The sequence below is a fragment of the Manihot esculenta genome, chromosome 10 (assembly GCF_001659605.2).
Source record: "Manihot esculenta cultivar AM560-2 chromosome 10, M.esculenta_v8, whole genome shotgun sequence".
In the NCBI taxonomy this organism is placed as follows: Eukaryota; Viridiplantae; Streptophyta; class Magnoliopsida; order Malpighiales; family Euphorbiaceae; genus Manihot; species Manihot esculenta.
The window spans coordinates 9089729-9161817 of NC_035170.2; the positions used below are offsets into that span (position 1 = coordinate 9089729).

The 72089-nt window shown below is 34.3% G+C and overlaps 5 protein-coding genes and 1 long non-coding RNA gene across 11 annotated transcripts; 3 read left to right on the forward strand and 3 right to left on the reverse strand.

The window, feature by feature from the left end:
- Nucleotides 1–11917: 11917 nt before the first annotated feature.
- On the reverse strand, nucleotides 11918–14637 carry LOC110624171 (COP1-interactive protein 1-like). Its single transcript, XM_043960665.1, has 2 exons — nucleotides 14544–14637; nucleotides 11918–14400 (listed from the first exon to the last, which is right to left on the reverse strand). Exons 1-2 carry the CDS (start codon nucleotides 14635–14637, stop codon nucleotides 11939–11941), a joined length of 2556 nt encoding a protein of 851 aa, XP_043816600.1. The 3' UTR covers nucleotides 11918–11938.
- A 7646-nt stretch (nucleotides 14638–22283) lies between these two features.
- Nucleotides 22284–23745, forward strand: LOC110624674 (uncharacterized protein At3g28850). Its single transcript, XM_021769906.2, has one exon. It carries the CDS (start codon nucleotides 22378–22380, stop codon nucleotides 23482–23484), a length of 1107 nt encoding a protein of 368 aa, XP_021625598.1. The 5' UTR covers nucleotides 22284–22377; the 3' UTR covers nucleotides 23485–23745.
- A 1737-nt stretch (nucleotides 23746–25482) lies between these two features.
- Nucleotides 25483–35416, reverse strand: LOC110624772. Of its 4 annotated transcripts, none has more exons than XM_021770085.2 (6): nucleotides 33410–35377; nucleotides 33165–33309; nucleotides 32900–33047; nucleotides 32564–32809; nucleotides 31815–32099; nucleotides 25483–25672 (listed from the first exon to the last, which is right to left on the reverse strand). In XM_021770085.2, exons 1-5 carry the CDS (start codon nucleotides 35079–35081, stop codon nucleotides 31824–31826), a joined length of 2487 nt encoding a protein of 828 aa, XP_021625777.1. In that variant the 5' UTR covers nucleotides 35082–35377; the 3' UTR covers nucleotides 25483–25672; nucleotides 31815–31823. The 4 variants fall into 4 exon arrangements, with proteins under 4 accessions (XP_021625777.1, XP_021625775.1, XP_043816949.1 ...); XM_021770083.2 differs by having other exon boundaries at nucleotides 25483–25899; XM_043961014.1 differs by lacking the exon at nucleotides 25483–25672 and adding an exon at nucleotides 25926–26195.
- Nucleotides 35417–37774: 2358 nt separating this feature from the next.
- LOC122724940 lies at nucleotides 37775–39022 on the forward strand. The gene is made up of 3 exons (XR_006352384.1): nucleotides 37775–37854; nucleotides 38415–38452; nucleotides 38769–39022. It is a non-coding gene; the product is annotated as an uncharacterized LOC122724940 (long non-coding RNA).
- Nucleotides 39023–42031: 3009 nt separating this feature from the next.
- LOC110623944 (40S ribosomal protein S17-3) lies at nucleotides 42032–43857 on the forward strand. Of its 2 annotated transcripts, none has more exons than XM_021768970.2 (2): nucleotides 42032–42188; nucleotides 43167–43857. In XM_021768970.2, the coding sequence occupies exon 2, from the start codon at nucleotides 43186–43188 to the stop codon at nucleotides 43615–43617; it is 432 nt and encodes a 143-aa protein (XP_021624662.1). In that variant the 5' UTR covers nucleotides 42032–42188; nucleotides 43167–43185; the 3' UTR covers nucleotides 43618–43857. The 2 variants fall into 2 exon arrangements, with proteins under 2 accessions (XP_021624662.1, XP_021624663.1); XM_021768971.2 differs by having other exon boundaries at nucleotides 42042–42188; nucleotides 43173–43857.
- Nucleotides 43858–53055: 9198 nt separating this feature from the next.
- LOC110623911 lies at nucleotides 53056–57587 on the reverse strand. Of its 2 annotated transcripts, none has more exons than XM_043961289.1 (4): nucleotides 57249–57587; nucleotides 56981–57048; nucleotides 56773–56877; nucleotides 53056–53481 (listed from the first exon to the last, which is right to left on the reverse strand). In XM_043961289.1, the coding sequence occupies exons 1-4, from the start codon at nucleotides 57262–57264 to the stop codon at nucleotides 53212–53214; spliced, it is 459 nt and encodes a 152-aa protein (XP_043817224.1). In that variant the 5' UTR covers nucleotides 57265–57587; the 3' UTR covers nucleotides 53056–53211. The 2 variants fall into 2 exon arrangements, with proteins under 2 accessions (XP_043817224.1, XP_043817223.1); XM_043961288.1 differs by having other exon boundaries at nucleotides 56981–57074; nucleotides 57249–57554.
- Between the last annotated feature and the right edge of the window lie 14502 nt (nucleotides 57588–72089).

Below are 72089 nucleotides of genomic sequence, written 5' to 3' on the forward strand. Positions count from 1 at the left end.
GAAAAACTCAAGAACTTGTGAGGAACGGCGGAGAGCTCACCTTGGCCGACAATGGGGAGAAAAACTCGCCCGTTTTCGGCTAAGGGACCCTTTTATAGTGGCTGGCCAGGCCACGTTCGGGGGCCAAACGTGCCTCCGCATGCATGCCATGTTCGGCAGCCGAACTTGAGGTTCGGCGGCCGAACCTGGACTTTCCTCACTTATGCTTTCGGGGGCCTAAAGGCGCTCCCGAAGGCATGCATGTTCGGCGGCCGAACCTGAGTTTTCCTTCAAGGTTGTTTTTATGCAAAAACTCATTTCCATTTTACTTAAAACCATGAAATACCTTAAAACATTTTATGAAAACATGATTCTACCCTACTAGAGGCTTCCAACATCCGAGATTCCACCGGACGGTAGGAATTCCGATACCGGAGTCTAGCCAGGTATTACATTCTCCCCCCCTTAAGAACATTCGTCCCCGAATGTTCCTCAACTAGCACATAGCATGGCAAAAGACATAACATACATACATAGCACATAAACACATAGAGATCTAACCTTAAAAGAGATGAGGGTACTGCTGGAGCATAGACTCCCGTGTCTCCCAAGTGCATTCTTCCAAATTGTTGTGGTTCCACAGGACTTTCACCATCGGGATTTCCTTGTTCCTTAGCTTTCTGATCTTGGTGTCTATGATCCGTACTGGCTGTTCAACATAGGTGAGATCCTCTTGGACCTCCACATCAGGCTCACTAAGAACCTTGCTCGGATCTGACACAAACTTCCTCAACATTGAAACATGGAAAACCGGATGGATTCTTTCCATTGAAGCAGGTAAATCCAGCTTGTACGACACATTCCCGATCTTTTGCAAGATTTCAAAGGGTCTGATGTATCGTGGGGCTAGTTTATCTTTCTTCCCGAAGCGAACCACTCCTTTCATAGGAGACACCTTGAGCAATACCATATCCCTCTCCTGAAACTCGACCTGTCTTCTGCGGATGTCTGCATAACTCTTCTGTCTGCTTGCAGCAGTCTTGATCCTCTCTCTGATAATGGGTACCACCCTGCTGGTGATCTCTACTAGCTCAGGCCCTGCCAAGGCCTTTTCTCCAACCTCTTCCCAGCAAACAAGTGATCTGCACTTTCTTCCATATAAAACTTCATATGGAGCCATCCCGATGCTAGCATGATGGCTGTTATTGTAGGCAAACTCCACCAAAGGTAGATGCTGCCTCCAAGAACCGCCAAAGTCCAGCACACACATTCTGAGCATATCTTCTATGGTCTGGATGGTCCTCTCTGACTGTCCGTCTGTCTGTGGATGGAAGGCAGTACTGAAATCCAACCTGGTACCCATGGCATTCTGCAGACTCCGCCAAAACCTGGAGGTGAACTGGGGCGCTCTATCTGACACTATCGAAACAGGAACCCCATGCAGCCTGACGATCTCGTCGACATACACCTGCGCCAACTTGTCCACAGAATAGCCACTCCTGACAGGGATGAAGTGAGCAGATTTGGTGAGTCTGTCCACAATCACCCATATGGAGTCCAATCTGTTGGACGTCGCCGGTAACCCCACTACGAAATCCATAGCTATATTTTCCCATTTCCACTCTGGAATAGGTAGCGGGTTAAGCATTCCAGCCGGCTTCTGATGTTCCAGCTTCACCCTCTGACACACTTCGCAGGCTGACACAAAATGTGCCACTTCTTTCTTCATAGCTGGCCACCAATAAACCTTCTTTAGATCTTGATACATCTTGGTGGCTCCGGGGTGAATGCTGTATCTTGCATTATGAGCCTCTCTCATAATGTCTCCTTTCAGCCCTATGTCATCTGGTACACATAGTCTGCTCCCAAAACGGAGGATCCCCTTGCTGTCAAATCTGAACTCACTATCATTGCCTGACTGAACAGTCCTGGCAATCTTTACTAACTCCGGGTCCTCATGCTGTTTCTGAGCCACCTGCTCCAGAAACACAGGTGCCACTCTCATCTGGGCCACCAAGGCACCTGTACCAGACAACTCCATCTGTAGACCTTCCTCAATGAGCTTGTAAAACTCATTCACCACTGGCCTCCTTTCTGCCGATATGTGGGATAAACTACCGAGTGATTTCTGGCTTAAGGCGTTTGCCACAACATTCGCCTTACCCGGATGGTACTGAATCTTGCAATCATAGTCACTCAGCAGCTCCACCCATCTTCTCTGTCTCAAGTTCAAATCTCTTTGACTCAAGATGTACTGCAGGCTTTTATGATCTGTGAAGATCTCACATTTAACCCCATAGAGGTAGTGCCTCCACATCTTGAGTGCAAAGATTATTGCTGCCATCTCTAGGTCATGTGTGGGGTAATTCAACTCATGCTTCTTCAGCTGCCTAGAAGCATAAGCAATCACCCTCTCATTCTGCATTAGTACACAACCCAGTCCCACACGGGACGCATCACAAAAGACTGTAAAGTCTTCATCACTGGATGGCAGAGCTAACACTGGTGCTGAAGTCAACCTCTTCTTAAGCTCTTCAAAACTCTCTTCGCACTGGTCGGTCCATACAAACTTCTGATTCTTCCTGGTTAGTCTGGTCAGAGGAGCTGCAATCTTTGAGAAGTCCTGAACGAACCTCCTGTAGTAACCTGCCAAACCCAAGAAACTTCTAATCTCTGTCACTGAAGTGGGTCTAGGCCAGTTAGCCACAGCTTCTACCTTCTTGGGGTCTACCTCTATTCCATTCTCTGACACAACATGCCCCAAGAATGAAATGCTCCTTAGCCAGAATTCACACTTAGAGAACTTGGCATACAAGCCATGTTCCCTCAAGGTCTGCAGAATCAACCTCAGATGATGGGCATGCTCCTCTGCATTCCTAGAATACACTAAGATATCATCTATGAAGACAATAACAAAGTGATCCAGATATTGGCTAAACACTCTGTTCATGAGATCCATGAATGCTGCAGGGGCGTTGGTTAACCCGAACGGCATTACAAGGAACTCAAAATGCCCATATCTGGTCCTGAAAGCTGTCTTTGGCACGTCTTCTTCTCTTATCCTCAGCTGATGGTACCCAGATCTCAGATCTATTTTTGAGAAACAACCCGCTCCGGCTAGCTGGTCGAATAGATCATCGATCCTTGACAGAGGGTACCTATTTTTGGTAGTGACTTTGTTCAACTGCCTGTAGTCGATACAAAGTCTAAGGGACCCATCCTTCTTTCTCACAAACAAGACCGGAGCACCCCAAGGTGAGGTACTCTGTCGGATGAAGCCCTTTTCTACCAGCTCTTGCAATTGCTCTTTCAACTCCTTCAACTCGGCTGGGGCCATCCTGTAGGGAGGGATAGAGATCGGTCTAGTTCCAGGCATCAACTCTATCTCGAACTCTATCTCCCTAGCAGGTGGTAAACCTGGAAGCTCGTCTGGAAAGACATCCTGAAACTCTCTGACAACTGGCACCGAGGCTGGCTCCCTGACCTGACTGACTAGCTCTCTCACATGAGCTAAGTACCCCTGACATCCCTTCCTAAGCAACCTACGAGCCTGAAGAGCTGATATCAGACCTCTAGGTGTACCCCTTTTGTCTCCTCTAAAGACGACCTCTGACCCGTTCTGATCTCTGAACCTGACTACCTTGTCCCTGCAATCCAAGGTAGCACTATGGGTAGATAGCCAATCCATCCCTAGAATGACGTCAAAGTCTATCAAATCTAGAACCACAAGGTCGGCGGAGAGGCATCTTCCCTCAACAAAAACTGGACTGTACTGGCAGACTGACACTGCCACTGACGGGTCACACTTGGGTCCACTGACCCATAGGGGACACTCTAACCCAGAGACTATCAGACCCAACCTCTCGACGGCTCTCGGAGTAATAAATGAATGAGATGCACCCGGGTCCATTAATGCATACACATCAGAACACCCAATGACGAGATTACCTGACACCACGGTGTTGGATGTGTTAGCCTCCTGCTGAGTCATGGTGAAGATCCTGGCTGGAGCTGATGGACCTTCACCTCGGGAACCAGAAGAAGAGGCTGCTCCTCTCCCTCTACCTCTGCCATTGCCCTGAGTTGTGGCTGGAGCTACTGGCTGTGCCACACTACCAGAAGCTGTCTGCTGGGGCTGGCCCATAAAAGGTGCTCTAGGACACTCCCGAGCCATGTGTCCCTCCTGTCCACATCTGAAACATGTATTAGTCCCAACTCGACACACTCCCCTGTGCGGCCTTCCATATCTCTGGCATTCTGTACCATCTGAGCCTGAGCTCGAGCCACCGCCAAATCCCAGACCGGATTTCAACTTATTCCAAAACTTATTCTTCTTCGGCTTCTTGGTGGTGTTATCCCACCTCTTCTTACTTGAGCTCTGAGAAGAGAGACCTGGCCCTCCTCTGCCTGGGGTCTTAACCCCTGAAGACTGGGTCACTGACTGCTTCACTGACCCCTCAACTATAGCACTCGCCTCCATCCTTCGAGCCATATCCACCACAGCGTGGAAACTTTCCCTCTCAACTGACTGAATCAACGAGGAGTACCTGGAATGCAGCTTCATAACATATCTCTTGGCTTTCTTTGAATCGGTATCTAGAGCTTGCCCTGAAAAAGGCAATAGCTCTAAGAATTTATCCGTGAACTCCTCTACACTCACGTGCTCTGTCTGCCTCAGTTGTTCAAACTCAATCATTTTCAGTTCTCTGGAACTGTCTGGAAAAGCCCATCCAGCGAACTCATTCGCAAATTCTTCCCATGCCATACCGTCTAGTCTCGGGTCCACATAACACTTGAACCATTCCCGTGCCTTCTTGCACTTTAAGGTGAACCCTGCCATCTGAATGGCCCTGCTATCATCCGCCCCTAGCTCATCAGTTATTGTCTTCACTACTCTCAGATACTCAAAGGGGTCATCCCCTGACTTGTATTTGGGAGCATCCAACTTAAGATAATTCGTTATCTTTACCTTGCTCCCTCCGGCTGAGCTAGGTCTGGGAGGTTGAGTAACTGGGGCTGCTGGTTCTGTAGGTGGAGGAGGTGGGGGTGCAGCATTCCCCGAGGTGGGGTTTACCGGGTTAGGATAGAAGGGTGAGGGTGGATAAGCTGGGTATTGTGTATAAGGTGGATAGAAAGGTGGATAAGGCATGTAGGTAGGGTAGGGGTTAAAGCTGGAATAATCCGACGTACCTCCCATCGGATACCCTGAACCCTGTGGGAAGGGTGGATAACGGGGTGGAAAACCATACCCCGAGGCCTGAACGCCTCCCTGAGACTCCCCTGTCCCCTCTTCCTCCATGCTCACATCCATGTTCCCATCCCTCCTCTGATCCTCTTCTGTAACCTCCCTCACATCTGAAGAACTTCCTCCTCTATCTGTCCCCCTTCTGCTAGCATCAAAAGACCTTCAAGGGTCCCTTGACACTCTTTCTCTGTTAGCTCCACAAGACATTGCCCTAGGCAATGTAGGAGGATGGGCGCTCGTGCCCTCATCCTCAGGTGGTACTCCAGTCAATCTTTCAGATCGACGGGTTCCTCTCATCCTGTTTTCTGAAAAATAGTACACATCACACAACATTAGCATCATATGGTTCATGTGGAAACACATGAACCCGCATCACATATACATCATTCATATCATAGCATCAATGCACATGCATACAATCATGGCATTTCACATCATCATACAAGATAGGACTCCACATCCTATCCTAGCGGACATGATCTTCCTATTGTGCTTGACCTTCTAGAACATCTATGAGCCCGACACTCTAGGTCCGATCCTATGAACCTAGGGCTCTGATACCATTCTGTAACGACCCGAAAATCGGACCGCTACTGACGCTAGGATCTGGGTCGGCTTAAGGCCGCCAAGACCCGTAGCAAGCCTGACATACAATCCTAAAAACCTGTTTAATCCCATACATGATCAACAACATACATAAAAATTAAAACTTTCTTTCACTCATAAGCCAAACTCAACTTGTGCATGCACTGAACATAGTCATAATCATAATCATGACCCCTCTGTGGGATCTCATCAATGCCCCAATGGGCGATACATCATAAGATGAGTTGGCTTACATGAACATTATAAAACATCTTTGATCATGTATTAAAAGGGATACCTCATACATAAAGTCAAGCACAATCTCTAATCCTCAATATCATTACATGACTGAAACTGTACTTTTACATGACATTAATACATTTATCATGTCCACACTATCTATTACATACATCAGACTTTATCACTCTTGTAAACCTCCTGATCTACCCTGTACCTGCAATCCTGGGGAAATTGGGAGAGGGGTGAGCTACTAGAGCCCAGTGAGCAGAATAATAAAACATTTAAAACATATGATAACATGGAATGCATCACATCACAGCTAATCACATCAAGGATGAACCTGTCACCAATAGCCCTCTACATGGTCCAACTGTGCCAGAACGTAGAATGGGTCCTGGTCTTTCCCTTACATATCATAAAATAACAGTGTCCAACTGTGCCAGAACGTAGAATGGGTCCTGGTCTTTCCCTTACATAGTGCCAGCGAACGTAGAATGGGTCCCACTGGTCTTACATTCCGTACCGTACATATCACATCGTCATATCATAGATCGAGGGCTATGGATCATCCAACATTCATCCACATCAACATTAAAATGTGCAATGCAACATATTCGTGGATTCTAATGCAAACAACCTAAAACATCACATGGCATTCATGATGCATGAACATGCTAAAAACTATACGATGAATTTGCTTAAAAACATAAAGGTTTATTCCACTCACCTCTGGATAGCTCTGACCAGACACTGGGGCAACAGACTCACTGCTGGGGTCCTCGGTTCCTCGGGTCCGAACCTACACAGGTGGACTCAAATGAGGGACCAAACATACATGAACATAACTCTAAACTATTCCCCAAAAACCCCCCTAAAACATCATGAAACAATCATAGGAAAACATGCAAGAAAGGGCTAGACAGGGCACTTTCGGCGGCAGGTTCGGCGGCCGAAAGTCCCTCCAGAGCCGAAAGTCAGGCAGGTTCGGCGGCACCTTCAGCAGCCGAAACTCCCAGATAGAGGCGAAACTCATGCATGTTCGGCGGCCGAAAATCCCAGACAGAGACGAAAGTCTCCTTTCGGGGGCAAGCTTCGGCAGCCGAAGGCTGCCTCCACAAGCACGTTCGGCTGCCGAACCTGGTTTCTCCCAGAATGGCAGAAACCCAGTTCTTCTATGCACATTTGCCTCCAAAACTATCCAATCACGCATAAACCTATTCTACAACATTCCCAATCATACACAAGCAAACATACAAGTTCCTAGGGGCATCAACCCATCAAAAACCCCAACTACAACACACAAGCAACTCACATTGCTCAAAAACACAACATAACTCAAAAACCTAGCTATGAGCTAAACATGCACTCTACCCCATAGATCTTGCATAAAAATTACTTTAAACATGAAATGAGCTTAAGATCGGCTCTTACCTCTTGAAGATCGAGAGGGAGACGTCCTAAACTCGGAGGTGGGAGATTTTTGAGTTCTTGAACCTCAAAGCTTCAAAACTTGCTCAAAACTTCAAAATCTTCAAAACAAACCAAACACTCATGAAAATCTTGAAAGATCTGAAGGAAAAACTCAAGAACTTGTGAGGAACGGCGGAGAGCTCACCTTGGCCGACAATGGGGAGAAAACTCGTCCGTTTTCGGCTAAGGGACCCTTTTATAGTGGCTGGCCAGGCCACGTTCGAGGGCCAAACGTGCCTCCGCATGCATGCCATGTTCGGCGGCCGAACCTGGACTTTCCTCACTTATGCTTTCGGGGGCCTAAAGGCGCTCCCGAAGGCATGCATGTTCGGCGGCCGAACCTGAGTTTTCCTTCAAGGTTGTTTTTATGCAAAAACTCATTTCCATTTTACTTAAAACCATGAAATACCTTAAAACATTTTATGAAAACATGATTCTACCCTACTAGAGGCTTCCGACATCCGAGATTCCACCGGACGGTAGAAATTCCGATACCGAAGTCTAGCAGGGTATTACACTTAGTTTCAACCAAACTTCAACTAGAATAAGGGTTTCAGCCACTCATGGCTAAACCAAAACAGAAAATAAAAGAAAAGAAAGCAAGAAGATGAAGAACTAAGGGAAAGAACCCTTGGAGAAGCCTTGCCAATTCCTTGAAGGAGAGGTGTATGAAATCTTCTTCTTCATGTCTTTTTGAGGCCTTTAAATAGATGTTGAAAGGCTGCCTAGGGTTTCTTGGGTGTCCATGCATCTTTGTAGAGATTGCCTAAAGTACCCTTGAGTCTTCTATGTGTATGTGTGGAGTTGCAAGCCCTTTTTGGTCTTTTGATTGATGCCCAAGTGTGTTCAAGAAGCCTTCTTCACATTATTCATACACTAAAGAGGAAGGTGGAGCCTTGATTTGAATTTTGAATGTGCATGACACTAAGTGGGAAACATGTGATCTTCAAGATTTGGCTTCTTGAATAAGGAGGAGGTTGTTCGGGGGCACTTTTGGCCACCTAAGATGAGTTTCGGAGGCTGGACTTTCGGCTCTGGACGCAAGGTTCGGCGGCCGAAGGAGCCGCCGAAGGTGGGTGACTTTCGTCTCTAGACTGGACTTTCGACTTCCGAAATTGCTTCCGAAAGTGGGCGACTTTCGGCTTCCGAAAGTGCTTCCGAAGGTGCTTCCAAAGGTGGTTGAGTTTCGGCTTCCGAAAGTACTTCCAAAGGTACTTTCGAAGGTGGTTGAGTTTTTGGCACTTTTTGGCATTTTTAAGAGCATTTTCTCCAAATTGTTCCTTTACACCTAATATCTGTAAAACATGATTAAAACCACAAAATTAGGTAGAATAGGTGCAAATAAACATCAATAAGATCATGATAATATGGACTAAAATATGCTCTATCAGTCATGTTAATTGGTTTTGCTTTTGGATTATATAGGTTCAAAATCAACACATTATAAAATACAATGGTACAATCTAGAGCTTGAAATATATATGGAGAACTGAAGGTTTTAGAGGAATGTTTAAAGGCAATGGCAACAACTGTGCTCGCATGATTCCAAATTCAGCAATCAAGTTCTTTAGTTATGAGTAAGCATCCAAGTTATTGCTTCTTCTCTGTAGTTTTAATATTTTTTTTCTAACTTTTTAAGCATTCATTTGCTTTGTATTTTCAGAACCATATTTTTAAATAGTGGATTATTTGCGAGCCTACCAACGAGGACGTTGCCTTCTTTTGGTGGGGGTAGTTTGTCAAACCCTTGATTGGGTGAGCATGAGTTGGGCCTTGATTCCACCACAATTGGATTGTGTGCAGGGGCACACTTGATTGGCAAGGTTGTGTATGTTTGGGCAGTCTGGAGTGCTATTGGGTGCAAGCTAGTTGGAGGCCTTGGGCTGTCGCTGGTTGGCCTGTGAGGGCTGAGCTTGGGTGTCAGTTCAGTCCATCATATGGGTAGAAATTGCTACAGTTTGCTAGAAGTTGCTGAAGGCAGAGGAGAGGCCTACAAATGTAGGGAAGTTATGCAATGGGGCAGTTTCTCCCATGATCGATAGTGGGCAATTGTAACTCCTAGGTGGTTGGGGATGTCAACCACAACTTCTTGTAACTCCTATTTGTAACTATTGTTGTTTCCTTTATATACTTATACAAATATATATATGGGATGGATATGTAAGAAGATTCCATTGTATTATTTCATTTTGGTGAATGAAAGGATGGGAAGATTTTTCCTATAATTGTTGTTGTGTTGCACTTGTTTAGTTTGAGAATTTGTGCCTACCGAACCTCACTTTGAGTTAGAGTGTGTGGCTGAACTAAGTGGGAATTCTTGGCTACCTAGCACGTTTCTAAGGGTTTTGTTGCCACTGCATGTGTCTAACTTAGACCCTGTGACAATTTGATATCGGAGCCCCATTTCTTTAGACGATTGTACTAATTACTATGGCTGAAGTGCTATAGAAGTTGTTTGAGAGAGGGTGGCACAATTAGAAGCTATTATTGGTCCAATTGATATTGATGGTGTGAAAAGTGTTTTTGACCGGATTGATGGCCTTCACGAGTCAGTCCAGCATCTAGAGGCCATGCTCAATGAGTTCTCTGCAGAGATGAGAGCAAAGGTTTCTATGTTGGAAGTAGACTTGACGTTGGTAAAGCGGACTGTTATGGAGACCCCTGTAGAGACAGTTTTTGCTGGGAAGATGAAAGTGCCAAAACTGAAAGCATTCAATGGTGCCCGAAATGTAAAGGAACTTGAGAATTTCCTATGGGTATTGGCAGATAACCCATTGCATCAGACTTGACTCTTTTGGGAAAACCATCTCATCTTATTTTGGTTATTAATATTTAGGTTGAATTAAGATTTTTAGTACTACATAAAGATAATATTTTAATGTACAAAATTATCTTTTATTCTGAATTAATTTGAGGAAGCTGAAAACACTCTTCTTCTTGTTGTTGTATTTCAACTATGAACATGTGTGACTAAATTCTTATTTTTAGTTAAAGAATAATTAAAGTTTAAGTTTATTTGGCTGTGAGATCTAATTGATTTTATTATTTTTATTATTGTCTTTTAGTATTTATATTGTTTTGTAATATTCTATTAATTGTTACAATAAGGGCTCGATATGCAATTGTTAGAATAATATATTGCTATACAGATTGATTAAATCCGTAATTGTTTAATTTAATATGAAATAAGTGGTGAATTAAATTGCGTAATAACTTTTTAACTTAAATGAATCGAGCGTCTCACATCTGTTAGTTAGAAGTATGTTTTTCTAGTTCTTAATATGGTAATTGGAGGCGTCTCCTGTAGTTGTCCAAGAGTCAGAGCTAGTTAACGAGAGTTTTTTAATTAATTTAAAAATTAAAAAAGGATTAAATATCTAAAATGTTTTCAATATATTGATTTATCAATAAATAATTCGAAATTATTTTTGCATATGTATCTGATTTATCAATAAATAATTTAAAATTATTTTTGCATTTGTGATCAATAAATAATTTAAGATTATCTTTGCGTATGTAACTGATTTATCAATAAATAATTTAAAATTATCTTTGCATTTGTGATCAACCAATAGAGCTAAAACTAACATCGATCATTTAATTGAATTCATCTCATATTAATTTTTTCTCTTAAATTTAATTGCTCTTCTTATTTGATTAATTTAATTTATTTTTTTTATTAAATTAATTTTTATTCCATTGTATTTAAAATTCTCCATTTTTATTTTTATTTTTTATTTTTATTTTATTTTTATTTATCCAATAGAATTATTCTCCTTCCTGTCTTTGTGAGATCAACCTGATCACCGCCATTAAAGTGCTGCACTATATGCATTCCAATAAATATTTAGGGATTTAAAAGTTACTCTTTACCCGGTCCTCTGTGATTATGACTAGTTTATCAAATAGCATTTTATAATTTTTGGATATTTGGTTTTCTAAATCAGTATATGTTCGGTCTTTTTTCTCTCCTTATGGAATGGTCTATCTGCATTACTGATTAATTTTTCTAAAGATTTTACACGTCATCAAAACATGTCTGAAAGAAATGAACGCTTTTCCTAAGTTTCTGTTTGACATGACCATGACCATAAACATGTCTGAAAGAAATGAAGGCAGTATATAATCATGAGAAGGCTACAATAAGCTTTTGAAGAATTGTATATTTTCAAGCACAAACCCGATCTTGACCATGAATTCTTTACAACCTGGTATTTCGTGAACAAATGCAAACAAGCTTTGCTATATATGATAACTAGCAGTAATATTCATCCATCACCTAAGAATGTTGATATTGACAATGCCCTTTTCCTTGGCCACAAAAGACCAAAACGAATCTGCTTGGGTAAGAAATACTGACTTCTATGCTGCCCTCTGGCCTCTCACTGACATCTTCGACAGAATTTCTCTGAGATAATCTCAGTGGCTTCTGTGATATTCAATCCACAGGCACAGCTGCCTTATTGCCTCTCTCTTTTCTTCCCCCAGGTCTAGTATACCTTTGTCTTTCTCTTTCATTATTATCTCCAATTCTGATACCTTTTTCTCCAATTGGCTGACAGCTTTAGTTAAGTTCTCCTTCTCACCTTCATCCTTTCTTATCTTAGCCTCTAGTTGTTCAATCTTCGCTCTCGATGTCGATTCTCGTTCTTTTGTAACTTGCAGTTGTACTACTAGATCACCTACTTCTTTTCCAAGTTGTTCCTTATCATTCTTCATCTCAATTACCTTATTCTTTGCAATCTGAATCTCATTTGAGATTTCCATAATACGATGTTCATAGCTTTTGCAGTCATCTTCAAATTTTAGGGATAAGGCCTCTACTCCTCTTAAAGTACTTTTCACTTTCTCTGAGGCATCAGTGACCATCCTCTGGCAAGCTTCCTTGGTAGCAGCTATTGTCCTCGACTTTGTAGCAATCCTTTCCTCCAGCACTTTCAGCTCTCGCTGGAAATTTGCTTCTGCTTTCCTAAAGCTCTCTTCCTTCTCGGTTAGTAACTGTTCAGTGACTCGGAGCTTCTGGTTTGACAACCGGAGCTTAACTTCAATATTTTGGAAATGATCAACCAAAGTATTGAGTTCATCTCCCTTTACTTTGAGATCTCTTTTCAGGTTCTCAACTGTTTCTTCCAATTCTGCTACTATCTGATCTTTGGAACCCGCATTCTTCTGAAATTGTGCTGCCATTTCTTCTACTTTCCTTTCAACATCTTTTCTCTCCTGGAACCAACCTTCTACCTGCTTGTACTCTTCACTCAGCTTCCTGTATGCCTCCTCTTGTTCTGCCAGCATCTTTTGCTGATCTGCAATTTTGCTCATCAACTCAAACTTTTGATTTTCCATTCCTATCAGGCTTTCTCTAAATTGCTGTTTCTCTTTCTCAAGTTGTAATTGCAATTGGTTTTTCTTAGCCGGTAAGGAATCTAATCCCAGTTTCAGATTGTTAGCCTGCATAATTAAGGCCATTATCTTAGCAAAAGCTTCATTCTCTCCTTTTTCATGTCTCTCCTGGAGAGCCAAAAACTCTAGCCCCCTCTCCTTTAATGTTCTTTCAAAATCAAGAAATTTATTCTGTAACCCTACCATGTCCTCTCCTAGCCGTCCATTCTCCTTGATTTCAGTTCTTATTTGCTCTTCAAGATAAGCCTTCTGGTTTTGTAAATTCTCCACCTCCAATTCCAGATGTTTCATTTGCCCTGTCAAACTTTCTCTCTCTTCAAGAATTCTCCGATAATCTTCAGTCTTGTGTGCTGTCTCCTCTTTCAGATTTTCTATTAGAACCAGAAATTCTGAGATTTCCCGAGTTTTCTCCTCCAGTTTCACTTCCAGTTCAGCTTTCTCATTGCCTATGGACTCCTGCTGCTGTTGTAACTCATTAACTTGATCCATCAGACCCTTGACTTGAATTGATGTTTCATCAGCTTTACTTGCCATCTGTTCTTCCAACTCCACTTTTTGGGTGTATAAACGTTCCAAGTCTGCTAGAAGAGTGTTGACTTGTGCTGTCAGGCTTTCTTTCTCTAGAGTCATATCGTCCAATCTTGAATTCTGTTCCAAAACTGATGAGGCAAGAGATTTATTTGACTCCTCAGTATGTGTCAATCTCTGGCTTAAATCTGACACTTGCAGCTCAGCAGATTCTAGTTGCTGCTTCATTCTGGCAACTTCTGCTCCAAAGCTTTCTTGTTGTTGCTCAAGAACTACCTTTTCTTCTTGCAGGTGATTAGCAATGGTTTTCAACTCTTCTACTATTTTCTCTCCCTCCACAATCAAGTCGTCCTTATCTTTGCTCATCTCCTCCAATCTCTTGTTCAGTTCTGCTTCCACATTGCCAGAAGCATCCAGGTTTTGCTTCAACTCTCCATTCTCAACCAAAAGTTTTCCTTTTTCCACACCTAATCTTTTAACTTCAAACTTCAACTTTCTAATGATCTCCTCTGTTTCTTTTATTTTGCTTAAAGCTGTCTGATGTTCCAAATTTAAAGCTTCCTTTTCTTCATTAGTAGCTATCAACTTACTCTTCAGTTCAACAACTTCTAGATTTGTTGTTTCAAGTTCGTGCTTAAGGACATCTACTATCTTCTGATCTTTACTTTTGAGTTTCCCATTTTTATTTCCTTTGCCCTTGGAAGAATGATCGGATTCTGATTCTGAGCTTGATGAAGAAGAGGTATCTGCTCCTCGTTTCCCATGAAATTTATTTCTTAGCTCTCCAGTCAGATGATCATATTGTTCGTAGAGCAATTGATACTGGTTGTGGAAATCCTCAATTAGCTGAACCAGAGATTCTTTCTTGGAGTTTTCTCCTGAGAGCCCATCTTTTTCTTTAAGGTCTTCCTCTTTGAGAAGCTTCAAGATCTTCTTTACTTTGTTCTCAATTTCTGCAAGAAAGCAAGAGACGTCATGAAAATTTGGAAAGTATCTTAACTCTTAAGCTAATCATTGTTCATTAAATTTTCAGAAAGCGAGGCCACTGTCATAACATCAAAAAGAAGTGCTTGAACTCACTGATAGAGGAAATCACCTGTTTTAGTTCCTTTTAGCTGTTCACCTTGCTCTGGATCAATGTGACAGCCAAAGAATGACTTTATAGATTCTCTCCAGTGTCGCTTTTTCATCTTCTCTTTGAATTTTCAATATTCTCCTGGCACCCAAATTTTAAAATCTGCAAAGCATGGTGAATACAATTTTCATATCTCAGAACTCCATAATTCAGTGCAAATCATCTTTTCCAGTTTATCAAATTTGATGCAAGCATAAAGAGTTGTAAAATTGCAAAGCTTGAAGAAGAGACCTGATCGATAAAATGCAAGCAAAATGGAGGCTAGTTCATGAAAAGGTATGCTGTAATGCTGAAATAATGTTTATGCAGTAATGCTATTAAATAGGTAAGGTTCATGTTCCAGTATCCATCATTGAGGAAGAAGTTATGGCTAACGTCTTTGACAACTAGGTACCCAACTGAATATCTATCAACTAATGAAGCATGGATAAAGGTTCAACTACTTCCATAACCAAATGGAAGTGCTTACAATCTTGTTCTAGGCAGAAGACAGCGTTGTTACATTGGAGGTTGCAACCAACGGACAAACAAAATCAGTTAACGTGATTCACAGCTTTGAGAAAAAGTGACATCGTGGAATCCAAATGTGCCGTGAAACTATAAGGGTACGTTTAGGACAACAGTTTTGTTTTTTTTTTTCTATTTTTAAAGAAAATTATAGTTTTTATCTTTTTACAGAAAATAAGAAAAAATATATATATAAAAACTTGTTTTTGCCTGCAATAATAAAAAATGTTTTCTAAGTAAAAAAAATCATAACTTTCCATATTAAATTGTTTAAAATTATATCTAAAAACTTAGTTGCTTTACTTTTAAAAATTTTTACCTTGTAAGAACATAATTAATTTTATAACTGTAGATCAATATCTTTTGATTTAACGGTTGAATATAACTGATAGAAATCGGTTGAATATGATTGGCTCAATTCTTTGTGGATCCTACCTTTTTTTAAGCCTTGTAATTGATCATACCTTTTATTTTTCTCAATTGTGTTTGACAGATAATTTTTGTAATAATTTAAGGGATGCCAAATCCTTATATGTCTAAAAATAGAACGTGTTTTTTTTATAAAATAAGATCCAAAAGTAAAATGTAATAAAGCCATTAGTCCAATAGACCAATAGAATGGATGCATTTAGATCTTCTAAATTTTGATGTTCAAAAAGAAAGAAAGGAAAGGGTCTGTTTCCTGAGGCTGCTGTTATGGCAGTCAAGAAAGGTAAGACCGGCATAACTTGTTTTCAGTGTGGCAAATCTGGTCATGTCAAGGCTCAATGCTATAGACTCATTGGATTTCCAGCGGATTTTAAGGTCACAGAGTCAAGAAGTGGTGCACCATCTAGAAATAATTCTAACCATTTGTCAAGATCTTCTGTTCAACAGGTATCTTCTGCTAGTAATGAGACTACAAGTCAATTGAATCTTTCCAAGGAACAACTCCAAAAACTCATGACTCTTCTCAATGATCAAAATTCAAAAAGTATCAATACTTCCTCTTCTCCTCCTCCTCAAAACTCACAAGTTAATGCAGCAGGTATAGTATCTAGTGTTCTTTCTTCTCATACAGTTCATCACAATTCTAAGTCTTGTTCAAGTCACTCATGTTGGATTGTTGACACTGGGGCTACTAATCATATTATCTATGATGCTTCATTATTTATGCACTCATCACCGGTCAATAATTCCTTTGTCTCTCTACCTAATGGACAAAAGGTTCAAGTTGAGTCCATTGGTTCTGTGCAACTCAATTCAAGTCTAATTCTCAATGATGTGATGTTTATTCCTGCTTTCAATTTCAATCTCCTGTCAGCAAGCAAGTTGATTAATTCACAGCATGTATGCCTTCTTTTCATGAATGATCAATGCTTGATCTAGGATCTTTCCATATGGATGATGATTGAATTAGCTAAACAAAGAGGTGGATTATTCTACTTAGAATAATAGTCAATCACTTACTCAGGTCACTGTTCCACTGTTTCTGCAACTAAACATACTTTTGAAGTATGGAACCATCGTTTGGGGCATTCATCTGATAATAAACTTTCAGTTTTACAGTCCAAGTTGAAATTTTAATGCAATAAATCTATTTGTCCTTGTGAGTCCTATCATAGAGCCAAGCAAAGGAGATTATCCTTTCCTCAACACATTCCTGAAACCACTTCCCTCTTTGGATTAGTACATATGGATGTTTGGGGACCTTACTCTCAAAAGGATATCAATAAAAATCACTATTTCTTGACTGTTGTAGATGATTTTTCCAAGTCTGTGTGGACATTTCTCATGTAAACCAAGTCTGAAGTATCTTTTTTTATACCTCAATTTTGCAAGTTTGTGCAAACTCAAATTCATATATGTGTTAAACAAATAAGGACTAACAATAGAAGTGAATTCAATCTAGAGAATTTCTTTGCATCTAGTAGTGCTATATATCAAAGAAACTGTGTTTACACCCCACAACAGAATGGAGTAGTACCAGAACATACTCATTGTGGCCACAGCACTACTATTTCACTCACAACTACCTTTGCATTTTTGGGAACCTGCAGTTTTGACAGCTACCGATTTGATCAATAGAACTCCTATGGCTCATCATCACAACAAGACTCCTTATGAGATTCTCTTTGGCAAACCTCAGTGAACATTTGAGATCCTTTGGCTGTTTATCCTTTGCTTCTAACATTCTTGCCCACAGAACTAAGTTTGACTCAAGGTCAAGAAAATGTGTATTCATTGGTTACTCAAAAGGGGTTAAAGGGTACAGGCTTTATGACTTAGATACACTTCATTTGTGTCCAGAGATGTTGTTTTTTTATGAAGAGAATTTTCCATTCAAACAAGACCAATATTCAATTTCTAATGATTCTCTAGAGTTCCTAATCTTGTCCTGCCTATTATACCTAGTTCAAATCACACAATTACAACCTTGAAGTTAATGTTCAATCACAACCTACTGGTATTGAAACTATTGCTCCTCATCCATAGACTATTGAAACAAATAGTTCTATTGATTCACAAATTGTTGAAACTATTGATCCTCATCCATCACCTGCTCCCTTACCCTTGCCAACGGTAAGGAGAAGTTCTAGAGCTTCTAAATTACCCACATACTTGCATGATTATCATGTTCAGCTACAAAATCATTCAAATGAATCATCCTCATCCTCTGTCACATCTCATCCCATTCAGAGGTTTCTCTCTTATCACAAAATTTCTCCTTCTTATAAGTCTTTTATTTTAAATGTCTCTACCACATATGAACCTCAGACATACCACAAACTGTTCAATTTTCTCACTGGAGGGAAGCTATGAAGACTGAACTTGATGCTTGCACAAAACAAGGTTGGTGGCTAAAAGGTATACTTAAAGTGCAAGATTTGATTTTCAAGAAACCTTTAGCCTTATGGCTAAACACACCATTGTAAGAGCTTTCTTGGCTTTAGCATCTATTCAAGGTTGGCAGTTGTCCTAAATGGATAGCAGTAATGGATTTCTTAATGGTGAATTGCATGAGGAAGTATACATGGACCTTCCCTTAGGTTATCTGCCTCAAAGGGAGTGTAAAGGCAGTCATGAAGGCCATTCTAAACTAGTATGAAAGCTTCAGAAGTCTTTATATGGCCTGAGAATAGGCTTCAAGGTAGTAGAATCTTAGGTTTATAAAATGTCTCTTGCAGGAAGGGTTCGTTCAGTCAAATTCTGACTATTCTTTGTTCACTAAACACACTCAGCTTAGATTCATTAATGTTTTGGTTTATGTAGATAATATCATCATTGCAAGCAAAAACAGACAATTGATAGAACAGTTTAAGAAGACTTTGAGTTCTCATTTCAGATTGATGATTTGGGAAAACTCCAGTACTTCCTTGGTCTTGAGATTGCCAGGTCTTCTCAAGGCATTGCCATTACACAAAGAAAGTTTGTTATAAAAATATTAGAAGAATTTGGAGTTCTTAGAGCAAAGCCTAGTTCAGTACCAATATAAGTCAATACCAAGTTGACACATGGTATGCATCTGCCTCCGCTGCTAAGTATAAAATATTGGTTTATTTTCTTTTTGGCAACAAATAAAAAATATGACTAAAATTATTGTTTTATTAAATATATAATAAATTTTTTATTAAAGTAAATCATTATATATTGTATAAAAGTGAAAATTTTTTTTATAACAATTTTAAACTGCTGGTAAACTATTGTTTTAATAGTTTTGAGCCAATAATTTTACAATTGCTACTGTTTTAATACTGATGACCGCTGGGTTTCTTCGCCCCGGTCTGAGACCAGGCCCACTAGGGGAGCCCATAATCTGAAGGCTTCTAAGCCCACTCCAAGAACCAGGTCCAGCCCTCTCAGCTCAAAGACTAGACTCCAGTCAGTTTCTTCAATTAGGTCGGCCCAGCTCTTCCGGCCTAATGAACAGATTCCCTCTAGGCCTAGTCTTAACCTTGTCTTCCGGCCCAGCTCGGAACCAGGAAGGAATTCAGCCCGTTCGCCTTGTGAGACCATCCGCATGCGCGTCCGGGGAGAATCAGGGGCCGTTACGCATGGGGCAGCGATCTAATTTCCTCGTACGTCCATATCAACGTGACAGGGACAGATGGCCCAATGACATGCATTCTGTTACACCTCACTAGCGGACAAAAGGAAACATATAAAAGGAGAAATACACTCCTCCAGGTCTAAACTTTTTCCAGTTTTACAGAACCCTTGTAAAACCCTATTTTCTGAATCTCAGATCATCAAATAGTGTTGCTTAAAACTCTAAAATATAGTAGTATCTATTTATTTGTAATATTTTTTTGTCTTATAAGTTCAACTTATAAACTACAAAGAATAAGTTGGAGAGACCAACTTTTCATTTTGGTTCTTATACATAAATTGTAAGTTTATTTGACTGAGCATGTTACTATATTGCTTTCATTTAATTTTAAAATTTCATTATATATATTTGGGTAAATTATATTGTAGTTCCTGAATTATACTATAATTAACGGATCAATTCTTATATTTTTAAAATTAAATATTTAAACCTCTCTATTTTTATTTCGTCCAAATGTATAGTTCCTCATCCATTTTTTCGTTAATTCAAAGGTAAATAGTTGGTTAAACCTCTGAAATTTTTTTTTTTTTATAATACTCTTATTATACTATAGAACGCATATTAAAAAACTTTTATATTTAAAAACTCAAATCTTACCATTTGCATTCGAACTTACTTCCACATTATGTTTGTCTTACTTCCATTTGGAAGCACTACAAACCTTACAATATTTAGCATCTTTATATTCCTTCTAAAATAACATGCAATTATTAATAGCCCAATTGATTAAAAAAGGCTTAACATTTGCACGAATTTGCATTTTAATTCAAATCTTAGTTTTGGTTTAAGTGGTCTAATATTTATATTTTGGTACAATTTTAGTCAATTTGCAAATTCCTAAATTTGATAGTTTATGCGGCAATTTGATAATCTAGCTAGCATGAGACTTGTATTATTATTAATTTTTTTTATATAAACTAATTATCAAATGACTAAAAAAGCCAAACGTTGACATTATTTTGCATTTAAATCTAAATATTTAAATTTTAATTTAATTGGCCCCATATTTACCGAGGTAATTCTAGTCAATTTTTAAAAATCAACATATAAATAAAATATCAAATGTATTATTTTATTATCTTTTAAATATAAACTAATTTTATATATAAAAATAATATTAATTCAAACTTTTAAATAATTTATTTAATTTTAAAAATAATAATAATTTAACTATTAAATATACAGCCGATGGTTTCAACAATAAGTAAATTTTATTTTGATCAATAATTATCAAACTTTTATAATAGATATATTATTTTTAATTATTTCATATATGCTGTTATTTTGAATTAAATCTATTATAAAATATTTATAATTATTATTATAAACTAAAATTTATCACGGTTGAAAATATAATCATATATTTAACGATTAAATCGTTTATCTTTAATTTTGATTTTAAAAATTAGCTAAAATTACACCTAAACATAAATTTTGGGTCAATTTATTCAAAATTTAAATATTTGGATTAAAATGTAAAATAATACTAATATTATGTCTTTTTCGATCAATTAACTAATTAAAATAATTATAGTAATACACGTAACATGTCAGCTAAACTATTAAATTGTTACATACACTATTAAATTTAATAATTTTTAGATTAACAAAAATTGCATGTCGAATCAATTAAATTAAAATTAAAATATAAATATATACAAATATTAGATTTTTTAAATCAATTGATCTTATTTATATAAGTATCTATTATAAAAAGAACAAAATCTCAAATTATTTTCTTTGCTTTATAATATGAATAAGGAAAATTAAACATTTTAGAAAGTATTTCTTCTTTTTATCATCTTCAACGACATATTAAATCACTCATTACTACATCTTTCAAGACTTTAAATATGAAATAATTTTATCAGACAATGTTGAGCCTTTGTAACCTTCGTATAATGGCTGGTAAGAATCCCTTAAAAGTTATAAAATTTCTTTGCTTCATCATTCAATTCCTAAAAGATTAATTTATTATCACTATTAAAATCATTGAAATTGAAATAGAGATCTTTCATAATTTCTTCCATCTCATCCATACTATCATCTCTCAATCCACCATCATCATCACTTTCAGATTGAATCTCACATAATTTCTCCCCATGGTTATACCAAAAGGTATAATTCTTCATTATCTCATACAATTTTTAGTATATTTCAACTGCGTCACGAGCTTTTAAATGTATATTTCTACATTTCACATACGAGCAGGCGTTGGCAGTATTCGATTCAAACTGAAAAAATTGATCGAACCGAATTAATTTAAAATTTTAGTTCGATTTTTTATTCATTTCAGTTCGATTCAGTTTTTAATTTCAAAAATTTTAATTATTTTAGTTCGATTCTGTTTTGATTAGAAAAAATCAAAAAAACCAAATCGAACCGATTAATGATAATAGTATATTATTTTCAATCATATAAAGAGATTAGATCATATTAAAATTAGAATATTCCAATTAAATTTTAAAATATTAAAAATAAAGGATAAAAGACAAAAAAATTTATTAAAAATTTTAACAAATCAAACAGAATTAAGTCGAACCGAATTAGATCGATTCAATTTGATTTGATTTCTAATCAAAATCAGTTTTGTTCGATTTTCATAAAAACTAAAATTTTATAAAATTTATAATTTGAAAAGTTATTTTACTGATATATAATCTATTTTAATTTATTCTGTTTATAATTTGTATCGTTGATGCATGAAATTTTATTTTCTAAAAAATGAAATTAACCCTGAAATTCCCGATTTTAATTATTTTTAAAAAAAGTTACTGTGCGATTTCGCTAAAAAATAATTAAAAAACAAAAATAAAAAGAAGAAGAGAGAAGAACGGAGCAGGCCCACTCAGAATGATAAATGTACTCCAGTAAAACCAAGTAGGCCCACATACAAATTATGACCGTTATCCACTTACTGTCCCAGGTGTACGGTTATCATTTTCCTATCTGTAAGACGATTTGCGTCTTCTCTGACGGAGATAGGTTGTAGATATTTTCTTCTTTGTTCAGCCACACGAGATTCTACCCCCGTCCCCACTTCACATTTTTCGAATTTTAAAAGTAAAAGAACAGCTTTATAGCCGTTGAAACCCCAAAAACAATCAAAACTTCTCAACCTCTGCTCCAAATCTCTGCTTATTCAGGTTTGCATTTCAGATTTTCAAACCTAAATTTGGGGAAGAAAGATAGAAAGAAATGAAGGGTATGAAAGGAAAATTAGTGAAAAGGCTGAAATCAATCAAGCCAATTGGTTACTTGAAGCTTGATCGAGTTCTTCAGGTGAACGCAGTTGATGGATTCATTGAAACATTTACAAAGAGCTCAAGTCTCAGCGCTGAAACTCAGTTCATAGCCAAAGAATCAGTCCAAGAAAAAGTTGAAGAAAGGAGGGTTCTGAACCAAGAACCTGATATTATCGTTGTAGAAGAGCTCATGAGAGATCTTGAAGAAGATGATATGGAAAATGGTGATGATATTGACGATAAAGAAAATATTGGGCCTCATGTTGGGGTCAAAGGTAAGATGGAGACTTCTTTTAGACAACAAACACCTTTGTCAGAGGTTGACGTCTCATCTTTCCGGCGACCGGATTTGAATTCCGGTACCCTTTTCGACCCAAACCTTTTAGCAGCCTTTGAAGAGGCAGTGAAAGAGCATTTTAGGATGAGTGAATCAGAGAGACAAGCAAGAATTGAGAAGGAAAATCTCGAAAGAAGAAAAGAAGAAGGATCTGAGAGGGAAGCAAGAAATCTTGAAAAATGTGAAGAGGAACCTCCACCAAAATCCCGTAGAATTGAAGAAGAAGAAGAAGAAGAAGAAAAGCCTTTATTAAGCTATGATGAGAAGTGTCCTCCTGGAGGTAGTGACTCTGTAATTCTCTACACAACAACACTTCGAGGCATACGAAAAACTTTCGAAGATTGCAACAGCGTTCGCTTTCTATTAGAGAGTTTCCGGGTGATCTTCTACGAGAGAGATGTGTCAATGCACATGGAATTCAAGGAGGAGCTATGGAGGGTTATGGAAGGTAAAGCCAAGCCTCCAAGGCTCTTCATTAGGGGAAGATACATAGGGGGTGCAGAGGAAGTTCTTAGGTTACACGAACAAGGGAAGTTTAGACAACTGTTTGAAGGGGTTCCCATAGATGAATCCACAGGACCCTGTGAAGGATGTGCAGGTTTCAGGTTTGTTGTTTGTTTCAATTGCAGTGGGAGCCATAGGATTACTGAAGATAATGGATTGTCAAGGAAATGCCAGGACTGTAATGAGAATGGTCTCATAATCTGTCCACTCTGTTGCTGAAGAGAAAATGGATTTGTTCCAGCCTTTGATGAGATTCTGTTTCAGTATTTACTTGTGTTGGGGTGTTATATTCGCACAAATCATAATTCAAATTCTTTTTGTTGTAATGCTTGGAAAGAAGATGGAGTCTGAGTAAAATGTATTTGTTTGTGGATTGGAATCAGCTTTTTCCATATTCACTATGTACAATTCAAAAATAATCAACACACACTTACCTTTGTTCTCATAAATGCAAATTTTGTGAAAGTTTTGGTACATTAATTGGGTTTCTTCTTCTCTTTTTCATATACATTTTATTTTATTTTATTTTATTATTTTTTTAATCGACGATAGATAAGATGTTGATTGGTGGAAAGGTCATGGTTTCAAGCATTAGTCTATTGGGCCCAAATAAGTACAGATCCAAACCAATCCCAAGCCTAAAAACTAAACCTTGATTTAGATCCAACCCGAAGGCCAAAACCTTCTAAACTAAAACTCTTGCTCTTTCTTTATACCGCCAACACCATAGAATCAACCACATAGGTTACACAATCTCCGACGGCAGTGGCAAGTAGGGTGCAGTGTTGGATCCAAATCGAGAAAATTAATCGAATTGAATTAATTTAAAAATTCAGTTTAATTTTTTATTCATTTCAGTTATATTTGATTTTTAATATTTCAGTTATTTCAATTCGATTCGATTTTTAATTTCAAAATTTTCGGTTATTTCAATTCGATTTAATTTTGATCTGAAAAAAATTGAAAAAATCAAACAGAACTAATTAGTAATAATAATATATTATTTTCAATAATATAGAGATATTAAATTATATTAAAATTTAAATATTTTAATTAAATTTTAAAATATTAAAAATAAAATATTAAAAATAAAAAAATTATTAAAAATTCAAATCGATCAAACTAAACCAAATCAAACTGAATCAAACTAATTTGATTCAATTTTATGTCTGACTAAAATCAATTTAGTATAATTTTTATAAATATCATAATTTTAATTTATTCGGTTCGATTCGATTTTAAATCGAACTGACCGAATAGCTCATAATAGTGACAAAGCAATTAGAGCACTAGAAAATTATTTTTGAAGGGATTAACATATTAATAAATTGACTTTTTAATTGATTTTATTAACTTTATAAAAATACATATTTATATAATATATTTTTCATAAAATTTCATTAGAATTACATGAAAAAGAATCAATTTTTATATTTTAAATTAATATATATATGGATGAAAGAAACTACATAATTTTTTTTAAAACTTAAAATTTATTTATAAAATTTTACTTTTAATATTTTAAAAATATATAAAGATTTGAGATTTACATTAAAATATTTTATGTTTAATTAAATCCTTCTAGGTAGCATATATAACAAGAAAATACTCTTAATTTATAAATATTATTTTAATATTTTAATATACTAAAAATAAATGGCAAAATGTCTTCACTATTATTTTTTTAAATTAATTTCTTATTTTCAAGCATTTCAAATATATATATATGGTTTGAATAATTAAAATAATTTCATAAAACAAAATTTTCAAGATTAATGTTATATGTAAAATTTAATTTTTTTAAAAAAATATACTTAATCAATCTAATATATTTTAAAAATACTATAGTAACTTAAGTAGAATTAAATAAAAAATGTCAATAATATACAAACTTATTAGATATATAATAACAAATAAAAAAATCAAATATTTTACATTATTTATATATTAATAACATAAAATAATTATATATATGGGGGATTTTTAGGACGATTTGGGAGTCATGGCCCCACCTGCCCTTCTTCCTGCCAAAACAATAGCACATTCGCTGAAACCTAAGGAGATAGTAAATGACACGTGCGAACAAAATTACAGCCAACAAAAAAAAAATTATTACTTCATATAAAAGAGGCTTATTAGTTAATCTCTTATTAGTTAAATTGAGATTAATTTCTCTATTTAAAAAAAATATTAAAATATTTTTAATGCTTTAAAAAATTTACTAATTAATTTTTCTGATAATTATTTTTTATATATTTTATTTACACAAAAATCTCAGAAATATTATTCTTGAAGACTAAGAATAAACACAATAAATACATGGGGTTCATCAAAGCAAATGTATCATCACACATGGTCATGCCTTTCGTCACAACTTCTGCGTCCTCAAGGTGTGGGATGGCAGCAGCTGTTCAAGTTTTTGAGATCATTTGAGTCATTCCCTTTATGGGGTCCTTAAACATTGCCCGAGCTTAAACGAAAATCAAAGATCACGAAGCTAAACCAATTCCAGATCCTTTTAAAAAGGAAAATTTTAAAAGAGTGAGTTTGTGCGTGTACGTTTTCCATGTATTAAGCGACCAGTGTGGTTGTGCCGTGCTACTTCTGGACCCTTTACTTTTAGACTGTACATAGCTAAACCAAGCAGAAAAGACAAAGTTTAGTTTGGTCCATCAACAGCGAGCCAAAGCATAAGCTTCACCAAAGTTTCAATTGTAGGTTGGTTTCAGATTGCAAAATTTTACCAAGCTAAAATTCTCATTTGACGAGTTAGCTGATCAAACTCGATCAAAACTCAACCAAACAAAACAAAGTATCCACAGAAATAATATCATGTTCTGATTATTTCTCTATTTTACCTCTCCTTTCTAGCTCCAGCATGGAATCTCTCTTTCATATCTCGTTTTCTAACTCTATCCCTCTTGTTCGTACTTTTGTCCATGAAAGTTTCATAGTCACAAAACACAATCAATCAAAACTTTATATCAAATAACATGTTAGATTCCAACAAACAAAGACTATGATGTATGCCTTGCCTCTCAGAATTTCAACAACCGAACAGGGAAAACAAGGCTTTTTCAAATAAATAGATTAGGCAAACTTCTACTCCGTGCTCCAAGATTTAAGGAATTGGGATAGAATGTAACAAGTGCTTTTCAATTTTTTCTGGAACTATTTACAAAAAAGAATCTAATTTACCGTTCATGAGAGTGGATTTGAATAAAGGTGAAAACAGTGTGACTTTATTATGTAAGTGTATATTCATTTTCTGAATGCATATAGCGAATTAAATGTGCAAGACAATTGATTATTTTAGATGATTCAGACTAATAGAGTTATATAAAAGCATTGTTGAGGAATGCAACGAAGGGTTTGTTTTTATTTTCCACCTTTCTGGTTGAGGATGATAAAATCCTTTGAGAATTCCAATATGTTCATTAGGGTTGTGCACGGTTCATGAGGTTTCGAACTGAATTAAACCCAAACTGTAATGAAATCGAAAAAGAACTGATGTTATAGGGACTGATCCAAACTAAACTTATTTAACTATCTGGTTCTAGTTCTGGTTCTTTGTCAAGAATCATATTGGAACCGTACCGAAAAACCGATTCTATATATATGTTTTTTAATAATTTTAATGATATTATGGTTAAATTATATAGTTTTAATAATATATTTTATATCCTATGTAGTTCCCATATAATTTCATAAATTATATTATTAAAATTGTATGATTATATTTAAAGAATTCAAATTTTAATTTTATCAATTGTTAAATAATATATAATAGAAAGCCATAATATGTAAGTGTATAAACAAAATAGTTATTTATGAGTTATTTGAGACTTAACTTAATAAAAGTTTAGTTCATTACGCGTATATATATATACTCTCTTTGATGATTATTTTTATATGTAATATTTTCTAACTATTTTTATAAATTAAATTATTCATATAATTCATACATGATTCTCTCGTTTAACTATTAAATAGTTATTAACAATATTATAAAATAACCATATATCCTGATTAGTTATTAAAGATTTCTAATCATACAATTTAAATAATTTAATTAGCTAATTATAATTTACTCTACCCAAATAGGTTATATATATATATGTGTATTTCTTATTTCAAGTATCAATGTATTAATTGCTTTATAGTTTTTAATTATATGAGTAAATCACATATTAGTAATATAATATACCTTTACATGTTAATTACACATATATCTTTTAATCAAATTTATATAATTAATAACTATATAAAAAAATATAATATTATTACTAAAAATTGTATATAATATATATTAATAATAATACTATTAATGTTTAAATGTTAATATTATTATTTTTATTACTATTTCGATGTTAATTATTTAATATTTTAAAATAAACATAAGAATATTATAATTTTATTTGCAAAAATCAATATTTAGAACTTAAATGAAACTAAAATTAAAGTTAAAAAAAAACAAAATGAGAACCAAAACCAGAACCGTACTGGAACCCTATCAAAATTTAGCACCAAGTATGGTTCCTAAAAATTAAAGAACCAGAGGTTTGGTTCCGGTTCTAGTTCTCAGCAAGAGCCATACAGAAACCCAACAGCTCTAATGTTCATAGCTTTGAATTTTTTTTTTCCATTTGTTGTCAATATCATTAGCATTTTCTCAGTTCATTTTTCAGCTGAATGAAAGAGATCTCCGATTGCAATTTGAGATTTTCATATAGTGTGGTTAATATGTTCATATATTCCTATTTTAGTTAGCCTGCATAATGTTGGCAGAAGTGATTTGTGCGTGTATGTGTGTGTATTATGAAAGAATGAAATCAAGAATTTTAGAATCAGAGCTCTCATTTCATTCATGCCTGTTATGGTTCATCTGTACCATTCACATACTGCTCATTGATATTGTCATAGATATTTCTAACAGGTATTATAAAGCACAGTTCCTAGCTCTGCAAATTTTTTACATTTTTGCACAAATTGGCAAGGAGATTTGTTTTGAGACTACTTGTATTGAGCATTGACTTCGGAATTCTATAAGTTGAAACTTCTATGTTTGTGTGCTTCTTTGTTGTTGTTTCTCTTTCTTGTTAGATATTCACTTACTGTTTCGGCTTTTCCTCACCAATGTCGCCTCTGAAAGGGAATTGCAAACCTATGGGTTGCTCTGTTATTTTTTCCTTGCCAGTTTCATCTTTGGAAATGGATGTGAAATCTTAGGAGTTGCTTTGTATTTTTTATGCTTTGTATTGGTGCCTTTATGTAGGTTGATGGCTTCTGAGTTCACCTCACCTCAATCTAGGGTCAGGCCCAAGAAAATAGCCCATTACTTAGAGATCCTCAAGCCACTCACGCCAATTGGGTCCAGCCCGCTCAGCCACACGACCGGGCTTCATCTGGCTTTCTCCACCAGGCCGACCTCGTCTTCACTACACCTCGGGCCGATCCCATTTGGGCCCTGCTTTGTTCCTATTCTCCGGTCCAGCCCGGAATCCGAAGGAGGATTCATCCATCCGCCTTGCAGACCCGCCTACCCGCGCACAGAGAGAATCAGAGACCGTTACGCATGGAACAGAAATCTGATTCCCTCGTACGTCCGTATCAGCGTAGCAGGGACAGGTGGTCTAATGATATTCGTTCTGTTGGCACGTCACTAGCAGACAAAAGGAAACCTATAAAAAGAGAAATACTCGCCTCTGGATCTAAGCTTTTCCTAAGTTTTATAGAGCCCATTGTAAAAACCCTATTTTCTGGATCTCAGATTATCATAGGTGTTTCTGAATTTGCCTTGAGATATTCCTAATTTTGATATTTGAGGGCTGCCGTGGAATCATTGACTTCAATAAGAATCTCATCCAGGAGAAGCATTGGTATTGATGAGATTCTATGCTCCAACTAGAGAAGAGTGTCATAGGAGCGAAAGAAATTATGTCTATATATTCCTACATTAATTAGCATAATTGTAGGTAATTTTTTTTCCTATTTAAGGATTTGAGTTCTCCATATATATGTGAATTACAAATGAATAAAATCAAGAATTTCTAATTCAAATTTACAGGAGTAAAAAACCCCAGAAAAATTGACCAAACTGTTACCCTATTATTAGGAAAAAAGAAACATTTACTAGTGGAGTCGGACCCAATTGATTTACTAGTTGGATGCATGTGCAATTTTCTTGTTCTATATTTATAATATTTAGGAATTAGTACAAAATTTCAGGAATAAAAAAAAAATGGAGTGTGAAATCTAGGAATTTCCAATAAACTTGTGAATAAACTGGTGAATGAAGGAACGTCCAAAATTCGGTTAGTGTGCCACTCTACGAGTAATGATTAGCATTTTCCATGTTCTGATTATTTCCCCCTTTTACCTTTCCTTTCTAGCTCTGGCATGGAATCTCGCTTTCATCTCTTGTTTTCTAACTCTATCCCTATTGTTTGTACTTTTGTCCATGAAAAACATCAGTCACACTTGTACAGAACACAATCTATCAAAACTTCATATCAAAGATCATGTTAGATTCCAAACAAAGATTTTGATGTATGCATTGCCTCTCAGAATTTCAAAAACCAAACTGGGAGAACAAGGCTTTCGCAAATAAATGGATTAGACAAATTTCTACTCCGCAGTCTACGTTTTAAGGAATTGGGATAGAATTTGACAAGTGTTTCTTTCCATTTTTTCTGGAACCGTTCACGAGAAAGAATCTAATGTACTGTTCACGAGAGTGGATTTGAACAAAGATGAAAACAGTGTGACTTTATTTAGTAAGTGTATATTTATTTTCTGAATGCATACAAAGAATTACATATGCCAGACAGTTGATTATTTTAGATGATTCAGACTAATGGAGTTATATAAAGCACTGTTGACGGATGCAAGGAACGGTTTGCTTTTATTTTCCACCTCTGGTTGAGGATGATAAGATGCTTTGAAAACTCCAATATGTTCATAGCTTTGATTTTTTTTTTTTTTTCCATTTGTTGTCAATATCGTTAGCATATTTTCTCAGTTCATGTTTCAGCTGAATGAAAGAGATCTTCAATTGCAAGACGAGGTTTTCATATGGAATAGTGTGGTTAACATTCATTATTTTAAGAGGTAAGAATTTGCTGTGACTGAAGACTTAACATTTCTGTATGAAGGACTTAAGATTTGTGTATGAAGGATATGGCATGGAGCATTGGAGCCAAATGTTTTAAAAAATATATATTATTAAAAAATTTAAAAAAAAAAAAAAGAAGAAGAAGAAGGGGAGAGAGGGAGAGAGAGAGAGAAAGAGTTGTTAGAACTAATGAAACTACATGCTACAACATGAGGGGAGTAACAAAATAGGAGGTAAATATGTGCATTTAGTCCTATTTTGGTTAGCATGCATAATGTTGGCAATTTTATTATTTTCCTGTTTAGGGAAGTATTTTATGAAAGAATGAAATCAAGAATTTTGGTACCAAAGCTCTCAAATCATAATTGATAGGGCTTATGTATGATTCATGATATTGTTCATTATTGTTCATAGGTATTGTTCACTGGTACTATAAAGCATGGTTCCTAGCCCTGCAAATTCTTTACGTTTTTTTATATTTGTTTTGAGATTACTTGTATTAGCATTGACTTCGGAATTCTACTGTCTTGTCACCTAGAAGTTGAAACTTCTACATTTGTGCTCTTTCTTTGTTGTTTTTTTCTCTTTCTTGATAGATGTTCACTTACTGTTTCAGCTTTTCCTCGCCAACATTGCCTTTGAAAGGGAATTCAACCCTATGAGTTGCTCTGTGATTTTTCCCTGCCAGTTTCACCTTTGGAGATGGATGTGCAACCTTAGGAGTTGCTTTGTGTTTTGATTATTTGTATTGGTGCCCTTATGTAGGTGTTTCTGACTTTGCCTTGAGAGCTGCGATTGCCTATTTTTAATGTTTGTGGACTGTAATGGAGTTATTCACTTAAACAAGAATCTCCACAAGGAGAAGTATTGGAATTGATGAGATTCATGCTCCAACTTGAGAGGAGTGCTGTATGAGAGGAAGAAATTATGTCTACATATTCCTACATTAGTTAGCATAAATTTAAGTACCTTAATTTTTTTTTTTTTCCTATTTAAGGATTTGAGTTTTCCATATATATGTGAATTATGAATCACTAAAATCAATAATTTCGAGCTCAAATTAACAGGAGTAAAAACCCTAGAAAAATTGACCAAACTGTTACACTCTATTAGGAAAAAAGAAACATTTGCTAGTGGAGTGGGACCCAATTGATGTACTAGTGGGATGCATGTCCTATTTTCTTGTTTTATATTCATAATATTAAGTACTGCTCTATTTCCGATGAGGGCTTTGAAGTTTGACCAAATTTCAGGAATCAAAGAACATGGAGTGTGAAATCTAGGAATTTCCAATAAACTGGTGAATTGAAACTCTGTTTCCAATTTCACTGAAAACTTTTGCCAAAAAAACTATTCCAGTTTTCCCAAGTGAACAAACCACAAGTTACAAAAATAAAAATTCAACAATGGAAAAAAGGTAATACAAAATGTGCACCTCAACAATCTAGAGACATGCTTTTATCCTGTCCCACTTTGATGGATTTGGAAGAGGCAAAGCAGAAATTTCTTCACTTTTATTGCCTTCAAAAGATGTACTTCTACTTGTTGCCTGAGAACAAAGGTAAGATAACGACTGCAACCATGAAACCAATGTTGGCTTTCGCGTAACATCATCAGACTCAGCAACCTGATTATATAAATCATTGAGAACAACATTCTGACCATCCTTAGGTAACTGGATAATCAGCTGTGCTGACAACTTCATTAAGTTTGGTAGTACCTGGAAAACAACCAAAATGCTAATATCATTCATATCCAAAGAGGAGTACATTATAGTATAGCCTTGCATCATACTCTATTACCAAAATTTTATATGATCAAGCTATCTTCAAAATTTGTAAATTTGCTATAAACCCAAACATGCATTCTCCATCAAGCATCCTAAAATTTTATGTTGATTTTGAGTGGCACATAAATCAATTCTAATCAAGTTAAACTATAAAACCAACTTCCTTTTAGAGGCTAGAAAACCCAACTCAACTATGCCTTAATCCCAAGCTAGATGAGGTTGACTGTGCGGATAAAATTTCTGCACTTCCAGCCATTTAGGCTATATTTCCAGAAATCTAGGGCCATTAAGTCCTTTTAACTACTTCCATACATATCAACATGGAGAGAAAAATGAAGTAAAATGGAAAAGTTTAACAAACATGCAATTGAAAAGTTTAACATACATGTACTTACTTGTATATCAACTAGAAAAATAAGCCGTAACAACAACTCCATGATTTTCTTACAAGGTTCTGAGTCTCCCAGCGGGTCTTTCCATGTATCAGCATCCTGAGTGGAAACATCACTGCAGAGAATGTTCACCTTTTCAACAAGATTGTGGATACAATAAAATGTGGCTGGACTTCCAGCTGGAAGATTTCGAACCAAGGCTGCAACTCCTGAAGCCATACCATCAAAAGCAGTAATACCAGGATATCCCTGCATTCATACAGAACAACAAAGTCAGCAGCACTACTTAATGATCATGCGCTAAATTCTATGAGTATAGCTTGCAAGCTGTTTAGATACCTCTAAAGACCTCTGCATGTAGTAGAAAGATAGTTGCTCCTTCAATAATGCTCTTTCATTCCCATTAGAATCCTTCCCAGAAGATACAAATGCCACAAATATAGAATGGGAGGCTCGAGCAACTTTTCCGATTGGATGTCCCATATATCTATTGTATTTGTAATAAGGAACCAAATTTCACAAATACCATATAAGCAATAAGCTCTAAAGGAGCACTATCACAGTAAACCTAATTAATTATTTTAAAAAAAGGATGTTAGGATACAGGAACATAGTCGGAGCTACAACCCTGCTAAATACTGGACCAGGCAAGCGTTCAATACATGTTGGAATAACCCGCAGGTAAAACAAAATACGGGCAGTTTGCACTTCATCGTCAAACCATTTATATTCCACTTTCTTCAGGAATTCTACAACAAACAACAGTTTCACAATAATAAAAATGAAAACCAATTTATATCCATCCTAGCACAACAATTGAGAATGAAATGACAAATTACACCAGAATACCTTGAAAATTTGTCAAATCAGCATAAGAGGGCATAGATTCTACGAAAGACTTACATGCAGTCTCATTCTCCTGTACACTCACAACCACACATCGTATTGTCTCTATGTACTCCGGCAAACGCATTCGGCGAAAATACTCTACACATGAGAATGAAACTAATATTGAAACAGATGTCTCTATCTGAGCTTCAATAGAGAAGTTTGGATTTATCTTTTGCTTAGTAACAGTCAATGCAAAAACAACCACCATAAGGAAGGCAGACTCAGCAATTTTCTCAATATCCCTAAGTAACTCATCCTCTTTGCCGCCAATAAGCAAGGCCACCCGTCGATGCCCCAAGTAGAGATCTTGGCAGAAACGCCATATCATATTTTCCACTATCGCCCTGTTCTCTTCATCTATAGAGACATATTGGTTGCAGAAAACACCACTTATGGCTCCTGCTTCCTTAAAAGGAACACTATTCAGATGCTCTTTAACCTCACCAAGATTCATTTTGGAAGAACTGCCTTGTCTTAACTCAAGAATTCTAGTATATAAATGCTGCAAGGGAAATATTTCCATTAGCAGTGCTGAAGCAAGGGATATAAGCAGTGGGGCACGCGAAGACACTGCCCCACATCGAGCCAAAGCTAATGAAATGCATTGTAGCAGAAGACTAGTTTTGCAATCATTTCCTATATTAGAGAAGCTTCCTGTTCTAGTAATTAAATCCTGCGCCACAGATTCTATTCTACTTTCTGCAGAACTCCTTAATCGCGAAAGAATCTGCAGGTCACGGCCACCTGATATGGATCTATTCAAAGCTCTGAGAGCACCAGCTGCAGCCATAACGAGAGCAAAAGGAACATGTTTCAGATTTGGAGTCTCCAAATTCTCTTCACAGAACTTTTGCAGTTTCTCAGTAGAATGGGATTTGATGAACCCAAACATAACCCAATCAACCAAATGCAAAATCATGAGCCCATGAGAAACATTACCTTGTGGCCCATCCTCCTTCCCCCAAATTCCCAACAATGCATCAAAAATTCTGATGTAATAAGCATTTATGGAAGAACATAAAGCATATCCAATCCCTGCAAGAACATCCGGAATAAGTTCATGTACTGAGCTAATAAGCATGTATTCTTTGTCCAACAGCCTGCAGAGCAACTCCAAGCAAACTGTCTTAGAAGATTCTGGTGCAGAAGGTACGAAAGCAAAAGCACCCAGAAGGAGAACGCCTTCAGCAAACAACTCAGGGCTTTTTGTAGCATCAAAGTTGCTATCTAAAACCTTAGTTAATACCTCTACCGCTAAATTAACAAGTACTGAAGCGGGTCTGAAGGATTTCCTGACCCAGATATAGAGAAGCCTCAGCAACAAAGGATATGCTTCGACAGGAAGGAAGAGATTCTTAGACGATAAAATGGAAAGGAGAAGCTTGGCTTGGGGGTCAGCAACATGAAGGGAAGTTTGAGATTGAAGAAGAATTTTGAGAGCTTGAAGATGATTAGGTAAGAATGATTGATGTTGAAGAGAGTCTCTGAGCTCAGACCATGCTTGAATGATGGCCCTAGCAGAAGAGGAAGAGGAGTGACTTGTGGTGATGCTGATACTGGGAGAATTACTTCCACTGTTGCTCCTCAACCATTCTTCAAGGAAAAGGGTATTATTAGCTTGTCTAGCCATTTTCCTACTACTTGACTGCACAAGAAAGCAATTGCTTTTGTTCAAGATATGCAATCCAAAAAACCCATCTTTCCATCAATTTCTATCAAAACCTACCAATCTATGGCATACCCAACTGGCACCAGCATAATTGTTACCTATCGTCAGAATTTAAGCTTAATATGGTAAGAGATTGACGACACTTGCAAGTACAAGAAAAGAAGAAAGAAGACGATACCCGAAAAGCAGAACGAACAGTTGCAGCGGAAATTTTTTGTTTTTTTTTTTTTTGGTCGAAGAGCAGTGGAATTGAAAGCCGAAACTGTTGGGAAATGTGACCGCCGCATAGATAATGGTAGGCAAGCTCTGAGGAATGCGCGCAAATTAAAAAGGAAAATTACTATACCATGGGAATTTGTTATTTTGTTCAGTGATTTTAAAAAGTAAATTAAAATGTACCCAATATTTTATAAAGACCATACATGTGCGGTAAATTTTATTTTAGCCTTAGAAATAGCCCTTTAATATAATGCTAAAATTTACAGAATTTTAACGCTACATTATATTATCACGCTAAATATAGTATGATATTGTAACAGCGTCATTTTTTTTCTTTTTTTTTAATTTATAATATAATTTAAATTTTATATTTTTTTTTATTTTTTAATTTATAATATAATTTAAAATTTATATATATTTTTAATTAAGTATTTTTTTTATTTTTATAATTTATTATATTTTTAATTTATTTTATATTTTTATAATTATTGAAATTTAATTTAAATTAATATATTCACAATTATAAATAAATATTTATAATAAATTAATTTATTTATAATATATTATATAAAATAATATAAAATAATTAATTAATTTATAATAAATTAATTAATACATTTTTATAATTAATATATTTTTATTTGTTTATTTATAAAATAATTAAATATTTGAATATTGAATGAAAATATAAAATATATAAATATTTAGAGTGAATATATAAAATTATATGAATTTTTTTAGTGAATTATATAAATAAAATTAAAGTAAAATAAATAATATAATATTAAAAAAAAAAGAATAATATAAATAAAATATTTTTTTAGTATTAAAAATGGTGTAGAAGGTTGGAGATAATATTGTACTATTTTGATACTTTGCATTAAAATAGTGCAAAAAATGGTGCATAGAATTAGAGACGGCCTAAATTATTTTTATGTTATGTTGATGTTAAGTATTTGTGATTTAAAAAAAATTTATTAATTTTTTTAATTCTATAAAAATTTATTAACTAGTTAAAATATTTTAAATTTTTTTATAATATTTAATTTTTAAAATTAATACAAAATTAATTAATATATTTTTTAAAATTAAAAAACAGTTAGTAAATTTTTTCTTTATATAAAGATTAAATAAAAATTTTTATAATTATAAAATTTATAATATATAAATGTGTGAAGGGAGAAACACCCTAAATTTATTTAAATAGTTTTGTAATTTTATTAATTAGTTTAAGATAATATTTGAAAAAAAATATTTTAATTTAATTTAAATTTTATTATATAAAATAATTTTAAAGTTCACTTAATTTAAAATTTTTTAGTTATGTCTATTTAAATTCTATTTTACTATAACTTTAAATAAATTCTATAATAATTAGTATCTTTTTATTTCTCTAGGGGCAGTGTGATATACGTCGCGATGAAATTTTCTCTGGAGCCGTCATTGGAGGAAGAGAAGGCTGATTTTGCTTGCAGCATTAATAAATTCTATAATAATTAGCTTGTCTTGTGACATGGTAGTTGCGTTCTCTCCCTTGTTACTTAGTATTATATCTATTTTAACATGAAATGTATTTGGTATTGTGGGTAAGAGAAGTCAATCGTATCTTTCATGATTTTTGCTCTCAATTTAAACCTTTCATTTTAGTTTTAGTGGAGACTCGAGTTACTGGCTCCCGAGCTAATATGATTTGTCTTAAGTTGGGTTATGATCATTGGTTTAGGGTAGAGGTAGTAGTTTCAGTGGTAGCATTTAGATTTTTTAGAATCGTGGCTAGGGCTGAGCAGATTTCGGTTTAAACCGAAATAACCGACCGAACCGAACCGAACTAAAAATTTGGTTCGGTTTTATTTTTAATTCGGTTCGGTTCGGTTTTAATTTTCTGAAAAATCGGTGATTTCGGTTCGGTTCGGTTTTAGATTCAAAAATTTCGATTAGACCGAACCGAACCGAAATCACTAAACTACGTCGTTTTGAAATGTACCCTTATATTTGCCCTAAATCTAAAAGCCTGAGTCACGCTACCCATCTCCATTCCACGCCGCCTCGCGAATTAGCAACGTTGACGACTCCTCACCTCACTGTCGGCGTCGGTCGTCACTCTCCACGGAATCGTCGGCGTCGGTCGTCACTCTCCACGGAATCGTCGGCGTCGGTCGTCACTCTCCACGCGGCGCATACCTTCGTCTCTCTCAAACCAAATCCCTAATCTCCATCCTTCGCGTCTTCAATCCGTAGCCACAGCCACCCACCCCAGTCGCTAGTCCCACAGCCACCCACCGGCCACCCACCCTGCCACCCTTCGCGTCTCTCTCTCACGGCCATCGCTCGCGTCTCTCTCTCTCATAGCCGTCGCTCGCTAGACTCACTGTAAGTTTCATGAACTTAGCTTGTAAGTTTAGCTTGTAAGTTTCAGTGTTTCACAGCCGTCTCTCTCACAGGTGATTCACAACACTCTAAATACTCAAAGAAGGTTCAGTTGCTCAGTCTCACCGTGTTGGTAGAGTTAGCTCAGGTATTTTTTTTTTAAGAAAATTTTTTGGTGAGTAATTTCTGGGTTCTTTCTAGGATGAAATTTGGTTGCTTTAAGTGTTTGAATTATGCTTTTTTGGGTTTTGTTTCGAGTGTTTTGGTATTGTGTTTCTGGTAAATTTTGTTGCTACTTTGATCTGTTAGTGTTTTGCTGATTTCTTTTTTCCTTTAGTTTTAGTGCTACAGTTCATTTGATGGATTTACTGCTTGTGGAACTGCGTCTTGTTTATGTTATTTGATTTTTTATGCTAAACGAGTGGTGCCAAGAATTATTTTAGAGATCTGCTCTTAGTTTTGGGAGCTTCTGTTTCCAAGTTTCTTGTAATTATAATTTTCTTTTCTATCATAATTGTCAGGTTGTACCAGAACTTGGAAAAGTTTGGTGCCCATGCAAGTGCATAACACATTAATAGGCTAGGTCAAAATTGTCTAGATGTTTGTGTTTTTTTGCAGAATGTAAAACTGGAACCTCTTAGGTTTAATCATTTGAATTTTAGTTTAATAATTCTAATATTTTTTTTCATGTTTTTCTTTACTCACCAGCTTATGAAGCAAGTCAGGTTGTTCTTAAAAAAGATCAGGTAAATGCTTTCTCATTGCCTCTTCCAATTTAATGGCATCCTTCCCTGGGACCCCATACCACATTTTTGGATCACCCCAATGCATGTAATTCAGTGAATATAAGTGATGATCTTCAACATGCTGTTTCAGAATATTAAACAAAAAGAAAATGTAAGAGTTGATAATAATCAACATCTAAAATAAACAGATGAATTTAAGGCTCAAACCATTTTTCAATTAGACAGAAAATTTAATTTCAACATCAAATTTAGCTTTCATAGTAATCAGCACTTAAAGACTTATTTACTGGATGAGCTCAATGACTTTATTCCACAGTGGGAAGCAAGAGAGAAGTAAAGGCCGGGTTTACTGCTGTTTATAATTTCTTGGCATTTGAAGAATGGAGAAATTGAAGAATGGAGAAATTGAAGAATAGAGGGTTGATTGTTGGTGATATAACTGTTGATGGATATTTTGGAATTAACTATTTTATTAGGTTTTATGTTTATTAAATGGAGGATATCTGAATGTGGATTTATGGTTGGTTGTTAGTGGATTATATGAAGTATGGACTACTTATTATTATATTCTGATGATGTTGTTTTGATGTTTGAATTGTTTTATAATTTAACTATTATATTTGATTAAGTATATTAGGTTAAATATATTAGGTTAATTGTTGATATTGTTTTGATGTTTGAATTGTTGATTAATTTGGATTTTATGATTAATTGATTGAATTTTATGATTAATTAAATATATTAGGTTTAAATTAATTTTTATTAGGCCCAAATTATAATATAATTCAATGAAATTAGAAAAAAAGGTTCAAAAATCGGTTTCGAACCGAACCGAACCGAACCGGTTCGGTTCGATTCGGTTCGGTTTTTTATCTTATTTGGTTCGGTTCGGTTTACATTTTGAAACAATTCGGTTAATTCGGTTTTGGTCGGTTCGATTCGGTACCGAACCGAACCGACCGATGCACACCCCTAATCGTGGCAATAAGGGTTTACAGGAATAGAATGTCACAGATATTTAGTTTTTGAGTCAAACCCTGAGTTTTTAAACTTGGAGTATAGTAAAAATAGAGGTGCCGAGGCTGGTGAGTTGGATGAGAAATAAAAGGGGCTTTAAAGTTTTCGAGATCGTTTGTCCTGGTGTTTATAAATTGGTTAAATTATATGACCGAGTATTTTAATTATTCTAGAAAACAATTTTTGTAATTATAGAAATATTATCAATAAAATTATGATGTATTTTTTAATCTTTTTTTATATTTAAATCAGAAACAATGGATGGATGAAAATGTGGAGATAAGAAAAATGCCACAAAGTAGGTATTCGTCAAATCGACTATCGGGTATTAGTTTTGTTAACAAAATTATCTAAGACATTTTTCACTAAAACCACAAGGCGGATATTTGCGACGCCCATGAACGAGTGTTCGTCCCATCTAATAAAATCTTTAAGGCATTTTCATGATCCAATATTAAGTCTGGTTGATTATTTTTTTAAGTTATTTAGGCTAATGCCACTAGGCAGGTAAATACCAGAATGATGACCGGGTGTTAGGCCCAATTAACGATTTTTATGAGACCTTTAAGTCTTGTACATCAGATTGACGATTATTATCAATCTGATTATTATGGCAGGTAAAGTTCTTATTGTTTTTGCTATTTGGTCAAGTGTTGAGTATAAAAAAAGTGTAAAAATATATTGATAACATAAATCAACTTTTTATTATAAAGAAATTATAGAGGAGGGACATCTTCACTCTGCCCCTCTTAAATCTCTAGTATATTTTCATTACCTATATCTATTATATTTTTCAGCACAGACTTATCGGTGGAATTGTCTTCAATATGCTATTCCTCATACTTGTCCTCCTCCTAAGAAGATGTCATCAATCCAAGCAAAATTTTCTGTCCAAAAACATTTAACCAGCTATTGAGTTAGTTATATATTTAAAATTTTTATATATAATAATATATTATAATTTTTGCAAACTATATATTATCATTTTTATAATAAAAATATAAACATCAGAATATTTTTTATATTATATTTGAAAGTGATAGAATGAATATAAAAATATGTCATACAAAAATTTAAGTACTATCAAAATTATTAACTTTATAATGATCTTAAATATATATGAAAAATTATATAATTAAAGAAAATGATTTTATTATTTATTTAATTTTAAATTTGTTAAAAATATCAAAGTTCTAAATTTGCAAAAATACAACAATGGTCAAAATTTTAATATAAGCTTAATAAAATATATTAAAAATATTAATAAATTATCAAATAAAATTAATTAAATTTAAAAATAAAACATTTAAATGTGTATTTATTTTTGATGATAAATATTCAAAATAATTTGAGATAATATTTGAAAAAAAGTATTAATTTTAAATTATTTAAATAATAAAAAAATATTTTCAATTTTTAAATTTAAATACAATTATAGATAAATAAAAGACTTAAAGCACATTATTAGTGATCATAATATTCCCTTCCTACGTTTATATATTATATAGTATAGAGTATATCAAAGATAAATATACTTGTAAATAGGAGTTAGCAATCCATCGATTCAGTTTAAAATCAAACTGAATTGAATAAATCGAAAATTAAAATTTTGTTATTTATAAAAATTGAATTGAAATCGATTTTGATAAAAAATTGAATTGAATCGAACCAATCTAATTCTATTCGATTCGGTTTGATTTGATCAATTTAAATTTTTAATATTTTTTTTAATTTTTACACTTTATTTTTAATATTTTAAAATTTAATTAGAATATTTTAAATTTAATATGATCTAATCTATTTATATTATTATTGAAAATAATATATTATTATCACTAATCGTTTCGGTTTAATTTTTTTAATTTTTTCTGATTAAAATCGAACTAAACTGAGCCAAAATAACTGAAATTTTTAAAATAAAAAATCGAATCAAATCAAACTTTTAAATTAATTCAATTCAATAAATTATTTCGGTTTAAATCAAATACTACTCACTCTACTCGTAAAATATCTAAAATTTTTTCATAAATTAATATGTTAACAAAGAATTAATAAGTATGAATAAAATGATATTTTGAAATTAAAATTTTTATTTTAAAAATTTAGAACTTCACTCTTTACTTTCGCCATAATTTATTTATTTTTATATATTATATATTTACTTCTTATAATTTTATTTTTCAAAGATATCTAATTTAATTAAAAAATAATTTCTAAGTTTAAAATTGAGAAGTAATAGCAATAAATATATGGAAGAACAAACTTACAAAGTATTTTATTTGTTAAATGAGAAATAATAATGTAATAAAAAATATTAATAAGCACTCAAGATTTAATCTGGTAGTAAGTACATTTGAGTAAATCTGAGAGGTTTCGGATTTTAATCTCCAATCCTCATTTAAAAAAAATTTAATAATTAATGATATATTTATAAAATTGATTTTTATTTTTAAAAATATTTACATAGTACGTTTTTGGGTTGATTTGTAAATTTAAAATTGTTATAACTTTTGCCAATGAGGCATACGTGGACAAAAATAACTAGTTGGTTGCTGTGACTATAATAGTTGTTTACGCATTGGATAATATCCGTGGTCACTCGAAGAACCCTAATCAGGCCGCTTGTTATATCTTTAGGTGTTGGTTTTGCTTCCACTTACCAACTCCAGCGGCAGCGTCCATCTCTCTCGTGCCTTAGCTTGCGCTTCTCTTTTTCAAGGTATGTTTTGCTCTCTAGAGGGTCACGTGTCTCTGTGGCCGGTGGCAGGGATATATAGGAAAACTTGTGTATGGAGAATTTATCTGTAGCGCATGAAGAATTGGATTGAATAAAATCCTAAATTAGCAAAAGGGTTTTAGTGAAAAGAGTTTTTATTTTCAAGATTCTCTTTTGTTAGATTGAGAGTTTGTTTTTAGTGGATAAGGTTATCTGTGATTTAGAAATGCATGTATTCATTTTCCAGCATTTCACTGTGAATTAGTTTATTGTCAAAGTGATGATCCTTTTGCATATCATAATTGATTTGTTGACTGGGAAATTATGAGAATGAAAATAAGTTAAATTTATTTATGGTTGAGTTAATATCGTCATTTTTGGTAATCTCAATGTCTGAGTTTTCCATGTTAACAAATCGAACACATATTTGGTTTCCCCAGTTAATTTGGAATGGGAAACAGTCTGATTTTCAATTACCCAACCTGCATCAGTTTTATGGATTTAATTAATGTTTTGACTGTATAAGCTTCTGCTACGTAAGCTCTATTGCTGAATCAAGCATGCTCCTCATGTACTAGGTTCTAATGGCCCTGATATTTTGAAGATTTATCCCAAAACCTGGTAGAATGGATTCATCATATCCATATAGCTGAGCCCAACTATTTGGATTCAGACTTTGTTGAGTTTTGTTAAATGGTACCATTCCTGAGTTGGGATGAGTTGTAGTGTTAAAGAGTACCTTTATGATAGTTGAAACATTTAGGTTGTGAAATTTTCGGTCAACTCAATGCTGATATGTTAGCTTTAACCATGAATATATGATTCTATTCCATTGCTTTCTGCTGTCAAAATCTTTGTGTTTCATACATACTGTGTTTTTCTATTACAGGGTATGAATGACGGGGTTCTTGTTTTACTTCTATCCCTTGCTATAGATGCTGGAGATTAATTATAACCTCTATCTTTTCTCTCTCGTTACAGCAACAGCTTATTATTGGAGATGGGTCGTGTTCGCACTAAGACAGTGAAGAAGTCCTCTCGTCAGGTCATTGAGAGGTACTACTCTAAAATGACCTTGGACTTCCACACCAACAAGAAGATCTTGGAAGAGGTTGCTATCATCCCCTCAAAGCGGCTTCGTAACAAGATTGCTGGATTTTCTACCCACCTTATGAAGCGAATTCAAAAGGGTTCTGTTCGTGGTATCTCTTTGAAACTGCAAGAGGAAGAGCGTGAACGCCGCATGGACTTTGTGCCGGAAGAGTCCGCTATTAAGATTGATGAGATTAAGGTTGATAAGGAGACAATTGACATGCTTGCTGCCCTTGGTATGTCAGATATCCCTGGGCTTGTTGAGTTTGAACCTCAGCCTTTGGTTCCATCCCAGGTCTTTGGCAGGGGTCCGGCTGGTGCACCTGGAAGGAGGTTCTGAGGTAATTGAACTTTCCAGGATGTTCAAGTATAAGAACTTTTTTAAGTCATGTTTTAGTAGTTACTTTCTGTGTTTGTCCTTGAAATTATCCTAAATGTATGAGTGCTTGATAGTTTAAAATGGACATTTTTAGTTGATATTGAAATCAAAGGATAACGCACTAGTTCATTTGATGCAGATATCCAAGGCTTTTCTTGCCAATTTTTCCATTCTGTCTAATGTTATCGACTTCGTTTTTCATAGTAATTGTTTATTGGATGTGCTATAAATTGTGGTTTGATTGATCGGTTGGTAGTAATGGTGTTTCCCTTCAACTGTTGGCATTGGTCGAAGAAATTGTGAATTTTCTTTTCTTTTTTTGGGTTGAATTAGGAATGATCTTTAGAAAACATTGTATTTTAGTAAAGGTACAATGAAAGCCTAACGCCTCCTTGTGGAAAGTGTTATGTAGAAATGCGTAGTGCCTATAAATATTTGAAGCATTTTTTCAGCAATATTATTTAACTAGCAGAATATCCGTAGTGCATATAAATAATTTTTATTTTTGTTTTGATATAATATTTTAATTATATTTTAAGATTTATTTTGTAATTATTTAAATTTTAAATAATAATAAATTTTATTAATAATTATGGTAATTTTGGAAACTGAAAATTTTTAAATGTTTATCAATTTTTTAAAACAAAAATAATAATAAGCTTAAGGTGCCATGTATCAAATTTTAAGAATAAAACTCTTATAAAACCATTTAAAAGAGATTTTGAAAGTCACCTTGTCAACTTTATGAAAAATTTTTAATTTGCTCTATATATTTATATAGATTTGGTAATATTAAACAAATAATATTCTGAATTTTGTTATATAATATATATATTATAAAATTTGTATAATTATCAAATAGTAATAGTAAACCGTTTTGTATAATTACTCGACTATTTATCATTGCACAGAAAGTAGAGTGAGTTCGTCGAGTTTTTCCTTCCTACATGAACTTCAACTCTTTTACTATTTATTTGCTATGAATAATTAAAAAAAAAACAGTTAAAAAATTTTGGATTGTTTTATTTCAAACAAAAATTTTATATATAAAAAAAATTAATTAAATTAAATTTTTATAAAATTTTTAATTCTAAATGAAGGGTTAATATTTTAGAATTAAAATTTTTTTAAAGTTTCTCTCATTAGATTAAAGGTCAAATATATATTTTGACTTATTATGTTTAGGTTATATTAATACATTTTTATTGCTAACTTTTAATATTTGATTCATACTTATGTAATTATTTAATAAAATTTAAAAGCTGAATATATACTTATATCTCTCCATTAATTAAGGTTAACATATTAAATATCTAAATTAAAGTTGTAAGTTATCATGAACTTATAAAAATTATAATAATTAAATATGAATTCACCATATTATTAATAATTTATAAAAAATAGTAAAAACTAAATTATAATAATTAAATATAAATTCACTATATTATTAATAATTTATAAAAAATAGTAAAAATTGAAATCACATATTGCTTATTTTAAATTTTTTAACTATGTTCTGAATTTTTATAATTTGATAAAGTTACATGATTATAATTTTATATTACGAAAATTTAGTGTTCAATTAATAAATTTTGAGTACAGTTATATTGTGATTGGCTACATCTGTAAGAAAGAGAACGTGAGGTAGTGAATGTTCATAACAGCCATTCTAACGTTCAAATCGGTATACTAAAGAGTAGGGAGAATATAAAAAATTACTTAGAATTTGAATAATATAAAAAAATAGCATACCATTCTCTCTGTGATACGTTTCCTTTTATACTGTAAGAAGATGAAGGTAAATATAACATTTTCTGGTAGCCCAGTAATGATATTACTGGTTGCTTGATAAGGGATATCTCCAGCTAATGGACCAAGGATTTCGCGATTACAGGCGTAATGGGAATTTGCTCGACTGCGCTTGATAATGTTAACTTTATATTGAGTCTCGCCCTATTCAGGGGAGAGTGAGTCTTGATAATGAGACAGGTGTTAAGGTGTTTGAGTCTTCTTTTTTTTCGGGTGAGACCACGTTTCCCACTTATCAGATACTTGCCGCGTGATCCTATCTCATGGTGACAACTCATGGCTAACTTTGGGTGATTATTGTGTAGCATTAGAGGTCCCCCCACTAGTCTTTGATTCTTCAGATTTGGAGGTGATAGTTGTGCTCATGATTTGAGGCACGTGGCCCACTGAGATTGATTTCTTCCTGCTCATGCCATTTTGCCTACCTAGCTCCTCGATAATGGCTGTCCCATTTCTCGAGCTGCATTTAAAGCCTGCCGTCACAAACGTCTTATAAGAGCCCTTCTTCTTTCTCAATTTTCCTTGTTTGCTTTCAACTGAACTGCCTCTGCCTCAACTCACTTGCTGAAATGATCCACTGCTACAATCACAAACTTTCTTGACCCATATGCTTTTGAAAAAGGGCCAAGGATGTCTAGCTCCCACTGAAAGAAAGGCCAGGGGCTTCCGATTGCTGCTTGCATCTCACCGACGGTTCGAGGAATGCTTGCATGTAATTGATATCGTCGGCACTTCTGGACGAGTTCCTTCGCATCCTGCATTACCGTTGGCTAGTAATATCCTTACCTGAATGCTTTTTGGGTGATCGTTCAAGCTCCTTCATGGCTTCCGCAGTCTCCTTCATGGACATCCTTAAGGATGCACTCGTCGTCATCCTCCATTACGCACCATAGTCACGGATGAGTTGATGACCTCCTGTACCACCAACCATTAATCAGTACATATTTAGAGGACCTTCTTATTACCTGTTTGGCCGATAGTTCATCAGCTGGTAATTCATCTTTAATCAGAAATTTGTATACCGGTATCATCCATATTTCACCTTTCTCAATGGGAAAAGACTCCTCTTCATCGGTTGTTGGAGTATGTAACTCTTTGAACTGAAATGATCGAGTCAAGTGTTGTTCACCTACTGCCGCCGTTTTTGCCAGATGATCAGCTTTCTCATTGTTGCTTCTGGTCACCTAGTGAAGTTCACAGTCGCCTTGCCTATCTTTGATCATTGCCATTAAGGAACAAACTTTTTCTTCATATTTGACGAGGTTAGGCTCTTATACTTTAAACTTTCTTTGGTATTGATTAACAACTAATTGTGAGTCACTAAAAATAACGTACTTATGTATAGATATTTCTGCGATAATCTTCAGCACCATAATTACGGTCTCGTACTCGGCTATATTATTAGTAGTGGCACTGAAGGCGAGTTTTGCTGTGTAAAGGAGCTTTATTCTAGTCTGACTCTCTAGGAAGATTCTAATTCTAGAACCCTCGGCTTTACAGGCACCATTTGCGTAAACCTTCCATTCCTTAATGGGCGGTTCTGAGGTCTCTAGAGGTGGAGTCATCTTTGTAATGAAATTAGCTGCCGCTTGGACTTGCATCGCATTTCTTGGGACATACTTGATATCGTACGCTGACAGCATTACCGCCCAGGTGGATAACCATCTTGATAACTTTGGCTTGTGAAGCACCTTTTGCAGGGGATAATTTGTCCTTATCTCTATGGTATGCAACTCGAAGTAGGAGCAAAATTTTGAGGCAAACAAGGATTATGAATGCCAACTTCTCTAGAGGGGGATAATTCAACTCTACCCCTTTTAAGATTTGATTGGCATAATAGATGGGGCTTTGCTTTCCTTTGTCTTCTCTTACAAGCACAGAGCTCATTGTTCCCTGCCTGACAGATAGATACAAAAACAATATATTGTCTTGGACAGGCGAGCTAAGCAAAAGAGGAGAAGATAAAAACGTTTTTAAATTTTCAAATGTATCCACACACTCCTCCATCCACACAAATTTATTTTCTCCTCTTAAGGTTTTAAAGAATGAGAGGCGCTTCCTGACCGAACATAATATAAACTGACCAAGAGCTGTGACTCGCCCATTTAAGTTTTGTATGTCATTTATGGATCTAGGTGCCTCCATATCTTGGATGGCTTTAATCTTTCCGAGTTTGCTTCTATGCCTCTTTCAAAGATTATACACCCTAGAAATTTCTTAGCCTTTACCCCAAAAGTATATTTTTCAGGGTTAAGTTTCATATCTGTCTTGTTCAGTACATCGAAAACCATATGGATATCACCTGGGTGATCATTTAAGGACTGAATTTTCGCTACCATATTGTCTACGTATATTTCCACGGTTGATACCACTAGGTCTTTGAAAATGCTTGACAATAGCCTTTGGTAGGTCACCCCTGCATTCTTTAATTCGAATGAGATTACCTTGTAACAAAATACTCCATCGGTGATCGACAGTAGTTTTTTTTACATCTTCGGCATTCATAAAAATCTGGTGGTAACCTAAAATAGCATTAAGGAAGGAGACTACCATGTGTCCTGAGGTAGAGTCTACTAACATGTCTATGGACGGGGGTGGATAGTGGTCCTTTGGCCATGCCTTATTTAAGTCGATGAAGTCCACGTAAATCCTCCATTTCTCGTTTACCTTCTTAACCAGTACTATATTGGCGAGCCATGTAGGATACTAGACCTCTTTTATCAACCCTGCACGTAAGAGTTCGTTAACCTCCTCCTTAATCACCTACTACGTCTTTGGTGTAAACTTTCTTTTCTTTTGTTATATTGCCTTTATTATTTCATCGACGGACAACCTGTGGGTAATTAGGGATGGGTCAATACCTGTTAAATCTTCTGGAGACCAAGCAAAAGTGATCATTCTGTGTTTTAGCAATTCTATTAAGCTATCTTTTACTTTATTGCTTAATGCAGTTTCAAATCATACCTTTCTATCAATTTCTAACTAGACTTCTTCCACTGGATCTAATGGCTCTAGCTTCGTGTGGGGATCCGATTTTTCTAACAGATCGATGGGCATCATCACCTTTCCAAGGCTCTTTGTAGAGCGCCTGTAGCATTCTTGAGCTGATTTTTTACTGTCTTGAGCAATAGCTAATCCTTTTGGAGCTGGTAGCTTTAGACACATAACACCCATATTAATAACTATTCCATGACATTTTAAGACTGGACAACCAAGTATTATGTTGTAGGCAAGTGGAATATCCGCTACTGCAAACTCTCCATACAACTCCCGCTTGTGCTTCTCATCTCCCAGCACAAGGGGGAGATTAATAGTGCCCAATACTGCCACGGTCTTGTCCCCTAATTCCACTAATAGGTAGGAGACCTTAGGAAAGATTATTCCTGTCTAATCTTGGCTTGTTAAAAATATCTAAGGTAATAAGATTGATGGAGCTACCTGTATCGACCAAGACCTAGCTCACATTATATCTGTGTAAGCGGATATTGATGACTAATGGGTCATTATGAAAAAACCCCATTCTCTTATCTGCAGGTCTGAACTTTATCTCCTGCTTTGCCCATGGATCTTGTTCTACAGAAAAGACATCCTCAGCGACATGTTTTTTCTTTCTTTACCATCATGAGGGCCTCCTGCAATCACATGTATAACTCTTGCGGGTTCACTATCAGTGGTATTTTTGGGAATTCTTACTTCAGGCTCGGGTCTTCTTTCCTATATGTCTTTTTTCTGGCAAAATTTCAAAGTGTGCTGTCCCTTATCAATTTCTCGATTTCATCTTTTAGCTGTCAGTATTTCTCCGTTGTATACCCATTATTTTCGTGAAAATGACAATACTTGGTCCTGACTCGTATGCCAGCTTTTTTAGGATTGAGCTTGGAGGGTTATATGACCTCTTTATTATTTTTTCTGATCCATATTAGAATGTATATCCGTGAGCCATTCAATGGAGTATAATTTTTATACTTATCTCGGTCGTCCCTTCCTTGAGACATTGGGTAATTCCTGTAGTCTCCTTCATACCCTCGCCTCTCCAACTTCTTGGTTGACTTTTGACTCGTCCTCTTATCTTCCTTTAGCGCTTGGACCTCGTTATCAAGCCTTATATACTTTTGAGCTTTATTTATCAGCTGCTGATAAGTAGCAGCAGGATTTTTGATCAAGGAATCGATGAATTTGATGTTACGAGTTCTCTTTTTTAGTTCCTTGCACGCTATTTTGTGATTTAGCTCTTCCATCTATATCGCTTTAGCAGTGAAACGTGAGATGAAGCTCCTTAAAGACTCTCCATCTTCTTAGTGGATCTTTCGCAAGTTGGAGGAGAGTTTTTTAGGAAGTATGTAGGTGATAAATATGGATTTAAACATGATAGCAAATTGTGTAAAATTTAAAATAGAACCTGGCTTTAGATGTTGGTACCATTTTTGAGACAAACCTGTGAGCGTAGATGGAAATACTTGGCACACCACAAAATCATTGACGTGTTGGAGTTACATCATTGTTCTAAAGATTGCCAGTGACTCTTAAGGTCTGCCGTTCCATCAAATTTAGTGGGGGAGGTTTCTGCAAGAATTTCCTCCGACAGGGGCGAGGCATCGTCCCAGCTATAGTCCTCCTCCTGCTCTTTCTGGTACCTTTGAACAGCTCGGACCAGTTTCCAATCGACGTATTTTGAAGCTTCGTCCGATGACTTCTCATCCTCCAGCTTGGCCTTCCCCTTTTGACTGCTTTTGGATCACTTTCGTCTGAGCCTTGGGGTCTCAATGGAGGCCTCTTCCCTTATTCTTGGAGCCATGAATGAGGCCTCCTCCCGAGCCTTATACTGCTCAAGAGTTGCCTGCAACTTTTTAATATATTGGAGCATTTGCTTGTTATTCAGATTATTGAGGTCTGCCTCATTTACTATAGAAGGTGCGTTTTGTCCACTGCTAGGGGTGGAGGAAATGATGACCCCTTTGTTGGCAACAGATATAGCAGCAGTTCGTCAATTGTCAGCCATTTGGGAGAAAAGAAGGAAAGGTATGTTTTAAGAAAAAGTGAATAGGCAAATGGATTTAATCCAAATAAACAGGAAGAATTCAATGGATATTCTAACAACGGAACCAAATGATGTGGTTAGAAAGAGCTTAACTGCGATTGATTAATCTGTAAAAGAGAAGACATGAGGTGGTTGGCACTTATAAGCAGCGACTTCGACGCTCAAGTCAGTAAATTGATAGAATGGACAAATCTAATGAATTCCTTTGAGTTGAGAATCAGTGTGTAAGAATGCATACCTTGATTTTTGTACACATTTACTTTTATAATGTAAGAAGATGGAGTTGGTTATCAAATATCCTGGAAATCCATTTGGTACTGGCTAGTGGATAGGGGATCCTATATTTGTAGGTACAGTGAGAATCTGCTAGATTACATCCACTAATGGTATATTTTCATGAACATTCAATTTGCTCGGAAGAGAGGGAGTTTTGGTGACGAACCGAATGCCATGGTATTCGGATCTTTTATGATTGGGACATCTGCGACCGTATATCAATTTATTAGACTTTTATCACGTCATCCTATATTATGATAATAGCTCATAATTTATTTTGAGTGATTATTACGTCGCATTATTATTGTTAAAATAATTGTTGTAAATAATAAACTTACGAACGATGAAAATAATTATAAAATAATTTTAAATGTTCCAAATTAGCATAGATTCCGACAACTTAACTACTAGAATGTATTATAGCTTTTATTTGGGTAAATACTACACTGTCACAACTTAAAATATGATTGGACATATAATTAATCTATATTGAATATATATATATATATATAGTCTTTAGACATTCAGTACATATTTAATAAAAAATCATCATTCCCATAATATTATTATTCCTAAAATAATTTATCTTTGAATAAATTCTTAAGTTCTCATGATTATCGAGTATTACGACACATGTTTTTTCTTTATAAATATTTTATTAATTATTTATAATTTTATGCATGTGAATATTATTATAATTTTACACTTTAGAGACTAATAACTTTTATATATTAATGTAATTTGGCTTTTTTTATTAATAACTATATAAATTTAATCATAAGAAATATATAAAAACTTATATTTTTTAATAAAATATAATATTTATGCAATAAGTAAATTATATTTATTTAATAATAAAATTTAATTATTCTCCTCATTAAATTGCTCGAGAAACTCAATAGGAAAAAACTTAATTTTATATATTACGATGATCGTTGGCTTTTCTATACCTACAGGCAAGTTCATGTCTTAAAAGAAGGACGTAGACCCAAGGTCTACCAGGCCTTTTTCAAAGTCAATCAACCCCACATGACCCTCCCAACCCCACAACGAGAAGCAGGCCGGACAGGTCACACGCGCGGGCTTATCTGAAGGGAGTTTAGGCCAATGACGTGACAAGAATTAGGGAGCAGCTCAGTCACCTCGCAGCCCTGCTCGCATGCGCGCCAGAGAGAATTAAATGGCCGCCTAGCGTGGAGAGAGACTCTGATATATCCGTACGTATGGAGCTAAGTGACAGGGACATGTGACAGGAATAGGTGACACTGTAGCAGAGAGACAGTTATACATCACTAGCAGAGAGGGATCTCTTCCTTTTTTTTTTTTTCTTTTTTCTTTTCTTTTTTCTGGGCTCTTAGATATTTATTTTTCTCGACAAATCTTCCCTGTTACACTAGTTCATCCACCTTACTTGAACGTCGGAGAGTCTCCACCGGAGGCATCCCCAGTAGACTTTTGACCATCTTTCTTTATTTTGCAGGTCTTTTTATCAAATCGAACATTGAGAAACCCATATGATGAATCCATATAACAGAACAAGAAGAAAACCAAATTTATTATGGAGCAAGAGGAAAATCAGATTTATCATACTATGACATAGATAAATTTATTTATTTTTGTTGCTCTTGTTGGTGTTGGTAATAAATATCCAAGTTCTCTACAGCTCCTCAAAGACGTATGCGTAACTAAAATTATATATTAATCTCTATATTTTAGAAAAATAAACTATTTAATCACTATAGTTTTAAGAAAATTAAGTGAGAAAATGCTAAGGAAATTCTTTTACTACATTCACAATTTAATGCTCATAATTTTATCTATTCTAACAATATAATCCTTATAGTTTAAAGAAATAAAACAATTAATTCTTAAATAAATAAATAATAATAACAATTGTAACTCAACTGTACTTTTAACATATTTTTAATTAAAAAAATAAGGATTAAATAAATACCTTTTAAGCATAGGACTAACGTATAAATTTTATTAAACAGCAGAAACTGATTTAGAATTATTTGCAATGATATCTTGGAACCTAGTTCTGCTCCGGAAAATGGTTGAACTAAGTATTGTTTATTTGTCTATCAGTATCCGGAAGTTCTGTCTACACCTTAAAAATCATTAAGTAGATATTTGGTATGATTTATTTTATAAAAATTTTTTTAAAAAATTATATAAGATTTCATTTTTTTTAAAATAAAAAACTTTTAAATTAAAAGTAATTAATTTTTAAATTTTTTTTTAAATTGAAAGGAATTGTTAAAAAAAAAAAATCATTAAATTGAATTCTCAAGAAATTCTTGATTTCAAGCTGAGAGTAAAACCATCAGAAAATGATAAAGAACTAAGGACAAGAGCATCTTATATACATTGATGGTCTTTTTTTTTTATTTCTCAAACTTTCTCATCAGCTCTGCTGAGCGAGTTAAAAGTCACTCATCTTCAAGGGCATCAATCTCATACTTGACTTCTTCTAAATGTTCATTTATGGCAGTCACAGCATCCTGGACTCCTCTAATGGCTTCCTTGAGTGCATTATCATACTCAGCATCTGCTTCTGCCTCTTCAGTTCCAGCAGCTTCAGTTATTTCATGGACATGCACACACTCATGCTCCATTGGTTTTGTAAACCTGCAATTTTCATGGCTCACCAGACGTTCTGATGGCCGACCAGCCTTCTTCAACACCTGAATTGTTGCAGTCTTTTGAAGGGAAGAGGCAGAAAAAACAGTTGTATTTATCAGGAAAAAAACATGAAGTAAGAAAAAAAACGAATTCGATCAAGTAAAAGAACTTCTATACATGAAAGAAAAATAATAAATAAATAATTAAAATAAACGATGCCAAGATAAATGCATATTTATCATGTCTAACTCTGCAACTCAAACAACTTAGATCACAGTGTGTCTCATTTTTAACCTCTTTCCTCTTTTTCAGTCTTCATTGCCAGTGCTTCAATCCAACGAAATTTTGAGCTATGGCGAACCCCATTACATTGGCCATGACAAAGTGTCTTACTTGACATCCTCAACGCACTCGGAGTTGGAATTACCTCATATTTTTTTATGCAATTGTTTTTTGCGTCGTTATTTGATAATCCTCATATCACCAAAAAAAGAAACAAGATCATAAATTCCCAACCTTGCTTCAATGATAAAATTAATCCTCTTTACAAACACAATATGGAGAGAAGGAAATACTTTCCATTTGAATGACCTAGAGGATATTGCTCTGCAATTAATTAAAGGAGTATTGAAGCAGGACAGCTCGCAAGGCTGGTAACTTAAGTTAGATATTTGGTTTATTAGAAAGCTAAATGAGTAGAAGACTACATAAACAACCAGAATTTATAACCAAGAGTAGCTAAGCAGAAAATAAGTGGGAGGAGAACAGATTGTTGGGTTAGTATTAGCTGTGTGGACAAGGCCCTGTGAACTAAATAAGGTCTAAGCCTCACATTCAAACTTCATAGTAAATTTGAATTGTATCCTACAACCCAAGAGCAACAATTGCGGGAAACACTTACTGACTGAAAACTAATTAATAAGCATTACAATTAAGTATTAATTTGGTCAACACTAATCCAGAAACATCATGACATTGGACTCGCAAAACTGACAAGGATTTGGAGTCCAAAGAAAACTTAAAAGGTTTAATTTCATCTGAAACCAATAAAGAGGCAAGTTAAGTGTCCAAAATACAACTAAGGACATGCAGAAAGCTTTTCCAACGAATCCAAAATAACAAAATTGCCCCTGCTTCTGCAAAAAGTTGAACTTTCTTGCATTAAAATATCAAAACAAGACCATTTGAGTTCCCCATCATTATGTTCACCATCTAACACATGTCAAATAGTTTCCATGTCAGAACTAGTCCATAATTTTAATTTCTTGACTTATTATCTGCATCATGTGTGCATAGGCGTATAGTAATATTTATCTCAATGATGAACCAAACCAAGCACTCTAAAAACTTCTAGGACCTTCAACTTCTTTCCAAACTCCAAAGGTGCATCTTCTCTGTCCAAGAGATTTGCAAAAAGCACAAAATTTCACAATTCACACCATCATTATATGTCCTGTTATAAGTTATTCATTCTGTTTAATTGAATTAGAAACTTGTCTAGTTCCCCAAAGTTACTTAACAGAGAACTTTCATGGCATACCAATTCTCCACAATTTACAGTAAAAAAAAAAAAATCACGTTTAGTCGCAACTCAAAAATTAATAGCAGCAGCAACAACAACAACAAAGCCTTAATCTAAGTTAGTTGGGCATGAATTCCTTTTTGCTGTTTCTATTTTGAAACCAATATCCAAAAATTGTAAATCTTTTGATATTACTTCCTCTACACATCATATTAGGCCTCACCTTTTCCTTTTCACTCATTCCTCGATTAACTTATCACATTCTCGTACTAAGGCATTTTATAGTTTATGTTGTACATGAATAAACCATCTTAATTAACTATCTCTTATTTTATTCCCATTTGCTCTCTGACAGATGTGTTCATTCTCAATTTTATCCATTATTGCGTATCTTAACACCTGTATATTTCATGCTCATCTTATAGGTATGTTATACCATAGATGCCAAATACTGCTAAGTAGATCGATGAAAAACAAATTAGGTCAACATATCAAAAGTAAATAATAAAATAGGATAAAAAAATGTAAGAAAACATAATACTCCATTCAACTCACAAAGATATACTTACTTTCCTTTCTCATCCATCCTAAGCTATAGGCCAATTTCCTTTTTGATATGATAACTTATTCATCAACATCTCAATATACTCTTATTTAATATGCATTGAAAAATTAAAAATTTATTACTTCTAAAAATAATTTAGTAATTGAGCAAAATAAGTGAAGGGTAAATCAGAAAAAAGAAATTAAAATTTATTACTTTAACTATATCAACTACAATTTCTTAATCCTTGTCAAAATAACTATACATCATTGTGGGAGGAAGGGTGTATTAATATCTTACATTGGAGTCCACAAGGTCTAATGTCCTAAAAACTATCAAGAATTATACATTTTTAATGTTATTAGATTCATTTCTCTATATACAATCAAAACATTCATGAATTAATATTGACACTTAAATATTCTAAATAAGTTAAAAAGAAAAAAAAAATATTTACCCTTATTTAGCATTAAGTTTTAACAAAAGGAGTAGTTTAGTGTTAAATATATAAGGTGTCAATCTAAACAAGTGTGTATATTTATAAGGATTTTTTTTTCTTTTTTTAGTAAAAAGAGGGGTCAATTTACTCCTCTTTGAATCAAGTGCATCCACCAGCACCAACATTTTCTCCCTTATAACCTATTTGGCTTGAACATAGGTTTATAGAACTTAATCTCACTTTGACATGAATCTTACAATTGCACATCACACCGTTCACATTCACTCCATTTTGCACATTTTCTCCCATGTTGTAAATTGGAGTTGGTCTTCAAAACATTTTAGAATTTTAATCATGGATGTTAAAACAGCAAAAAGGTTATTACTTCACTCCACGAACATGATGGATTCTCAATGCCTACCATAGGTAGTTGCAAGAGAGAAGCAAGTACAATAAATTAAGGCTCGAATTGGTTAGCTTGCTTTTTGTTTTCCATTAATCTTAAAATGTAATATCTACAAACTAAAATTTTGCTAAGAAGAAAATGCAATTATAAGAAAGTATGTTTTATAAACAATTGAACGAATACACGACGCAAATAAACTGCAAATAAGAACCTTCGCCATTTCAAAAAAAAAAAAAAAAAAGAAAAAGAAAAAGGAAAAAATCTTCTGCCTCTATTTTGATTTTTGAGAAAATAAACTACAAACAAGACGTGTGTTTTGGATTAAAGGATTAAAGATCTTGACTCAACACTCAACAGCAGTGAAACAATATTTCACATCAATATTAAAGTTTGCAGCGCTGAGAATTGGACATGACTAAATTATAGGTTTCACACCAAATTGGGTAGAGAAACATACCAAATGTAATTTCTGCTTTTCCTGCGTTTGAACAGCTCTAAGCAGCTGAGCAAGATCAACTCGGCTACAATCAGGATTTAGAAATAGGGACTCCATTTCAAGGACCTGCAGTCGAGACTCAATTATAAAATCCAAATTTAAAAAAAAAAAAAAAAAAAGAGTTATGGGACAGAGAGAACAAGGGAAACCCTAAGATCAAGTCCTGAACTTGTTTCGAGCAGTCATTGAACTCTAGTGTGACCTCACTACAAAGCTGTTGGTAAGCTAATTCCCCTCCTGAAACCATATATTCATCAAAACCCCTGCTATGAGAAAACCCAAACAATAGAAACTTGATTCAATTTCTGTTTGCTTTCTAACAGAAAATTAGGTCTACTATAATAAAAGGATCTCATCTAAAAATCCCTATTTTCTTGGAATCCAATTCTCAAAGTAGCAATGACAAATAAAAAAAATGTTAATAAGATAGTGATTACCGCTTGAGCTTGGCATAAGCTTGAGCTCTACGCTGCTGAATGAGAAGGAATCTGCGAAGCAAAATGATGGTTTGAGAGGATTTGTTGTTACTTTGGTGATGTGTTTCTAACTCCATGGGCTCTGCTAGGTTCAACTTTTTCTCGAGATCTTCTGTTATCATCTTCTCCCGTTTATTTTGCAAACGGCCGACTCACCTCCTTCAACCATTAATTTCCATTATTGGAACTTCGGTGGGCAAAACGCATATTTTGGCTCTCAACTTCACAATTTACGGTATTGCCTCGCTAAATATTTATTTGTTTACATTGAATCCTTAGTAATTATTCTTATTTACATTGAGGTCATGTTGGGGTTAAAGTTAGAAGGCCAAAAAGATCAATTAACGAATTTTTTGCAGAAGAAAGTAATATTTAGATGATAAATTGATACTGTCATGATCTTCTTTATGGGCATAATTATTGATATGAATCTACAAAATGACAGAATATTGATGATTAATTATAAATAATTTATTTTTCTTAATTCTCCAAATTAAAATTATAAAGTGGAAGGAGAAACACACTTGCGCATGTCTAATGGCGCGCACTATTTGATTTAAATTAAAAAAATTGATCGAATTGAATTAATTTTAAAATTTAGTTTGATTTTTTATTTAATACGAGTCAGTTTGATTTTTAATTTCAGTTATTTCAGTTCGGTTTGATTTTTTTAAAAAAAATTGAAAAAATAAAATCGAACTGATTAATGATAATAATATGTTATTTTTAATAATATAGAGAAATTAAATTATATTAAAATTAAAATATTTTAATTAAAGTTTTAAAAACTAAAAATAAAGTGTAAAAAATAAAAAATTTACTAAAAATCAAAATCAATCAAATCGAACCGAATCGAACCGAATCAGATCGGTTTGATTCAATTCAATTTCTGATCAAAATCAGTTCGGTACGGTTTTCATAAATACTAAAATTTCGATTTTCAGTTTATTCAGTTCAGTTCGGTTTTAAACTGAACCGATCGAATGCTCGGCCCTTATAATGGCTGACTTCAATCTTCCAAATCTTTCTTGCAGGGGTTGAGCCTCCTAATTTCTTTAGGATTGAACTTTTGTATCTGAGTTAATTCAGTGTGTCTAACTTATAAGATTTTATTGATATCCTAAGTGTCAATAATGAAAAAGAAAAAATGTTAGTTATTTTGAAATTTTAAGATAAAAATATATTTATTTAATTTTTAATTATTTTTTTTCTGATTATTATAGTAAGTATTTTTAATAGAAATCACCACAATAATATTAAATTAAAATTTTAAGTAAAGAGATAACACGGAAACTTTCTAAGAAGTCACCCATATTAGTTTTACTCTTATCTAAAAGTTTTTAACTTCAGAGTTTTAATGAGATCTAGCTCTTTATGTTGGTATGATATTATTTGTCCGAAACTTCGGAATCGCAGAAATGGGGCTATTTTTAATAGCAACCATGCCCCCATGAATTTGGATGTGCTTTCCAACTTGCCCACTGCCGAAGTTAAAGAGGTTTTCTTAATCGTTAACAGGATCCCAGCTCCAGGACCTTACCCCTCTCATATGATCAAAGCGGTTTGGACTAGACCACCCTAGGAATAGACCAATGGATTCTTCCTTGATCTTCATGTGATTGTGTTTGTTGGTTCGTATCATTCCCTCATTTCTCGAAAAGATTTGTTCTCAAATCTGCAATATAGTCAAAAGGGGACAAGCCAGATACATTAAAGATAGCACTAACCCCATACTCACCTGCCAAGTCTATTTTATAAGCATTGTCATTGATTCGCTCTAAGACTTGAAATGGACCATCACCACGAGCATCCAGCTTATTCTTCCTTTGATTTGGAAACCGTTGTTTTCAAAAGTGCACCCAAACCCAATCATTAGAAACAAACACTACTTTCTTTTGTTCCCTATTTGCCCTGTCAGCATACACCTTGTTCCTCTTCTCTATATTAGACCGAACTTTCTCATGTAATGACTTCACTAATTTTGCCTTTTTAGCACCATCTAAACTAGTAAGCTCATATAAAGGTAAAGGAATAAGATCAAGTACAGTCAGTGGGTTAAAACCATAAACAAGCTCAAATGGAGAAGACCTCGTGGAAGAATGTATGCTACGGTTATATGCAAACTCAATGAAAGGCAAACAATCTTTCCAAGTATTCAAATTCTTACCCACCATAGCTCTGAGTACGGTATCAAGAGTTCTATTCACCATCTTTGTCTGGCCATCTGGTTGTGGATGACAAGTAGTAGAATATAAGAGTTTAGTACTCAACTTACCCCACAATACTTTCTAAAAATGCGAAAAGTACTTTGCATCTCTATTTGATTTGTCCTTGGCACTCCATGAAGTCAAACCACTTCCCTGAAGAACAAGTTAGCTACATTGATGGCATCATTAATTTTATGGCAAGGAATAAAGTGAGCCATCTTGCTAAATCTGTCAACAACAACAAATATGCTATATGTACCAAGCCTAGTCCTAGGTAAGTCAAACACAAAATCCATAGAAATATCCATTCAAGGTGAACTAGGAATAGGTAAAGACATATAAAGACCATGAGGCATAGACTTAGACTTTGCCTGTCTACATGCAATACAAGAAGCGCACACTTTCTCAACATCTTTGCTCATAGAAGGCCAATAAAAATACTCAAATAAGGTGTCATAAGTCTTATGTACTCTAAAATGCCCCATCAAACACTCGCAATGAGATTCAAATACAAGCAAATTATGCATAGAGAATCTAGGCACACAAAATTTCTTACCCTTAAATAAGTAACCATTATGCCTATAAAAAGAGTTAAAAGCTCCATGCTCACAAGCCACAAACACATTGTCGAAATCAGCATCATCAATGTACAAGTTCTTAAAGTGCTTAAAACCAAGTAATTTATAACTCATAATACTAATTAAAGCATACCTCCTAGACAAAGCATCTGCAACCACATTGTCTTTCCCATACTTATACTTAATTACATATGAAAATTGTTCAATAAACTCAACCCACTTACCATGCCTATTTTTTTGTTTTCCATGAAATGAGAGCTTGCCCTATGAACATACAAAATCGGATATGGATCGTCGAGTATCAGTGCAGGAGGCCCAATCAGCGTCACAGTATGTGTGAAGGTTAAATGATGGTTTGAGATGGATAAAACCTGGCCTCGGTCAGTGGTGCCTTTAAGATAATATAGCACATGTGTTGCAGTATCACAGTGTATTTGACGTGGTTCTTGCACAAATTAGCTTAATTGTTGCACGACAAAAGTAATTTCTATCGTGGAAGATTGAGGTATAAAAGTCATCCCACTAGTCTTCTATAACGTGCTGGGTTAGAGAGGAGAGCTCTAGAACAGTTTGTGAGCTTGAGTCCTCAAGGTAGAGGTACTTGTGCAGTTTTGGCATTTGAGAGACTAGTATCAAGAATAATGTTTGTGATGCATTTCCTCTGATTAATGCATATTCCAGATGCAGAGCAAGCAATTTCCAGGCCAAGAAAAAATTTTTGCATGTCCCAAGTTCTTGATTGTGAACTGAGAGTCAAAGTAGCGTTTAGTAGCTAGGATCTCTGCTGCAGTGTCTCCAGTAATCAATACATCGTCAACATAGACAATTAAAGCTTGGAAGGAAGAAGACGATCGTTTTGTGAAGAAACAGTGATCATGTGAACATTGAGTAAAGCCATATTGCTTGAGTTTGAGGGTGAATTCTTTGTTCCATTAGCGGCCAGCCTGCTTGAGTCCGTAGAGTAATTTTCTTAGTTTACACACTTGATTTGGTTGTGACTTAGAGTAATCTTGTGGGGGGAAGAATATATAGTTCTTCGTTAATGGAACCATGAAGGTACGCGTTACTGAAATCCAATTGGTGTATTGATGATAATATGCATAATTATGCAACTTTAATATTACAAAATATCTAGATAATGAGTTTGATTTCATTTAAAACAGATTGATTTGTTTAAATTTCATTATCTTGGTAGGATTGAAGGATAACAAGAAAAAATCCAATTTGGAATCCACATTCTGAGATAAAAGGTGGTCACAATCAAATTCATAAAGGGATATTCTAGACGAGCTGGGTTATGGACTGTATTATGGGTACAAACATACTTGACAAAGCCAGCCTCAAATCTGAGAACCAAACAGATAACTCTTATCTGCCAAACTGTACTCAATTTTGATTTTAGATATTTGTATCTGGGTTAGGACTCTTAGCACTATAAAAAGAGGCATTGTGATGTATCTGATATCTCATCTTATCTTTTCATCTCCTATTTTAGCCATGAACTTGTGTGGCTAAATTTCTCTTTTCAGTTAGAGAATAATTAAAGTTCTAGTTAAACGGGTTGTGAGATTGATGTAATTTTATAGTTTTCTCAATTATTGGTATTTATATTATTCCTGTGTTTATTGCTTAATATCATTCTGTGGGTTGTTGCATTAAGGCGCCATTGCTCAATTGATAGAATGGTAGACTGCTATTCAGGTTAGTTAAATCCGTAATTGTTTAACTAAACTGAAATAGGTAGTGAATTAGGTTGCGTAAGGCCTTCCTAAGGAATAATATAATCTAACTTAAATGAACAGAGCGTCTCGCGTTTGTTAGTTAGAATCAGGTCCTTTTAATTCTTAATGCAATAATTGGATTAAATTCTAGGAACGTCTCCTACGGTTGTCCGAGAGTTAGAGCTAGTTAACGAGCGTCTCTTAACTAGTTTAAAATTAAGAAAGGATTGGATACCTGAAGCGTCTTCGATATCTATAACTGGTTTATTAATTAAATTGAGATTATTTTGTATCTATGATCAACCCATAAAAACTGGAACCAAAATTATTTCTTTAACTGAATGTGTCTCATCTTGATTCTCTCTTTTAAATTTAAATTGGTTCTTCTTTTAAATTGATTTTATTTATTCCTCTATATTCAAAACCCCCCATTTTATTTTATTTTGTTTATTTTATTTTATTTATTTTATTTTATCTCACTCAATAGAATTAATCTATTTACCAGTCTCTGTGGGATCGACCCTGCTTACCATTATCACAAATTTTATTTTAAAGCAGGAATTTATTTTTGGTGGTTTCGACGCCCATCAATTGACCACTGTTTTGTAGCTGCTATGGCCAAAAATAGGCAAACAGTGACCATTTTTATTACAGGAGAGAAGCTCTCAGTGTAATCATTTCCTTTAAGCTGGTTGAACCCCTTGGCCATTAACCTGGCTTTATATCAATCAATTGAGCCATCAGCTTTTCTTTTAATTTTGTACACCCACTTAGAAGCGATAGGCCTTTTGTGTACAGGAAATGGGACAAGTTTCCGAGTAGAATTTTTCTCGAGAGCTTCCAATTCAATATCCATGGCTCTAACTCAATTTTTATCTATCTTTGCTTATTCGTGAGAATAGGGTTCATGTGTCAAAGATAGTAATGCTACAAACTCTTTGTGTACATGTGTAAAACAAAGGTGGTTTGAAGAAATTTGAGTTAATGATGTACCTGTTAATGATGCATTTGAAGGTTGACTTAGACTGTTAGAGTGATTGTGTGGGACATAGGTTGCATCTTGAGCTGTTGCCACAAAGTCATTTAACCAACTTAGTTTCTGATGAGTCCTTGAACTCCTTCGAACCTGTGTGTTTATAGTGATATTCTATTGTAGGTCTGAAGGTGAGGTCAGATGGTGTTATAAGTCTGAAGGTGAGGTCATATGGAGTATAAGATGGGTATCATGAGGCTATGGTAATTCTATTTTAGATTCTTCTTGAATTGATAAAAGGTAAGAGTGATTAAATTTTATCTGGTTATGCGTTTGGTAGGAAAAGATAGATTCATGAAAGAGGACGTCTCTAGATATACATATAATCTTGCTACTAAGGTCATATAGTTTGTATGCCTTATGGTCTGTGGCAAACCTCAAAAAAATGTATTTGGTTGCTTTGGGTTTAAACTTGATTTTGTGAAGTCTTATATTAGTGCATAGCACGAACATCCAAAGGATCGTAGTATGCTATAATCTGGTACTCTGTTATTGAGAAGTTCATAGGGAGTCTTCCAGTTAATGACTGAACTTGGAGTTCAATTTTCAGATAAATGGCATGTAAGACTACCTCTCCCCAAAAATTCTTTGCCAAAGCTAGAACGAAACATCAAAGCTATAGCGATTTGAAGAAGGGTTTTATGCTTTCTTTATACAACTCCGTTCTGTTGGGGTGTGTAGGCTGTCATTTTTTGATGGATAATGCCATATACTATTGAAATAATTTCATTGTCTCAAAGCTCAAGAATTATGCTCCATTGTCTGTCCTTATGTGTTTCACAGTGGCTTGGTATTATGTTTGAATCATTTTGAGAAAGGTAAGGAGGAGTGAATGGACTTGAAATTTATTTTGCATGAGGTATGTCCATGTTGATCTGCTGTAGTCGTCCACTATGGTTAAGAAATATGAGGCACTTGTAAAAGTAGGTCGATGGTAAGGTCCTTAGATGCCTATGTGTAAGAGGTGAAAAATAGTGGGGTTGGAGCTTGAGCTTTTTAAAATGGCAATCTTGACTGTTTGGCAAGAGGGCATATGTGACATGGTGACATTGATATATCCCAGTTAAAACTATGTACATGAGCAAGTTTTGATATGGAAGCATGGCCAAATCTGATGTGCCATAGAGAAATATCCTTTTTATTCATTTTGAAATCAATTACATCATCACAGATATTAGCCTTTTCTGATACATATCTTATTACAGAGAATGAACTGCTATTGATAGAATGAACTATTATTGATCTTGTATAATCTTTCATGGAGGTGTCCTATAGTAACCAAGTCTTTAGTCCAAAGGTATTGTAACTCATAGTGATTTGGATAAAAAATCACATAAACATTAGAATCCTTTAGAAGTTATTGAACATATAAGAGGTTGTGTTTGAAACCTGATATGTGAAGTACATTTTGCAATATCAGGTTAGATTTAAGCTTAACCTTGCCAATCCTTCGAACCTCTTTAGTCGATCTGTCAGATAGTAGCATAATTATGGATTTAGTTACAGGCTTGGTGTTTTGTAAAAGTGTGAGGGAAGAACACATATGAGATGTAGTACCACTATATATGATCCAATTACCAGTATTAATAGAACGATTAGAAACAAAAGAACTTTGAGTGCATTTACCTGTAAATCCAGTAAATTTAGCATAGTTGGCTTCCTGAACCTCTTTGCCTTTTATCATCTTGCTCAGTTCTTGCTGAATTATGCTAGTGATAGTGGCAGTTAGTTCTTCATTACGGGCTTTGTCTAGCTCAACCTCAACTGCGGTATCACAGGTATCTTCTACAACATTTACAAACTGCTTCACCTTCTTTTGTTTAAACTATTCAGGATATCCGATTAACTTGAAACAAGAGTCCTTGGTGTGTCATGTATTTTTGTAGTAGTCGCAGAAAATTTTGTCCTTCTTTCAATTCTCCCTCCTCTTGAATGATGTTTTGTAATTCGTGTTCTCCCTATTATTGCCCTGTGTCTTAACCATCATGGCTATGGAACCATCTGCCACATTTAGTGTGAAGGTGTTAACCTCTCTTTATTTTTCAACCGTTAATATCGTGACATATGCATAATTCATTGGGGAAAACGGATCCATGAGGAGGATCTAGTTCCTAACGTGATCATATGATGAATTTAGTCCCATGAGGAACTGGATCAATTTGTCACTTTCACAGATTTTACTCATCTCTTCTACAGCACCACTAGTACATACAGGAAATGGTTTGACACATGCTAATTGATCCAAAACTTTCTTGAGTTTAGTAAAGTAAACCATTACATTCATGTTACCTTATTGGAATGAGCTGATTTCTCTCATAATCTGGTAGATCTGAGGCCCATTGATGCCTCCAAAGTGTTGAGCCAACTTTTTCCATAGTTCATGAGAAGTTGTGGTATACGAAAATGCCTCCATGATTTCTTTGAAAATAGAGTTAAGAATCTAAAAAATCACTATGCTGTCAACTTTCTGCCATTGTTCAAAATCCTGAGAGTCTTCTTCAAGTTTCTTATGTTTTCCCGTGATAAAGCCAACCTTATCCTTAGCTCATAGTGCGATCAATATTGATATGCTCCAGGTCAGGTAGTTTTCTCCAATGAGTCATACGCTCACCAATGCTGCTCTTGGAGAATCAAAATTGTGTAGAATGAGGTGGCCCTTCTGGTTCGTAGTTGGGATCACATCGCTGGTACTAGTCATGGCTACTACAGAAGCTTGATCGTTAAGCTCTGATATCATGAACAAAAAGTAACAACGATAATAGAAAATAGAAGAAAGAAAAACTCATGTATATTGCTTGTTTTGTGTTAACTTATGTATATGGAAACTACTAGAACGATCTAGAGGTTATTCTCAACAGAATGCTAACTACTTTCATAACTAACTACTCGTTTTCCGCTTAAATTCCCTTTCATAATCTGCTTCATATGGAAGGCGTGACTTTTCAGTTTAGCATCAGTTTAATATTTTTTAGTTCGACATCAATTAGGCATAGAGAGATTGGAGTTCGTCTTTGTGTATTTCCTTGTATGTACCGTTTCATTAATCCATATTTGTTACTCTGCGCTTTATTTACTGGCCGTTATTTTTTCATATGGAACCAGGAATATCACTGCCAACTTAGCTTACGGAGGTGGTCTTATCAAGGATGAGCATGGAAATTGGGTTTCAAATTTTATGGTTGCGCTTGGAAGTGCATCGTGCAAAGCTTGGAACAGTTCTGAAAGGCATGAAATTTGTTGTTGATTAATTTGAACATTAATAATATTGTGGTAGAAAGTGATTCTCAATAGATGGTTGATATCATTGCCAGGAGCAAGCAAGTCTGCTATAGTCACTTCCATTCATAGCTTGATGAATCCCAACTGGAACTTAAAAGTGCAACATATGTTGCGAGAAGTCAATTTTTTATGCAGATAAGCTGTCGAAGTGGGCATCGTCTTGCCCCTATGGTTTTCAGTTGTTGAAAGATCCCATGAGGAGTTGAAGTTTTGGCTTGAGAGAGATATCATGGGTGGTTGTGTTCCTAAACAAGTTGTGTTGAGTTTTGAGCTTGCACCCCTTTTGCCAAAACAATCAAACAGGAAATCAGGAAAATTAAAGTGGACAAATAAAAAGAAAAGAAAAAATGGATGAGAAAAAATTTTCTCTGATTTCCATGTATTTGTAATTTTGTTTTTATAGGACATTATGGATATATAAATAATTTTAATATAAATAATATCCATTTCTTTTTATTTTTCTCTAAATTAAAGAGAAATATTTTTAAATAATAAAATAAAAGTTTAAACATTTATATTAATTTATATTTATATTCAAAACTTTAAAATTTAGATAATACAGCCTTTTAATTTATCACAATTATAGTAAAGAAATCTAAATTAAATATGAAAAAATTAATAGTAAATTATAATATAATCACTAAAGTTTATATTGATAAAATAGCTCATTAATTTAAATTGTATATTAAAAATAAATATATTTTATATTTATTATATATAATAATATATTAGTTTGAATAAATATTTATTATAAATAAAATCTTTTATAGAAAATATCATATATAAATATTATATATTAAAATATTTCATTGAATGTTTATACTCAATATTAAATTATATGTATTAAAAAATTTTAGTTCATATCAATAATATTAAATAAAATGAAATATTATATTTTAATTTATAAAATTTTATTTTTTAAAATTTTTTATTTTGATTGATCTATAATATGTATATATATTAAAAGCATATGATGGGTAAATAATGGATTGTCATAAAATGATATTATTAAAATAAAAATATATATATTAGAACTTATTTTATTAGTCAAATAAAATTTTAGAAATTATATTGCAATTAATTATTAATTTTTTAAATTTTAATTTAATACTCTAATTATAATTACAATAAATTGAAAAAGTATAATTTTATTATTTAAAATTTAAAATATAAATATAAATTATTGTAGATATTTAATTTTTATCTAATAAATCTAAAATAAATATGAAAAAGAAGATATTTCACATCTATTTATTATTCAAATAAGAGGTATTGTAGAAATTCAATTTTTTTTTTTCTATTCGCTGCATTTCTCTCATCCAAATAAAGTTCAGAAGATTTTAAACAATATTAACAAAGAAATCTTCGTTAGAGGGAGCATACCTCTACAGTATTTAAGGGAAAATTTTGGATACTGCTTCTATTTTATAATTATAAATTTATTTTAATTTTTTCATTTATTGTAAGTCATTTTTTAAAAATATAGTTTATTTATTAATATACTCATATTTAAATGCATTAAAAATAAATTTAATTAATTTAATTAAATTAAACTTGATTTTGTGAAGTCTTATATTAGTTGCATAGCATGAACATCCAAAGGATCGTAGTATGCTATAATCTGGTACTCTGTTGTTGAGAAGTTCATAGGGAGTCTTCCAGTTAATGACTGAACTTGGGGTTCTATTTTTAGATAAATGGCATGTAAGACTACCTCTCCCCAAAAATTCTTTGGCAAAGCTAGAACAAAACATTAAAGCTCTAGCTATTTGAAGAAGGGTTTTATGCTTTCTTTATACAACTCCATTCTATTGGGGTGTGTAGGCTGTCATTTTTTGATGGATAATGCCATATACTATTGAAATAATTTCATTGTCTCAAAGCTCAAGAATTATGCTCCATTGTCTGTCCTTATGTGTTTCACAGTGGTTTTGTATTATGTTTGAATTATTTTGAGAAAGGTAGGGAGGAGTGAATGGACTCGAAATTTATTTTGCATGAGGTATGTCCATGTTGATCTACTGTAGTCGTCCACTATGGTTAAGAAATATGAGGTACTTGTAAAAGTAGATCGATGGTAAGGTCCCCAGATGCCTATGTATAAGAGGTGAAAAATAGTGGGATTGGAGCTTGAGCTTTTTGAAATGGCAATCTTGACTATTTGGCAAGAGGGCATACGTGACATGGTGACATTGATATATCACAGTTAAAACCATGTACATGATCAAGTTTTGATATGGAAGTGTTAGTGTATATGCCCTATGCCATTATCTTGGACCTATTTGTATGTCATTTTGATTATTAATAAAAGAGGTTTTTATCATTATTATTTGTTTGCATGTTACATAATAATGATTATCATCCCTAGTTACTTATTATTATGTTGATAATAATAAAATATAGCTAGTATGATTATTGATTGACAATCATGAGATGATTATGTATATGTTGATATAATTCAATAATCATAGATACTTGTTAGAGAACAAAGTATTGGATGGATCCGCATTGAGATCACTACATGGATCATTGTCATAAGTGAATCTCAAAGTAGTTATGTCTTAATCATTTGACTTGAGATTGTCATAGTTTCTGATGCGGAACCCAGGATCAACATGTGATCAAAAACCCCGTCACACAACTTGATAAAAAACAAAACAAAGATATCTTCCAGAAGGTTGCTCTACCACACCCCTAACCAACGAATGTGATTAGAAACATGGATAATCAAGCGAAGGTTGCTCTACCACACCCCTAACCAACCATGTGATTAGAAATATAGATAATCAAGCGATTCCAGCTTCGAGAACGCCACAAGAAATTCTTGATAAGTTAACTAAGCATGGAGGAAATCCATATTAGAACGCCACAAGGTTAAACCTTGATAAGTTACCAAATAATGGAGAAGAACCAAATATTGTTCATAAAATCATTTTTATTCCCTGCCTTCTCGTGGTTGCCACCTTAAGGGTGTTTTTATAGCCTTCAAACCCTAATTCTATTGTAGGAAGGTGTAATTACAATATAGGAAGGGTATCTAGTCAAATAGTTAAATTTGAATTACATTAAAGATCATTTTCCTAAATTATCTTGGAGAAATCTCCTTCCTAAATGGCTGCACGAATTTGGCTTCTAATATAGACCAAATTAATTTAAAACAAATCTCACAAAATACTAAAATACCAAAATAATAAAACTGGCCTAAATGCAATTTGGCCATACATGCATTACGCGATCTGAAATTGTGTTGTGCGTCCACATGTGTTGAAGAGAGTCTGATTTGTTTCCTTATTCTCCCATGCTTCCCAAATATAGTTCTCATCTCGTAAGCCTTGAATTAAGCGATGGTGCCTTGAATTAAGCGATGGTAACTTAATTTGTCATGATTTGGAGTTTCCCTTTTTAAATCTTTAAAGTATCGTATTATTTTCTTATCCGTATCATTCTCTGCTTCTTCAAAAAGATTCGTCCTCGAATCTGCAACCATAATGATAAGAAAAGAATCGATCGACATGGGATTCTCCTTGAATTCAATATGATATTTCACGAATAAAACACTAAATTTTGACATCTCTCCTCTTTTTTTTCTTTTTTTTTTCTTTTTGAAATCAAACAATTGAAATAATTTTTTTTTTTTACTCTTCTTTTTTTTTTTCTTATCTCTCACTTTTTTTTTAAAGAAAAAATCTCACACTGAAATAAAAATAAATTCTCTATTTTTTTTTTCATTTTTGTTGAGAGAAATTATAAGATAAACTGAAATAAAAAAAAATAGAGAAAAAATAAAAAGAAACACTTACGAAATAAATAAATATAGATAAATAGGAATTTATCTATCACCGTGCTCTGATACCAACTGATGCGGAACCCAGGATCAACATGTGATCAAAAACCCCGTCACACAACTTGATAAAAAACAAAACAAAGATATCTTCCAGAAGGTTGCTCTACCACACCCCTAACCAACGAATGTGATTAGAAACATGGATAATCAAGCGAAGGTTGCTCTACCACACCCCTAACCAACCATGTGATTAGAAATATAGATAATCAAGCGATTCCAGCTTCGAGAACGCCACAAGAAATTCTTGATAAGTTAACTAAGCATGGAGGAAATCCATATTAGAACGCCACAAGGTTAAACCTTGATAAGTTACCAAATAATGGAGAAGAACCAAATATTGTTCATAAAATCATTTTTATTCCCTGCCTTCTCGTGGTTGCCACCTTAAGGGTGTTTTTATAGCCTTCAAACCCTAATTCTATTGTAGGAAGGTGTAATTACAATATAGGAAGGGTATCTAGTCAAATAGTTAAATCTGAATTACATTAAAGATCATTTTCCTAAATTATCTTGGAGAAATCTCCTTCCTAAATGGCTGCACGAATTTGGCTTCTAATATAGACCAAATTAATTTAAAACAAATCTCACAAAATACTAAAATACCAAAATAATAAAACTGGCCTAAATGCAATTTGGCCATACATGCATTACGCGATCTGAAATTGTGTTGTGCGTCCACATGTGTTGAAGAGAGTCTGATTTGTTTCCTTATTCTCCCATGCTTCCCAAATATAGTTCTCATCTCGTAAGCCTTGAATTAAGCGATGGTGCCTTGAATTAAGCGATGGTAACTTAATTTGTCATGATTTGGAGTTTCCCTTTTTAAATCTTTAAAGTATCGTATTATTTTCTTATCCGTATCAGTTTCCAACATGAGGACTATTATGTTTTGACATAACCAAACATTATCTTTAATCGGACAATCATAAAGGTTATGATTGAGCATAGTAGAAATTATGTAGAGGATAATGAACAATCAAGATAGGATTTGTCCCTCTCTCTGAGAGAGATATCTTCTGGGTCCCTCGATAAGTGAGACTGAGAAATGCATGGCCGTGCTAAAATGAATTGATAGTGTGATCAATATCATTTGAATTTATCAGTCTACTTAGAGATCGAGAAATCATAAGTTTGAACATTATAAGTTTGACATTGACCATGACTTATGTTCAAACTAGATATCGTGTGACAAATGGATTAATACATGTTCTATTTATTAGGCTTTATTGGACTATTGATCCTCATATTAGTTGGGTAGTCATAATGTCTTGCTAGAGCCACTTATGACTTATGGGTCTTGTGGGATTGGGCCTATTGCCAATTAATGTGAGCCTATTGGGTCACACACAAAAGAACGTTGTTGATGTGTTATGTCATATTAATGGGCTAAAAGCCCAAAGCCCATTAATATAATTAATAATAATAAACTGTTATTATTATTAATCATTAATATAATTAATAATAATAAAGTGTTATTATTATTAATCATTTATTATTATGAAATGATAATATTTAAAAGATCTGTAGTTTATCTGTAACTGTTACAAATAAAGGACTATATCACATAAGATATTTGAGTATCTGCGAGATTGTGATAGTGGGTCATGAACACAACTCCTTTTAGAAAAAGGAGTTGTGGGAAAAACAAAAGACTGAAACATATAAATACCCCTTCTACGAATTGTGGAAACACATTTTTTAGAAAACTCAGTCTAAAAAGCTGCAGATTGTGGAACACATAATCTATCTATCTTTGAGAGAGCTAGCACTCTAGAAGGATAGAAGACGTTCGTGTAGATACCATAGAGGGTGTTCGTTTGAAAAAGCAGTACTATCAGTCCGCCATTGTATCTTCTCGACGAGATTAACAGGTTAGTCTCACATCCTTCTTATGAAATAAAAGAAGCACTCGGATTCTGGGAAAGGAAATCTGAGATTTTATTTTTCCGCTGCGCAATTTGGGTTGCAATAACCTTGAGATTTCCCAATAGGAAGCATGGCCAAATCTGATGTGCCATAGAGAAATATCCTTTTTATTCATTTTGAAATCAATTACATTATCACATATATTAGCCTTTTCTGATACATTTCTTATTACAGAGAATGAACTGCTATTGATAGAATGAACTGTTATTAATCT

Coding starts and splice junctions, on each gene's coding strand:
- LOC110623944 (XM_021768970.2), top strand. CDS start 43,186: ATGGGTCGTGTTCGCACTAAGACAGTGAAGAAGTCCTCTCGTCAGGTC.
- LOC110624171 (XM_043960665.1), bottom strand. CDS start 14,637: ATGAAAAAGCGACACTGGAGAGAATCTATAAAGTCATTCTTTGGCTGT. Junction 14,401..14,543: donor GCTAAAAGGAACTAAAACAG/GTGATTTCCTCT, acceptor GCTTTCTTGCAG/AAATTGAGAACAAAGTAAAG.
- LOC110624674 (XM_021769906.2), top strand. CDS start 22,378: ATGAAGGGTATGAAAGGAAAATTAGTGAAAAGGCTGAAATCAATCAAG.
- LOC110624772 (XM_021770085.2), bottom strand. CDS start 35,081: ATGGCTAGACAAGCTAATAATACCCTTTTCCTTGAAGAATGGTTGAGG. Junction 33,048..33,164: donor GTAGCTCCGACTATGTTCCT/GTATCCTAACAT, acceptor CAAATACAATAG/ATATATGGGACATCCAATCG. Junction 32,810..32,899: donor ACATGCAGAGGTCTTTAGAG/GTATCTAAACAG, acceptor GTATGAATGCAG/GGATATCCTGGTATTACTGC.
- LOC110623911 (XM_043961288.1), bottom strand. CDS start 57,409: ATGATAACAGAAGATCTCGAGAAAAAGTTGAACCTAGCAGAGCCCATG. Junction 57,075..57,248: donor GCTTATGCCAAGCTCAAGCG/GTAATCACTATC, acceptor TTCTCATAGCAG/GGGTTTTGATGAATATATGG. Junction 56,878..56,980: donor TCAATGACTGCTCGAAACAA/GTTCAGGACTTG, acceptor TCTCGACTGCAG/GTCCTTGAAATGGAGTCCCT.